Source organism: Bidens hawaiensis, unplaced genomic scaffold (assembly GCF_021521415.1).
Source record: "Bidens hawaiensis isolate Kalapana, Puna unplaced genomic scaffold, B.hawaiensis_p1.1 tig00016760_1, whole genome shotgun sequence".
NCBI lineage: Eukaryota > Viridiplantae > Streptophyta > Magnoliopsida > Asterales > Asteraceae > Bidens > Bidens hawaiensis.
Genome location: NW_027492543.1, coordinates 63,391 through 135,479, shown reverse-complemented (window position 1 = coordinate 135,479; position 72,089 = coordinate 63,391). Strand labels below are relative to the sequence as shown.

At 34.5% G+C, this 72,089-nt stretch overlaps 1 protein-coding gene across 1 annotated transcript; it reads right to left on the bottom strand.

Annotated features, from left to right (window-relative positions):
• Positions 1-39,526: 39,526 nt before the first annotated feature.
• LOC143552078 (phospholipase A2-alpha-like) lies at positions 39,527-47,347 on the bottom strand. Its single transcript, XM_077042379.1, has 4 exons — positions 47,177-47,347; positions 47,034-47,076; positions 46,820-46,942; positions 39,527-39,724 (listed from the first exon to the last, which is right to left on the bottom strand). Exons 1-4 carry the CDS (start codon positions 47,282-47,284, stop codon positions 39,549-39,551), a joined length of 450 nt encoding a protein of 149 aa, XP_076898494.1. The 5' UTR covers positions 47,285-47,347; the 3' UTR covers positions 39,527-39,548.
• Positions 47,348-72,089: the final 24,742 nt, after the last annotated feature.

Here is a 72,089-nt window from a genome sequence, read left to right as displayed (position 1 = left end):
CTGGGTGAATTGATGCAAGTGTGCTAGTAAGAAGTAAAGTCGCTTACGAACTGGATTTAGTTTGTATCACCTAGTTGTAAACAAAGTAAGATCGATGTAAAATATTGTAAATTAGTTTGTATTGTTCTTTATAAACAATGTGGTTGATACCAGAGCTGTCTGTTACATTTCCGTTATAACGCTTCCGCAAATCGCTTAACAGGGTGTGACAGCTTGCTACGTGTCCACACGTGTCACGCGTGCAGATCTGCTACTTCACGTTGCGCAAAGGAATCATATCTCGGTACTTCGCGCAGCGCGAAGTCACTTAAAGTCGGTTTATGTCTTTTGTTTTTCGCGTAGCGCAAAGATCTTATGCCTGGTACATTCGCATCACGCGAAGGACTAAATTTCCAGATTTTCACTTTTGGTCCTTATGCTTTCCAAAAATACAAAAGCAGCCCTTATGCGGCTTGCGGCGATGCGAGCGTGCGAAGTGCTCCATCAAAGCGCCATATTGCGCCCATCGCCCATCGCCCGTGCACGTCGGGTGCTTCGCACCCTCCGCTATGACTATGGAGAATGGTTAGCCACATAAGAATATTATTATGGAAACTCTCTTCCTTCTAAAGAGTTTCTATTTCTTTTCTTCTTTCCATGTGGGATGAAAGTTTTCTTTCTTATTTATACCAATGTGGAATGCTTCCACCTTATTTTCATCTTTCCATGTGGGATGGACTTTCTTCATTTTCATGTGGGATGAATCCATTTTTTTTTATTTTTTAATATGGATGCGTTCTCCACCATATTTTATATTTTCTATTTATTTTGAAGAAATTTTAAATCCCTCATATTTCAGAGTTGTCATCTTTGGTCCAAAATTAATATTGAATTTTCCAGGATGTTACACTAGGATTTGTGCCCCTAAAAGTCCATTCGAAGCAACCTCACTTCTCTCTCACATTGGTGATTTAGTGCTCAAATCATTATGGCAACCATCGTTCACATCATCACATAGGTGATTTAACCCTCAAATCATTAAAATCAGCATGGTTACCATGACCTCCATATCATCAACCATATGTTATGCTTTTAGCCTCACCTTTGTCACTGATTATCTTAGGAATGGACTAGGACCTTTATTTAAACACCCTTTATAATTTAGGAGGATATAGATATTAGCTTATGTGTCAACTTATACACAAGTTGTGCCCCATCAGTGACCACTCTTAGTTCATGTAGTTAGGTTGTCCTATTGAACCTAGATCTTCGGATCTACAATATCATAAGTTAGGTTTTCCTTTACACTCACTTTTTTCATGGGCTTTAGTCTCATTTCACTCCATAACTCCATCTTTCATTACCCTCGGCTTGAAGTTGGATCCAAAATCATTATCTTTAACTTCGTCAAGTCAATACTAAATAATTTTAATTAAGTGAGTTGTTATGATGTGTTCTTAACTTCCAAGTTAATGTTGCCTATTAATATCTTTTAGGACTATAACCTCATGATTCACCCTGAATCTTGTTATAACAACTGTCTTTTGAAGAATACAGTTCTCATTTTTAGGCAAACACATCTCCATTATGCCAATATCAGACATCTAGCTAGATTCTAATTTCAACCAATTGGCATTCGAGTCTAATCACCAATTAGCTCGTTATAACCATTGTGTACTCCACCATGCCACAGGTTTGCAATAATCCTTATTGCCAAACATTACAAGATCAAATGCATGAAACCCCCACATTGAAGTGTTATTGGATAACATCATCCAACTTACTGACGGGAAAAAGAAAATCTCTTTCTTTCAATTACCATTACCATCCCCCACATTTCTTGCATTTTGACATAGTTTATTTAACTTTCGTTATGACTACACTCATGATTTTTACAAGACCATTCCATTGTATCAGTGCATTCATCGATGCTAACAATAAAGTAACGTATGCCTTATCATAAGTTTTGACCACTTGCAAGTGTCAAAGCTAACCCTTATCATATGGCAGTTAACAAACCATCACAAACTTAGTGACAACTAGATTTCATTTGACCAATTCTAAATCTTAGGTTTAGAATATCTTAACACCATAGTTAATCTCATTTGCTAAGGTTATAACTCATTTGCCTTTAACCTCCAAGGCTTTAACCATTGAGTTATAGAGGTTTAAACATACGTCTATAATCCAAGTCACTTTGATGAATACATTTATCAAAATAAGATAAATGGTACTCCTCTCACTATGATGCATAATTTAATTCAGTTGTTGGGAAAAAAAACACGAAAAACTATGTTGAAGTTAGTTGAAAATAAAACATTAAATATGTTGTTAATATAGTTATAATCGTTACATCACATACAGAAATAATTAAACTATTTTTATGATATAAAATAATAGAAAAAGTTAAAATGCAAATGGAAAAAAAATGGAGATGGGTGAGAAGGATTTGTGGCTACAAAAAAAAGTTAAAAAAAGTCATAATTCAAAATATAAATAAATAACGAAAAAATGAAAAAAAAAAAACTAAAATGTTTTCATTGTCTTTCGAGATAAAAAAAAAGACGAAAAAGCCATAGTGTCAAGAAGAAAGACACAATGACGAAAATAAACAAAACTCAATGATAGATAAAAACACACAATGATCTTTTTTTCTCAACATTGTATCCTTTTTTAGAATGACAAAGACGTAGGAAACATTCATGTTTTTTTTACTTTTTTTATTTTTGAGTTATGATTTTTTTATTATTTTTTGAGGGATGTTTTTCATGACAAAAATTGAGTGAGCTTCTGAGAATCTAGATCTACGATGACATTGTGTAATTCATTGATTAGGTATACAATTTAGCTTGATTACTGTTAGTGTGTGAACTGTGTGTGTTGAGAGAGAATTTTGGCAGAGTAACAACTCAGAAGGATAATAATAACGAACTGATTACATTAATGATAATTTTACAGATATATATAGGGAAGATGACACATTCGTTAACTTAACCTTAACGAATGTGTCATTCGTTACATTAACCCTAACGAATGAACATCCTCATTAGTTTACATTAACGACTAACGAATGCCCCTTCATTCGTTGTCACATTCGTTAAGCAGGGTTAACGAATGTGGCTTACAACCTTAACGAAAGTAGCTTATTCCTTACGGGGTAACGAATAGCTTTACATTAGAGCGAATGGCATATTTTCAAAATAGCCCTTACATTATCGTGTAATTATAATAATAAACTAATAAAGACCGAGACGTCCAATACGTGTATCAACAAACTCCGCCTCGTCTCGAGCTCTTTATTCTTTATTTCTGGAACATCTTAGTCTTCCAGTCAGTGCAGCTATGAATCTTGAATGCATAACAGACTCAAACTACTCGCTGAAACTGCATTGCAAGATCGTAGTCGCTTACGTTAGCAAATCTGATCTGACGATGAAATAATGCGTCGTTGTCAGACTCAGACAAGTTAACGAGCCATATTAGATCGATCACACGAATAATCCTCGTATTAGATCCGGTACCCAATACAATAACCGCTTCACCCGTCTGATTGTCGTAATACCATCTGTTGAACGTGGTGAACAGACTCTGAGGGAAGATCTTCATCAGTGCCCTCTTTATAGTCTTCGGCGGTTTTACCTGTAAAATCATCTTTTTCCAGCCAGTGCGAGGATCGATTTCATAAATATATTTGTGTGTCGACACTTGCAGTTTGAAGAATTTGAAACCATAACGAGTTTCATGAAGCAGATGAGCATAGAACAACTCAGCCCATTGATCCTTTCCTCGATTCACAAACGGTCTGTTGGTTAGTTGTCACACCCCGACCAAAGGCGGAATATGTCGGGGCGTAACGTATTGATTGGGCAGTAGCTCAAAAGACACTAATTAAAGCGACAATAATTATTTAATTTCATTAACATTAAACAAGTACACAAATTCAATAAATAATACATCATAACTTGTAATTTGAATAATATCCTAAGGTCAACTAACTATCTTCGATCTTTAATATATCAAATACTTGAACCTGTAACATATATAAAAATAGAGTTTGTCAACACGAATATTGGTAAGAATACATAAGTTTTAGTTGTATACATATATAGGTAAATCACAATTTATATGTAAATGGTGAGCATTATAACACTTATAAAAATGTAAACAACTAAATAGATGTGAACCCGTTCCTATTGATACAAAATCAATGTACTTGGGTAAGTGTATGATCATACTAGATGAGAATAGATGAGGATGAGGTACCAACCACCAAACATAAAATAAACATTTAAGCACATAAAGCATAATCATAAAGTATGCAATAATCACACATAGACGTACATTGAATTGTGTTTTCAATAGATGAAGAAATAAAAATGAGTAAAGTTGATAAGGTATACATGCTACCCCCAAAATATAAAAGATGGAAAAAAGGGGTATGTAAACTCACACGATAATGTGCTAGGAGTCTCCAACGTTGATGCACTCGGTTAGTAAAGTCGTGTCTTACGTGATGACGCAATTGAGAGCAGAAAAGCCGATAGCGAGAAGTATATGTTTGGAAAGAACCTACAATTATTAATGCACTGTAGACTTTAATTTGCCTTTTTAAGGTTGGTATGGAATCTCAAACTATTTTGTTTATAGCCACGTGCTAAGACCTTTTGTTTATAAAAATCAAAGTTTTTTTATACAAGACGGTTGTCATTTTATTTCCTTAACACCAGAGATTTCTAACAAATACTTATAATCTATTGTTTTAAGAAAATTAGCACAAAACTTCTATTAACTAAAACAATAGCTTTATGAACATACAACATTTAAATGAGTCTAAGACCAAAATTATCTCTTTTTGTAAAAACGTGACTTCATATTGAAATAAGACAACTAATATAAGACATGAGTTAAAAGTGATGTTAATTTAGATCATGAATCATTATTCGTTTATACTAGTTAGGAAATCATGTCATCTGCTAAGAGTACTTGCTTTATGATGGAAGAGTGCAAAGGAAACAATTTTTTCTGTAAAACATCTTAAAAATAATTTAACAATGAGAAGCTAAAAATTATTGACATTTATTGTCTAACGAAACATAGATAATTGATTTAATAAACTTAGTCTAGAAGGAAAAAAAAAAAGGTAGTAATAATAAAATAGTAAAGGACCGTGAGACTTAGAAAACAAAGGAGTGGAGCCACCCCAAATCAGGTTTAATTATAAATCCATTTATTCATTATTTATATTAAAGGAAAATACAAGGCAAAATTCTTATTCTGGTTCGTCTGGTTTGTCTTCAACAAAAACCAAAAAAAAAGATTTGTTCAGACATAAAAGCGGAATCGATTGGTATAAAAAAATTACCTTGAATTCGTTGATATTGGAGTTCGTCGGAAAGTGGTGTCGGAGTGAAACGGAGGCAGAAAACGAGTCGGTGTGCTTCTAAAACAAGTGTGAGTGTCCGTATTTATTAAATGATAGCGCGTTTCGTATCTATGGAAAATCCGAGATTTTGGTTCGATTAAAATGGAACGTTTAAAAAAAACCAAATCGAATTTCGATGATGGCGGCGAACTGTTTGGGTAGTAGTTATGAGTCAACATGTGAAATTAATTTGTTTAATAATTTGACACATAATTCTCGCCGGAGTCAAAACCGTGTTGCGGAAAGTCGGTAATTAAAGACGAAAATGAAGGACTTCTTTTAAAACCAAATTTCATTCTTACACCTTGAATTTGGATCATATTGCATTTTAAACTTAAAGTCAAAATTTTTAAAAATAGACCCTTAACTTTTATAAAACAATTATTCTTTTAGAAATTAATATAAATAAATAAGAAAAACTAATACACAAAATCAAACTTCAAATATATATATATATATATAGGCCAAGTATAAAATGAAAACTCACTTGAGTTGTGAAAACTCTAGAAACTCATTCTCAACCACATGTTTTTAATTAATTTTTAAATCTTGTGGTCCATAATTAAAGTGAATAAAAAATATAAATATCAATATAACTTTTTTTCTCTCCTGAAAACATATATAAAAATTAGTAAAAAAATGTTAAAAAATAGCAAAACATTTTTTTTTGATATTTCGATGTTTTGTATTAAATGTTACAACATATATTGCATGTAACAAAAAAAAAACCAACGATGTTACATAGGGTTTTCGCGGGTTTTCACAACTCAAATGGATTTTCATTTTAAACTTACCCTATATATATAAACAAATTGGGTCAGGTTTCGGGTTTGGAAATTGATGAATGTCACAGTAATCCTAACTTTTTGGAAATTTCGTCCCAAAATTAAAGAAAAACCATAAAGAAAAAAAGAAAGTGTCAAGAGGACATCTTTTTTTTTAATAAAAAAAATAACACAGTTTTTCCAGTGACACGAATAATGATACAAACGGAAAATATAATAAGGACACTTATATATAGTCTGGATCCTCAAAGCCGGGAGGCTGCTTCACATACACTTCTTCATGAATCTCACCGTTTAAGAATGCTGATTTAACATCCATTTGATACACTTTAAAGTTTTTGTAGGCTGCATAGGAAAGAAAGATACGTATAGCTTCCAGTCATGCCACATGAGCATATACGTCGGTGTAATGCCTTCTTGTTGATTGTAACCCAGTACGACTAATCGTGCCTTGTTTCTCACGATTACCCTACGGTCGTCCTTTTTGCACTTAAAAACCCATTTAGTCAGTATCGCTTTCTTAACACGATCGGGTTTGTCAATTAGATCCCATACACCCAGTCGTACGAACTGTTGCAGCTCCTCCTGCATAGCCTCAACCCAAGATGGTTCCTTGAGTGCCATTGTGACACTTGTCGGTTCAATCTGAGATAAAAAGCAGGTGTATCGTGCAATATTTAGAATCCCTGATGAGTGCAAATCCGCATGCGCACACAAAATCGGATCATCTGTAGGAGATAAGTTACACTCAACCACATCGTCGCATACATTAGCTAATTGATGTCTTGTGCGAACACCATCGTTCACATCCCCAATTATCAGTTCCTGCGGATGGTTCGTGTGAATCCTTAAAGAAGGATTCGCAGGCACAGATACATTATCACCAAGATTGGTGATAATTTCCTTCGCTGTGTCTAACGAGACACTTGAAGACACATCTTCAACAAGAGTTGGGTCGCTTGATTCTTGAGCTTCATCCAATGGAATTGAAAACGAATCAACAAAATCAGCATCATCGGAAGAGTCAGAAATATCATCAGATGTCTTTGATACATTAGGAGAGTCATTTACATCAACGGATGATGAATTTGGAATAGGAAGACATCGTTCTTCCAAATAAGATCGAATAAAGTCTTCAGGTATCTCCTCAACCGCTGGTGTAAATGAATTAAATAATCCATCATAATCAAACATCCAATCAAGACCTGTACCGGTTGGAGGTGTAGTATAGTTTTGACAGTCTACGTGATAACATTCTTCTACACATCCTGAAGAGATATTGAAGATACGCTTTTTAGGAGAATTATAACCTAAAAAGTAACCCTCGAATGCCTTTTCATCAAACTTCCCGGCATCTCTCTTCAAAACAGTACATGGACACCCGAATGGTTCCAAATACTTTAAATTGGGTTTACGGTTATTCAGAAGTTCATAACTTGTTTTCTTCAACTTCTTTACCGTTAGGACGCGATTCAACGTATAACATGCTCTATTCACAGCTTCGTTCCAGAATTGAACGGGAAGCTTAGAATCATCAAGCATTGTTCTAGCAGCTTCAATCAACGTCCGATTCTTCCTTTCAGACACACCGTTCTGTTGAGGAACATACGACACTGAATTCCCGATGTATTCCATTTTGAATACAGAATAAATCCAATATGTTATTTTTAAACTCAGTTCCATTATCACTACGAATTCGTCTCACTTTCAGTTAGTAAAGTGATTCGATCTTTGTAATAAGGTTCTGAATTAAAACAGGTGTTTGATCTTTCGAACCCATAAACAAAAACCCATGAATATCTTGAGAAGTCATTGGTGACAACCAAGCAGTACAAATCACTCGCAATACTTGCACGATTCACTGGACCAAATAAATCCATATGAAGTTGTTCCAGTGGCGTGACAATAGAGTTAATCGACTTGCACGAGTGTGACTTCTTTTTCTGTTTCCCCTTCTTGCAAGCAACGCAATGATCATTTAACTTGAAGTGCTTAAGGGTCACACCATCCACCAAATTGTTTGAAATATGGTAATTCACCTAGCGTGTGTGGATGTGTCCCATGCGTTGATGCCATAGAATCGAGTCTCTCTCCGTAGCTTTGGAGACAAAACACGTTTCTAAGGGTGAAACGTTTACATTAACGCTCATATCTTGGACATAAATATCATTTGATCGAGGTGATCGCATGACAACCATTTCTTAAGGAATCGTGTATCTCGGTTGAAGGATAACACATTCATTTTCTGTGAAAATTCTGGTGTATTTATTATCACATATCTGCGAGACACTCAACAGATTATGATCCAATTTTTCACAATAATTAACCTTCTTAAACGTAACTGTCCCGTTTGATACTTCTCCTTCTTTCGTAATCATCCCACCGTTATTACCAGCAAACGCCACATAACCTCCCTGAATATCTCTAACGTTATTAAGAAGATCAAGGTTGCCGGTGATATGCCGAGAACATCCACTGTCCAATATCCACTTGTGACTTAATACAGACCTGGATGAACTCTGCACAAAACGTAAAATGATTAGTTCAAAAAGGCAGCCCAAGCCTTAGTCTTAGGCTCTCTTATTGAGATTTTCGGAGATAAATTTAAGTTAACATTAGCATTCGGTACTTGAGAATATGTGACGGGTTTCTTGGTTTTCTTCTTCAGGTAGCCATCACGTATTATTCCCGAATCATTGTTTTTACAAATCGCTTAAGCACAATCAACAGATTTGTTAATTAAATTAGGTGTTTTAACCCGAACCACTTTCCTTAGGTTGACATTTTAATACATTATAAAACATTCATCAACTTGATTTTCTTTCAATTGATGATTCAATTCAGTCTTTTGAGTTGATGATGACTTGATATTGTCAGCCTTTGCTTTGCACTTCTTCGAGACATGACCTGGTTCACCACATTTAAAACACAAATGAGTGTCTAAGGATTTTTATGGTGAAACACTTGTCTTGTTTTTATGCAAAGGTTGAGGAATATCAATATTAGGTTTTTCAAAAGTTACTGTCTTTGAAACTTCATGTTTTAATCCCTTTTTATTTTTATAAAATTCAAGATTAGTGGAATTCGATGAATCCTCCATTCCTGATGATTTCACAAATTTTATAGGGATAATCATTTTTGCAATAGGATTCACTTGAACATTCTTTGATTTTTATTTTTTAAATTTTTGTTCAAATTCAGTAACCTCTGAAGTATCATCTTGAAAGGCACTTTCAATCATTTCGGGTTTCAGAAGATTCAACGGAACTTCCTTATCCGAAAATACTTTAGACAATCCTTTTAACTTAAAAACCTTCCCATTTGAAGATTTAGGTTGAGGATTGATGAACCTCATCAACTTATCATCAGACACAGAAGGCTTGTCTGATTTCTGTACTTTAGAAGATACCTTAGGATTTTTCAATGAATCACCCGAGGGCTTTTAACCATATACTGCTTGTTCAAACTCTTCAGGTTCACATAGAATGTGATTGTCAGAAGGTATGTTATCATTTTTTGACAATCACATCTGGTTCGGTCAATTCCTCAATTGAACCGTCCAATTCATTTGTAGTAAAGACTGATTTACTCTTAATATGAATCGGTTCTTGAGTTGTTGCTTTGGTTGTTTCAACATTTTCAGATTCAACAACTGGCATTTCTAGACTTAAAGATTGTTCTACAACAGGAATGCTGCTGTAATCTCCATTGAAAGGAGGAGGAATCTCAACATAACCCAATCCTGCTTTCCCATTTTTCTTGTGATTATTATTAACTTCAATAATTTCATTTAATAGAAAGGAGGAATCACGAAATTTTCCAAGTTTATTCTTTATTTCCAAAATTTCATTTTTCAAGTTGGTAATGCAGGTTCGGAGTCTGAGAATCTCCTTGAAATGTTGTTCAACAACCACAATCTTACAATTAACCTCAGCTTTTAGGTCACGATTGCTAATAGATAAATTTTTAATTTTTAGTGTCGATTGCTCCAATAACTTGGATTTTCGTCTGTAGCATTCATTTACCATGAAATGCTCTCTTGTGAGAGTAGTGTTCTGTTGTAAAGCTGACTCAAGTTTTGACTTTGAGTTCAACACACTCAGCACACTTAGTCATAACTTATGAAGTTATTGTCTCTTTAGATTCATTAACAGATGCATTAATTGAAGATTTTGAACATACCTCTTCAATCTTTGCCATACATGCAAAGGATTCAGTTTTTTTAGGTGCTGAAAGATCCGAATCAGTTTCTGAATCAGATGTATCACTTTCTTCTGATAGATTATCACCACTTGCATCTTCAAACTTTTCAACTGGTTCTACCAAAGCAAGGTTGGCTTGATTTCCCAATAGTCGTTGAGACCAGTCCACACCTTCATTGGCAACAAGAGCTTGAGAGTTGGTCGGATTATTCTAGTCACCATCTGATGAACTCTTCTTATTCTGATCAGTTCCAGATGAACTCTTTCATGAAGTTCTCTCAGAATTACGTGGACCCGAATATTCCTTCCTTGGTTTATCACATTCTTTTGTGAAATGACCAAATCTCCACAATTATAACAGTTGACCTTCAGTTTGTCAAACCCAACTCGCTTGTTCAGAGTTGGTAGATCTTTTCCCGTCCGTTGCATGAATCTTTTCACTTTCCTGACAATCATAGACATATTCCACTTAAGATCCATCAACTCAAGATCATCGGGATCAATTTGGTCATAATCTTCATCAGTCAATTCACTGACTTCCAGCGAGTTGTTCGTAAGATGTCATGAACGCACAAACAAAAGAAAATTGCTGCTCTGCTTCTTGAAGATTTACATTAGGCAACGAACTTGAAGAATTTGCACTTGAACTAGAATTAGCACTAGATGCCATAAAGCATACATTAGGGGAACTATTACCATTAGCAGACTCTTCTGGTGATGTCTGTGTGAAGAATGCGGTGATTGGGACTGAGCTTGAAGAATTATTAGCAGGTAATGAACCACCATAAAGAGAAGGATTTTGATTCTGATTTTCCTTCAAAGAAGTTTGGCATTTCAAGTCAAATTCACTTTCTTCTATCTTCTTAATGAATTGCTCAGTAGTGAGTTGATAATTTCTAAAATAACCATTCTCCTTTAACACAAGTAACAAAGTAAAATATGAAGGTAGTAAAGCATTCTTCAAGGTGTCAATCTTGTCCACCTCAGTCGGTTCAAGATTCACCGTAGTCATTTCTACAACCAAATGATAGAAACGACTTATCATCTCTTCAACAGTCTCGTTTTTCAGCAAAGTAAAATTTCAAAACTGAAATTTCACTAGAGTCTTTTTACTCTCGAGTGTGTTTCCCAAGCTTCTAGTCTTCAAAGTTGAAAATAGAGACGCACAGGTCTGTATTGTGCAATACTGATGAAGGATTTGCTCGGGCAATGCCATCGTGAGAGTAGAGGTAGGCTTTGGTCTCACTCTCAAAATCTTTAACCTCCTGAGCTTCATAATGCTCATGATCTTTTGCAGTCCAACCAAGTGTATCACTGCCTACAAGAGGTTCCTTGTAAACTACATCAAGAAAACGTACACTACTTGGATGTACCGAACCCAGATGAGCATGAAAGCTCGGTTCCCAACGAGCAAACTCAGACAGTTTCAGAAGTTTTGGACATTTGTTGTGTGTACCAATTTCATTGTCCATTGTCAACATCTGTTGCATTAACGCATTTTGAGACGCAAACGCATAATACGTGGCATTTTGAGAAGCCATGTTATCACAAGTTTGAATAGTCAAGGACTAAACTTGTCAAAGTTTAAAAATTAGGTTTACTGTTCAACCAAATGAGAGAACACTAATGAGAACAGTAGTGAAAGTTAAACGAATGTGATTGATTTAACGAAAGTGAATGTGAAATAGTAACAAATGTGAATCACATGAATATGAAGATTAAATGTGTACGAATGAGAATGGAAAGTGGAACGAATGAGAATTTGGTAACGAATGTGTTTAGTAAACGAATGAAGTACAAGCGAATGAGGTTCAAAATACATAGTGAGATTTCAAATTGTTTATCGCAAACATAAATTTATATAGGATACCAATTGATTATCGCAAACATAAATTTATATAGGACACCAATTGTTTAAAACGTTTACAAAACATGAGTTATTCAAAATACATAGTGAGATTTCAAAACGCTTTAATTTATAAAATGAAATCCTTCAAAAGGTGGTATCCTACGATGCATGTGGGGTCCCTACTTGTATTCCACGACTTCAGTTTTAACCTAAAAAACATACTCAAAAACGTCAACATAATATTGGTGAGTTCACAGGTTTTATAGTCGTAAGGTAAATCTGTTTTCCAAGAAAAACATTGAAGAGGTTCACTGGTCATAATGCACAAACATTATTGATGAAATCATTAATAGAAATCTTGTGTCCATAAATAAAAATGCGTTTGTCTTAAAAGTATCATAAATATTCCAAGGACCATAGTTAGAAATCATATTCCTTAAAATAATAAGTAACAATAACGTCAATATTATGCTGATCATAATTAGGTAATCAAGTACGTTTAAAGCATTAGTAACAATAACGGTAATGGTCTTGTGTATATGCATGAGTAATTGTATATATTGTGGTAAGTAATTCTAATAGCTTGAAAACGTTCCTCATATATAAGATAGTGAAAGCATGTATGCCCGAAAATGTCTTTAGTTAATGTGTGTGTGTGTGTATATATATATATGATATAATAAGTGAAACACATGTACGATTAAATCCTCGTACGTCTAGCTTGGACTACGAGTATGCTATTATATGTGCCTACAAACAAACCATGACGTGTAACGCCCGTAAATTTCGTTAATCGGCTCGATCGTTTATAAAGGTTCGTTTAAAAGTCGGGGTTTCATCTTTCTAATTTAGAGCCTTGTAATACGTTTTAAAAGTCATTTTATCCATCCTTTTCCTCAAAACATCGCCTCTTATAAGTGTTAGATTAGTATGTAGCACCCGACATTTTCGTTTAACGGCGTGCACGTTGTAGAGTTTGTTTATTTATCGGGTTTGATCCGGCATTCTTCGGGGACCTCCTTGTCATTCTCGTAAGTTAAATTATTTAACCTTTCATCCAAGTTATCACGTTTTACAAGTTAAAGGGGCCTAAGTGTAACATTATTATAACAAAACTCTAACTTTGTCTCCTTCCTCCTTGGTCCGATTGGCTCACCACCATAAAATCTTTTTCCAGCCATTCTTAAGAGCCAAAACTCCAATTCAAGGTTAGTATAATATTAATATAACTCTTTTTCACCATTAAACCCTTTGTTGAACACGTTAGGGTTGAGTTTTGATTATAACAGTTTCTGACAGATTCGTACTCGTTTATTGGTCGGTCTGTAACTCGATGAAAATTTATTGTTTTTGATCGATTCTTGTTTCCATGATGTTCTACTTTCAGTCTAATTTCCAGGAAGGTATAATTTGTAATTTTGGATGAGATTTGTATGGTTTTTATGACTTATAAAATTGTGTGTCAAAGCTGATGCAGGGTGATGGATTCTGGTCTATCTTCCCGACATCATAACTCTTTTTTGACAAGTCCAAATTGGTTGGTTCCACTTCTGGAACTTCATATTTTGAGTTAAGATTACAAACCAATTGGAATCGTTTAATTTGGTTTTGTAAGTCCCGTGATGGATCTTTCAATTGGATATCAATATACTCGATGATTAGGCGGAAACTAATCACCAAGCCGATTCTATAAAACAACCAAGAACACACGTAAAACAATGAAGAAGCTTCAAAACACACGTATATTAAACGTTGGGTGCTTAAGCCCTTAAGAACTTACACGGTTGAATCACAATGAATGAACAACCTAATATTGTTAACATAAGTTCTATATATATCCTACCAACTGGGCCCAAACCAAACTAAAGCCCACCGAGATCAATAGATCTTGGATTACATACAAAAACCCAAACTAACAAAGCTAAACCCAAAACTACAAGCATAAACCAAAAATATGACCCAACATTCTCCCCCTTGGTTTATTTCTTGAATTTTGCTATTATTAAAAACTCCAACCGTAGACATCTAGCATGCTACTACACCTTCATTTCTTCCCTTCGGTGTATATACTGTGGCTTCTAAATAGACACTTGGAAGTTGAGTGTCTTATTTAGTGCCTTTATTCCGGTAATAGTAACCCCGGCCGGTAATCCAGCACAGGTCATGAAATTCCCAATAGAAGTAGATGACCATGATTTTGGTTAGTGAAAACAGCACCAACCGTTAGACTTGATTGACTTAGAAACGTCAAGCACGATGTATCTTTGGTAGAACCAACAAATTCGCGGTCACCGTTTGACCGAGAACACCTCAAAATATCTTTAATCCAAAGATCTCTCTGGTTGATCAGGAGAATTTGATCAGTCAATACCGAAAACCTGAGAATACTATTCATCGTCATCTCCATATCCCCAATCACCATTGATGACCAAACCTGTAACTGCAACTGATGACTAAAAAGCATTCAGTAACTTTAAAAGAAATCAAATTAACTTACCAAACACATGAACCGAATGCATCTAATATTTCAACATCATCGCGAATCCATCAACCATACTGCTTTTGGAAATACTTGAGTTAGATTTCTTTACTCTTTAAAAAGTCCACATGAAAACGGAAGGGGACAATAAAAGATTGATGGCGGCGAGAAGGTGAAAGATTTGATGTTTAAGAAGATTCTGGAAGATATTGGAAGATGCAAATTTCAAGAATGATTAATAGAGAGTAATGAGTAGCTTTTAAACTACCAAGACACCTCCATCTGTGCCAAGAACACTTACGGACTGAGAACATGTTTAGGCCGAGAACAGTTATCATGAGCCGATAACTCATCTTAGTGACTCTTTCTGGGCCAACATGATTTGGCCGAGAACAAGGAAATATGTTGGGCCAAAAGAGAACCCCCTGGGCTAATCTAACCAGGCCGAGAACCAAGACATCAGTTGGGCTAAAAGACTGGCCCACTCATTTTGAGAAATAATCTGGATTAAGAAAATTGATTTCTTAAAGACATTAGTTTCGACATGAGTAAATATGAGGTCAATAAAATAAAATTAGAAATAAAATAAAATAGAATAAAAAGCTAAACCAAAACAAAAATAATTACCTATCCAGTCTTCAGAAAAAATCAACATATTTTGTGATCAAATTTCAGCTGTTTGAAAACAAGCACCCCTTTTAAGAAAAGATCCGAACATGAAATTGATTAAGATATTTTCACAATGATCCATTTTCAACATTATTTTGACATAGTGAAAAGGTTGATAGCACGTATTTAGAAACTTAGTATGATTTTCATCGCTAGTGATATGATTAGATTCAATTAGGCATAAAGCTAATATGGACTTCATTCAAGGACCCATGATGCCCCCTATCTCTTCTCAAAGCGTATTTGGTTTTCCCTAGATCACCCCAATTTGACTCCAACCCCTTAGTACTTGATCAAAGAATTTCTATATACAAAATAAATTTTCATTTTGGCTTTAAGGTTGAACGTTGGACTTACATGCCATCCGGACTTACAAGGCTTACATTCAGGGTGTTTATGACTTACTTGTATGCCCCACCCCTGTAGTTCCCTGGAGCCCCTTTAAGCTTTTTTACAAAAAGAATGGTACATATATATATATATATATATAGGGGTGGGCTCTAGTGAAAACTCCTTTTAAAGAGAAAACTTAAAAACTCTTTTAAAAAACTATTTTTAACTTTTTTTAAAATTATTTTTTGAAGTTTCCTTTTTTTTCCGTTATTCTTATATGTTGTTATTGGTTCAAAAAAAAAACAAAAAAAAAAAAAACTTGTCGGTAACCTCGTCGGTATAGTGCGCATGTGTAATAGTGTGCATTGCATATATGCAAAAGTTTGATACACACTATTGTATATATGCAATATAAGACTAATACACACATCGAATACACATTAGTACGTATGTGTAATACAACATTAACGCACATGTGCACCACATCGACTTTTATTTTATTATTATTTTTTCCATATAATACAACACTACTACACATATACAATACACAAATATTGAATATATGCAATAAAACAATATTAAACTCAAAAATACATAGTAATACACACGTGTAATACAATGGTATCGCACAGTAATACGTATGTGCATTACAGCGGTTTTTTTTACTTATCATAGAAAGCTACCATACACATCAATGACTTATCAAAAGCCTTTTTAGCTTAATAATTTCACACGTTAGGCACACAAAATAAATTTATCTATCATCTCTCAAAGGTTGGATCAATTTTCGTTTGAAAATATTTTAAGCTTCTAATAAGCTTTAGCTAAATAGTATTATTACTTCCCAAATGGTAACCCTGAAGACAATCTTAAATTCAATCACCCTAGTTACCTTCAGTTTTCAAGTGAATGGCTATCCTATGTGTCCACAGGTAGACGCTAGGACCAAACACATAATAAAATGTGTCCCTCAAACTTAGGCCGCCGACATAATTTTCAATGAGAACTTAAACCGATAGTTAAACAAAAATAATTTTTTTTATGTATGTTCAGTCGCCCCAGTCACTTTCAGTCCTAAGGTTAATGGCTATCCCGTGAGTCAAAAATTGATGACGGGACCAAACATATGAAATATGTCTGTTGAACTTGAGTAACCGGCATGATTTTAAGCAACAGAACAAAACGTTTTTTTTTCACACACTCTTTTCGTATTTTTTTCTTTTTCTCCCCCTAAATTTGTAAAGAAATTATGACAAGAAAAAAATTTATGTACACAATTTAAACCTCAAAAATACTTAGTCTTCAAAACGTAACATCTTAAGAAACCCTACAAGCACATTGAATCTGGCTGTTCCGACCGGTTTCGTAAATAGGTCCACCACATTTTTATCAGTGTGGACCTGTTCAAGATGGATTAGCTTCCGGTCGTAATAGTCAGGATACAATAAATTTTGATATCGATGTGCTTGGTTTTAGAATGTTGGACCGGGTTTTTCACAATGGCAATAGCAGCATCATTATCACAAAAATAGGAGTGTCAAGAAATTCCAAACCGTAGTCTAGCAATTGATGTTGCATCCATATGACCTGAGAACAGCAAGTAGAAGCAGCAACATATTCAGTCTCAACAGTGCTTATGGACACCGTTTGTTTTTTCTTGCATTGCCACGAAATGAGCCAATCCCCCAAAAATTGACATCCAGCAGGCGTTGATTTCCTGTCAATATCATCATCTCCATAATTGCTGTCAGCAAAAGCATACAAATCAAATTCCGAATTCTTGGGATACCAAAGACCAAGCTTCGGTTGCACTTTCAGATATCTAAAAATTCTTTTAACAACAATAAAATGAGAGAGTTTAGGATTAGCCTGGAATCGAGCACACTGACAGACTGCGAACATGATGTCAGGACGACTGGCAGTAAGATACATCAGAGACCCGATCATCGATCGATAGTACATTTGATCTACGGGTTTCCTATCAGGATCTGAAGAAAGAAGAGGTCTCTCAGCCATAGGAGTCGCCGCACTTTTGGAGTCTTGAAACTCGAACTTTGCCAACATATCCTCGACGTATTTCCCTTAATGCAGCAGAATGCCTGTTGAGCTTTGACGAACTTGTAAACCCAGAAACATTGTCATTTCCCCCAACGAGCTCATCTCAAACCTTTTCTTCATCACTTCTTCAAACTCAGAACAGAGTGCAGCACTAGTAGAACCGAAGATGATATCATCCACATAAATCTGAACCAGGATCAGATCCTTTCTGACAGTCTTGATAAACATCGTCTGATCAATGGTTCCACGCTTATACCCATGCTCCAACAGATGAGTAGTCAACGTCGCATACCATGCTCGAGGAGCCTGATGGAGGCCGTAGAGCGCCTTATCCAACTTATAGACATATGATGGGTGCTTGGAGTCCACAAAACCCGGTGGCTGATCCACATAAATTTATTCCTTCACCTCACCATATAGAAACGTTGTCTTGACATCCGTCTGATAGACTGTGAAACCCATGTACGATGCGTATGCCAAGAAAATCTGAATCGCTTCAAGACAAGCCACTGGAGCGTAAACCTCAGTATAGTCCAAACCTTCAACCTGACGAAAACCACGAGCCACAAGCCTTGCCTTGTTTCTAAAGATAACTCCCGAGTCATCCTACTTATTACGAAAAACCCATCTCGTATCTAGTGACTTCTTTCCCACGGGTAGCTCAACCAACCTCTAGACCTTGAGTTTCTCAAACTGATTGAGTTCCTCATGCATAGCGTCAACCCAGCTTGGTTCTTGCATAGCCATGTCAACCGTCTTAGGCTCAATTTGTGAAATGAAGCAAGAATACAAACAGTTGTTGATTGTTCTAGTCTGACTTCTGGTTGAGACACCAGCTTCAAGGGGACCAATAATACTATCACTGAGGTGATCCCGTTGAATTCTTCATGGAATGGAGTGATCAGAAACATAACAGTTTACTGGTAAATTGGTTGGCTCTTTGAGGACTTCGCTAAGAGGATTTCTCCATCCCGATGCTGCAGTACTGTGCGAGTATGAGGTACTGGAAACATATTCGTTTGGAATTGCATTAGGGAATAGAGTTCTACCAAAAATCTGACAAATAACGCTCTCCCCCTTAACTGGTGACACTCTGCTGGAGAAGGTTCTTGTGTGGATACAGTGTCGGTGAAAGTCTCTTCCAGATCTTCTGATGACGGGTCCACACTCAACATAGGAAACTCTTGAATATTTGTAGAAAACTCTTCTTCATTATCGACAACAGCAATAGTTCCTTCCCCTGAATTATTAGAATCAAACACAGGAACCAGATTGAATGGCTTAAACAGAGTGTCGTAGTGAAACATCCAGTTAGGCCCCACACGAGCATCTGTCTCATTTTCTTCCAACCAGTGCACATCATATGACTCTACAACATGTTTCAATGCCTTGTTGTAGACTCTGTAGGCAGTTCAACCAGCATAATCAATGAAATAACAATCATCTGCCTTGGCTTCGAACTTACGAGTTGACTCAAGATTCAGCATAGTGCAAGGACACCCGAAGGCCCGAAAGTGTGCGACTGTGGGCTTGTGACCATAAAAAATTTCGTAAGGAGTCTTCATCTGAGATTTGTTGATCAACACCCGATTTTGAACGTAACAGGCGGTGTTGATCGCTTCAGCCCAGAAAAATAATGGTAACTTTGAATCACATAACATTGTTCTTGCAGCTTCGATCAAAGTATGATTCCTTCTTTCAGCAACACCGTTCTGCTGCGGGGTACGAGTTGAGCTGTACTAACGAAAAATTCCCTTTTCGACAAAAAAAATGATTCAGTGTAGAGTTCTTGAATTTCGTGCCATTGTCCAACGAATTCCCTTGAGCTTTAAGTTCAATTGATTTTCTATAAGCACCATGAACTTCTTGATCAAGTCAGCTGTTTCACTTTTATTTGATAAGAAAAATACCCAAGTGAAAAGGGAGTAGTCGTCGGTGATGACCAGACAGTGATTACTCCGAGATAGACTCAAAACATGCACTGGGCCGAACATGTCCATGTGAAGCAACTGAAAGACACAAGAAATGGTATTTATCAGCTTTCGCTTGTGTGATTTCCGATGATGCTTCCCTAACGCACAAGCCACACACTTCTCGATAGTCACGAAGTCTTTAACTAGTAAGCCGCGTACAATATTGTTCTTTGCAAGACGATTCAGGGTTTTGACATTTGCATGCCCAAGACCGATGCCACAACATGGCATTATGTTCCGATACTTTAGAGAATAAGCATGCGATTTCGTCAGGAATGTTCTTGTTCATGTCAATAAGGTAAGCATTATCTTTTCTCTGAGATTTGACTACGACCCACTTCTCTAGTATGACAATACCAGGTTTCAGAATCAAGCATTATTTGTTGGTGAAGTGTGTAGAAAAACCCTTATCATAGATTTGTTTATTTTATTTGTTGGTGAAGTGTGTAGAAAAACCCTTATCTGAGCAGACTGTGCTTCAGATCAGGAACATAGTTAACATTTTCAAACTTTAAAACTCCATTACTCACTGTACACTTCTGAGTAATCTTCCCTTTTTCTCCTCCCGCAAAGGAAACATATCCGCCGTTAAATATTTGAATGTCACTCAGCTGAGATATGTCCCCCGTCATGTGCCTGGAACAACCACTATCAACAAACCATGGTCTGATAATATTCCTCCATAGTTGTTCCTGCACAGTATGCAAGATTAGTTAGTTTTTGATACCCAGTCCATAGTAGTTCTGGGTAACCCTGACTTGGTTAACCGTGTAATGGGTTGCCATGACATATCCTCATCATTATAAAAAATTGAGTCTGAAAAGGTTAAGGACTTGGTTACCGGAGACTTGGTCAACCATTTGTATTTCGGTTTGAAAACTTTATGATTTACACAAGTGGTTGACTTAGTCTCTGGTTTGCGGATAGAGAACTCGGTTGGCTTTTCCCTTTTTGACGTTTTTAGTTCAGAGACCCACTTCGGTCTTGGAACCGAAATCGATTTTCCATTCCGCCTATGAGTTATAATGGGCTTGGTCTGATGAAAACTTGACCTATCAGCCTTGACTCTTCTCCAGTTGCCTTCAGAGCGCCTTGTTTCCTAATGCCTTGAATTATTTGAATGAAATTTTTTGTAGGCATTATGAGACATGGTCCTCTGATGGCGTTTATAATATGGAATGAACGGGAGACGAGAGCAATTTCTAGCTATGTGACCGGGAATGCCACAGTTGAAAGAGGTTGGTTTTTTAACGGAAAAATCATTATGGCCTATTTCCGGTCTTGCTCGGTTGTGTGAGCTTGCTTTTCCATATTTGAACTTATCATTAGAAACTTCACATTTAACATTATAAGAATTTCTTTCTTTCACAAACTTAGGTGACAAAAGTTTATTTTGTTTTTGCGGTTTATTAGTTTTATGAAAGGGCAGATCACTGCCTTTAGAAGTTCTAGAAAAAAGTAACCAAACGATTGTCTTTGTTCTTAAAAACAGAGCCCACGCACACATCAGTATCATTGTTATTTAAAACAGACAAAACATGCAAATTTAAAGAAATAGAAGAAGTAATAGGTGATTCATCATCTTCCTCAGTCCAGTCCTCAATTATTACTTTATCTGCACACGAGCTAGATATGTTAGAATCGTTCACCCCTGAGGTTGATTCAATTGTCGAGTCTGTATCAACCATACCATTGCCATTTGCAGTTGACTTACCATACTGCAAACATTTTTCCTTTTCTTCCTCTTTCTTGGTAATAGGAAGACTCGTATAATTATTATTGTATGGAGGGAGAACCATGTTATATCCAATACTCACACCCTTGTTTTCTTTCCATTTCAATTGATTTTCTATCATTGACTCAACTACTGCATTAGAGACATCAAATTTTTTAAAATTGAATTCAGCATTCTTAAACTTATTTGTTAGTTTTACTATCTCCAATCTCGATGCTTCTAACTTGGCAGTTAGTTCATCAATTTTCTTTTTAGCATCAATATGGTGACAGCATTTTATGCAAAAATCATATTGCAGTTTGGAAAAATTTTGTTTTTGTGCCTCTATTTTATCTTTTAATGCTTGTTCAAGTTTTTTAAGTGTTGAGTTTTCATATTTTACACCCTACATTTCCCTCATCAAGTTACTGTTATGTATTTTATACAGTCCTACTTTATCGATGCATGATTGAGAACAAAGTACAGTAGTTACCTCAGTTTTTTTGGTGGAGGTGAAGGCCATGAAAGCATGCTGAAGATCCCTGACTTGCTCCTCAGCTTCATTCTCCTCTTCATCAACATTCACCTCAGCAAAATTTGCAACTTCATTGCTCAAACTCAGTGCTGCCATTTGATCATCCTAAGAGAAGTTCTGAACCACCAAACCTCTCTCACCCATGCTTGAATCAGCCACATTTTCTTCTCTTCCACCATGTACTGGAACCATTGCTCTCTCTCGATTTCCTTCCTTGGAAGGATTGGTATATTCACGAATAAAATGACCAGGCTCATGACAGTTGTAGCACCTTAGAGAGCTTTTGTTGAACCCCATTTTCTGATTAGCAGGCACATTCCAGTTGTTCCTACCAGTCCTCTTGGTGAACTTGTTGGCTCTAAATTAACCATGGCAATTTGCCAAGAGATGTCCATCTCCTCCACAACATCAGGATGTATCTGATCTAGCTCAGCAGCCACAACAGGTTGTACCAGGTCTCCAGTAAGAAAAGCATTATAGCAATTCATAAAACCCACCATTAGAGCTATGTTTTCTTGAGTCTCTTTGGAAATAATAGGAATTTGGATGGGAGACTGCCTGGAGGTGGCCACAGAAGGTTGTGATTTCGGTGTAGGAGCTGATTGTGGAAAGAAAGTAGTGGCTGCTGGAGTAGGTTGTGGAGTAGGTTGAATTTGAGAACACCTGAACATGGAGAAGGTCTGCTGAATCTGTTGCGGTTGAGCTGACTGACTTTTGAACAGTGGGAAGCTGTCTTGTGAAACTAGAGCATTGTTAGCCGTAACTCCATAACCACCAGTATTGTAGGTACTTGCATGATTGATAGCGCGCTGCTTGTCGTCCATATCACAAGCCTTGATAATCGCCATCACCTCAGAAAGAGTCGGTCTGGAAAGATCCTTAGTCTTCTTAATAACAGCTACATTTAAATCCCAGTTCTGTGGCAACGAATTCACCAGCTTGTTGTTGATCTCGGAAGACGTGCGATTTATATTTGCAGACCTAATCTCCGTGATCAACGAGATGAACCGGTGAAGCTGTTTTTCAAGAGACTCTCTCAAAACATAGTTGAACATGTTGAATTGTTGTCTTAAGAGATATTGCCTACTTCTCCTCATGTCCTTATTACCTTCAAACACTTCAATAAGAGCCTCCCAGAGTCCTTTGGCAGAGTTCAACTCTCTAAATCCCAAGGCAATTTCAGGTGAAAGTGCCATGGTCAAGGTAGCTAGAGCCTTCTCATCTTCCTCAACAATATCAAAGTCAGCAAGTATACAACTCAATAGGCTTTGTGTCAACCTCTTCGGAGCCTTCTCTTTGATAGGTAATAGCCTGAGGACCTCTAACTATGCTTCTCCACATTTTCGCATCCTTTGCTTTAACGTGCTTCTCAAATCTGAACTTCCACTCAGCATACCCTTCTGATGTCAGTAAAAGAGGCACACGAATGGTAGTCCCCATGATGGAATCAACTTCTTGATGGAGTGTTGCATTTGAGGACATACTGACACTTGATTAATCCATAATATCCTTAACCGAAAACTTGACGGAGAGACCGAAAACAGGGAATTCGGTCCGAGAACACAGAATGTTGACCGAGAACTGTCAACAGTATCCGAAGACACGCGAAGTTGCCCGAGAACGATGAAATTACCCCGGGAACGATGAATTCACCCCAAGAACTTGTGAATCCTCCCAAAAACCTTGAATGCTGACCGTGAACCTTGAAATCTTCCCGAAAACTTCAAAATCAATCAGAGAACTAAGAATAGTTCAAGATATGGCAAATCTTGAATATTTAACTAAATCCCGAGAATGATGGGATTTTAATTAAATAAGAGATATACTAGAATCTTCTCCAAACTAAATTTTCACCAGCCGAAGAACACGAAGAACACTCTTCTTCGAGATTCAAAAACCTTCAACATAATATACCTTCTTAGATCAATGACAGAATCCTTGATATCACCAATAACCGAGCCTAGAACAGGTCTATAGGCTCTGATACCAATTGTAAGTCCCGTGACGGATCTTTCAATGTGATATCAATATACTCGATGATTATGCAGAAACTAATCACCAAGCCGATTCTATAAAACAACCAAGAACACACGTAAAACAACGAAGAAGCTTCAAAACACACATATATTAAACGTCTGGTGCTTAAGCCCTTAAGAACTTACATGGTTGAATGACAATGAACGAACAACCTAATATTGTTAACATAAGTTCTATATATATCCTACCAACTGGGCCAAACCAAACTAAAGCCCACTGAGATCAACAGATCTCGACTTACATACAAAAGCCCAAACTAACAAAGCTAAACCCAAAACTACAAGCATAAACCACAAAATACAACCCAACAGGTTTGGTACTAATTTTTAAACAAATAAAACACTTTTGTTGCGCACTGAAATTGTTGCACATACCTTTCTGTGTTCGAGAAATTTTTATGATTTTTGTGTCAACTGGAAATATAATAAAAATATTTTTATAAACCTAAGACATTTATTCAACTCGGGTAAAAATTTTATGATTTATTTCTATGGTTTTCTTATGTAATAAAATACATCTTTGCATGCTAAAATCTGCATGTTATACTAGTTATTGATCGATACGCTCGTTTTAGGCTTAACCGGTGGCTGTCCAATCGTGTTCTTGTCGTGGCTGTTTATAGTGAGGTTTTGCTCCGTCATCTTCCTAGGTATGTCATATGTGTTATACTTTAGTATCGTGAGCTATGAAGCTCGTTTGATTGATCAATTGTCTATAGATTGAAAACTAGGATTTCGGTTGTCTAGATTTTTAATTGTTGCGTTTAGCGCGTTGTTTGAGGGGATTAACAACCAATTCAGATTGTGTTGCCTCGGTATGTTATACGGGCTATGAAAAACTTAATTTTCTTGTTAATGGGGCTGAATTGGTTTTCAGTTGCTCAAACGGGTCTGTACAACGCAAATTCGCGTTTAACTGGTAGTTTATTCGTTGTTCACGCGAATTGCCTACCCATTCAACTCGTGTAGTGTCATGGGACATGTTGGCTGTAATTATACTAAATTTGGCCCACACGGGGCTGAATTGGTTGCTAAGTGCATAAACAACTCGTTAACGTGCGTATTCTATACAATTAACAACTTTCGGGTAAAGTTTGGAAATACTTTTGTCCCCGGAATAAACTAAGGGTGGTTTTGGTAAATACATGGTCTCGGGGGCTGATGTAAATGGTATTAGTATAGTTGGGGCTTTAGGTCCATCAAATCTTGTTAGAACGCCTCGTAGGGTAAGCGAGTCGGTGCGGTTCCATTTGTAATCATTGTGTGTAATCCGACAGGCGTTTGAATTATGGGAGTACTTAGGGGTTCTCTAGCCCGTTGCTATTTGTGTGCCTCGTTTCAGGTGAGTTTCATGATGCCCATTTTTAATATTTTTACGTTTTGGGCTAGCATACACACCCTATTACAAATTTTACCCGATTTTACTCGTTTAAACTATTTGGATGGTATTGCATAGTCTTATTTGTATTTGTACATTTATGAAACCAGGTGTGGATTATATTCTATGTCCTCGGATATTTTAGACTCGTCTATAGTCATATATTCCTTAAGGTTATATATATTACTTATGGTCAAGGCTCGAGGATATTGTTAGGCCTAGTATTAATTCCTAGACTATCCATTATTCATGGATTACACGTGATGAAGTGTTTGGTTGATTGATTAGCTAAGGTGTATGTGAGTGATTATATTGATGTGTTTGTTTTGATAAACTGTGACCGGGTCAAATATATTACTTAGGGAAGACCCGGAGTGAGGAGGCCCGTGTTGCATGTTTATGTCCCGGCGGGTCAAATATATTACTTGAGTCCTTGACTTCGTGTCTCGTGACTTGGGTTGAGGAGGCCCGCCGTCCTACTAAACCATGATCGGGTCAAATATATTACTTGGGGAAGACTCGGGGTGAGGAGGCTTGTATCACGTGTTTAGGTTTGTTAAACCGTGACCGAGTCAAATATATTACTTGGGGAAGAACCGGGGTGAGGAGGCTCGTGTTACGTGATTTTGTTTTGTTAAACTCTGACCGAGTCAAATATATTACTTGGGGAAGACCCGGGGTGAGGAGGCTCGTGTTACATGATTTTGTTTTGTTAAACCGTGACCGGGTCAAATATATTACTCGAGGAAGACTCGGGGTGAGGAGGCCTTTGTTGCGTGTTTGACCAAGAAAAATTGTTTATTTATTTATTTACTTATGACTTGACCAAGGAAAATCATTTTATTTACTTATGATTTGACCAAGTAAAATTATTTATTTATTTACCTTTGATTTTCCCCAACATTTTTGTATTTATTAATTTAAATTGATTTATGGATGTCACTTACATAAAATATGAACTCACTAAACTTTAGCTGACTTTGTGTGTATGTTATATTGATTTTCAGGTTAAGGATTGAAGATTATCGCTTGGACGTGCTGAAGACTACTCGGACGATTGAAGGCATTTCTGGTCGAGGACTTCAAATAAAATAAACAATTTATTTACATTTGAATTTGGGCACATGTCCCCGATTTTGGGGTTTTTGATACTTAATAATTTCCGCTGTTTCTTATTTGACTGGTTTTAATAAAAAGACTTGCCTTGGTTTTAAATTTTTGTGAATTTTGAATATGATTACCAACTGTAGGATTTCTGGAATTCGGGTTTTACATGACGTAGCAGGAACAGTACTATGGGGAGATGACGGGCAACAAAGTAATATCAACTCATATACTAGTAGATCAAAGAGGAACCATGCTTCATTTTATCCCGTTTAAGAAATTCAATTAGCAGCTCGTATAAAAATAACAAGTTAGGGCATTTTATTTCTCAACTAGTAAACTCATGTAAGAATAAATGTGAAGGCGTTGAGACCTAGTATTTCTTAACTAGTAAAATCATATAAAAATAAATATGATAGCGTTAGAGTCCTTGTATTTCTCGACTACTAAACATGAAAACATTGAGGCTTTGTATTTCTCAACTAATAAACCCATATAATAATAAATACGAAAACGTTGAGGTTTTGTATTTCTCAACTACTAAATACGAAAACGTTGAGGCTTTGTATTTCTCAACTCGTAAACACGAAAGCGTTTCTCAACTAGTAAACACGAAAACGTTGAGGTTTTGTATTTCTTAACTAGTAAACCCGTATAAGAATAAATAAGAAAACGTTGAGGCTTTGTATTTCTCAACTAGTAAACACGAAAACATTGAGGCTTTGTATTTCTCAACTAGTACACGCAAAAATGTTGAGCCATTGTATTTCTCAACTAGTAAACACACAAAAGAATAAACATGAAAATGTTGAGGCTTTGCATTTCTCTACTAATAAAATCGTATAAAAATTAATACGAAAACATTGAGGCGTTATGTTACCCATTATCACATACATTGAGCACTGAATAGTTTTCCGAATATCATAATAGTTTTCATATACTAACAAATAGTTTTGAGTATGTTTCTCCCCTGGAGTTATAAAAGTAGTAAAAAAGACGTAAAATGGGGGCAGTGAACTCACCTCATGAGTATGCCCAAAATGTGTGTTCAAACGTATTTGCAAGCAACTAAGTGTTCCATGGGACCTATTCCGTGTCCTAAAACACATTCGAACAAATTAATCATAAAGTTCGTTTTCCAATACTCTAGTTGATTCATTTTCATAATTCACCCAATTAGTTAGACTTGCTTACGTTTATGCGCGACACGACTCGTTGGTGATATATTCTTTTTCCACAAAAATATATTAATATATAATATGCCATATATAATATCATATCGTCTTGTATGGCATCATGTCGGGTTTACAATTATAAAAAAAAATTATTTCTATCTACACGTAATATATATATATATATATATATATATATATATATTAGAGAATATAACTTAAATAAACTCCTTAAATAAATTATTTCTATCTACACGTAATATATATATATATATATATATATATATATATATATATTAGAGAATATAACTTAAATAAACTCCTTACCTTTGTAAAAATTCTTTAATTATATTCCGCATATTTATCCTCAATTATTATATTAGTTCGTTTAAAACTATATTTCTACAATAAACACGTTCTTGTGTTTCGACGCATATATATTCTCTCAAAACGTTTATTGTTTTGTAGTAACATCTTATATTTTACAGAAATATATAATCTTCACCGTAAGTCATTTTATATAGTTTTAAAGATTTATTTTATACAAAGTATTATTACTAAATTTTAAGTTACAACGTTTTCATTCATAATAACAATTTTGTAAATATCATAACTCATAATATGTACGGTCTTTGATGACATTATTGACATATGTTCGTGTCCAAAATGTCCAAATTTATATAAAGGTTCATAATTGCTTATTCTAATAATGTTCAGACTAACCATTTTATAAAATAAACTAACATGCATTTTATTGGTGAAACAAGTTTATTAATATGTTAGTGCCATAATTTTTTGTCAAGATTTAGATAAATCATAACTACTTGGGTGATTTTATAGGCACTATAACGTGCAACTTTTATAAAAATAATGGCAGTGGGTTTAATACTTACTTAGAGGAAGTAATGTTTTACTAAAGAATATGAGAGTTTTATTATCTTGAGCTTGAACACCAACTTGAAGCCTCCTTGATCTTGTTAAAACTTCAAGAATTAAGGTATGTGGGTTTGAGTAGGTTGATATGTGGGTTTTCAGCTAGAAGGAGGAAACCGAGAGAAAGAGATGGATAGGAAAGGAATGTTGTGATGGTAATTATTTTTTGAATATAATGGTATTACTTATAATGGTTGAACTATCCCTTGGTTCTTATAAAAATATATAGAGTTTGGGAAATGATGGTTGAATAAAAAAAAAGGCAATAGTGTGTGAGGGGTATATGGTGGTTGGACGGTCTGAGAGATGGACTGACGGAATGTTGGATGGGATGGTGAAGTGTGAGACATGATTTTTTTTATGGAACACTAGATATGGTGGGGATTTTATAATCATAAATAAATGGGAGGGTGTTATTGATTATATTCTTAAATGTCCAAGTGTTTAAATAATTCATAAAATCTTGCGCTATGGATGTAGAGAATTGGGTTCGGTTTGTGGGAAAGAAAATGGTTTGGGGTTTAAATGTTGTTTAATTGTATTTAAGATCTCATTTATGTATTTATGCATACATGTATTAATTGCATAAGATGGTTTAAATACTTCTTACTTAGTAAGATATATGAGAAGTGCAAATATCTAATAAAATATAATCTCGGCAAATAGTTCTAGTTTAGCTTTATGGAGTTAAATAAATGTTAAGTTTGAACAACTTGGTAATTTATAAATAAGTGATCGGTGATATGCAAATAGTGTATACACTATAGTTAAATACATTTATTATGTATGTTATACTTAAGTATTGTAATTCACCGAAAATCGCCATGTACATATATACATAGACACAAGTAGATAAATTTTACGAGACGATAAAAAGCATATAGTCGCGCTCATACGTAAATATTATTTCAATCTCGTCAAGAAGTACACAACTATTTGTGTGTATTATGTTCTTGTTCAATACTTTCTTAATTACTATTAAGTTTTTTTTTTTTTTTTTTTGATGTTCATGCTAGTCGAGTTGTTTCGTGTGTGACCCGGTAAATGGTTACGATATATACGTGTGGCTTTGCTATATTCTCGATATCTAAATAAACATGCATTTAATTTAGGGAAATTAACGTAGATAAATCATGTTTAAGGTTTGAATGGATAATTATCTTTTTAGTCGGGTGTCACAAACACACATGTCCATAATACGAATTGTAGTTTTGTAAATGAATAAGTAACTGTTTGGATACGATATATATTCTACCCCTAAAAATGTAAAAGCGTAAAAAAGAGATGTGAGAAACTCACCTTGAAATTGAAGATAAACATTGTAATGAAAACCGAAAGCATGATAACGAAACCGAGGCAACCGAAAGTGCGTCAAAAAATCCGAAATAATTGAACTTCTCGAACTATAATTGAAACAAAAACAAAATCTAACTAACTGGATTGGAAAAGTTGTAAATATTTGGTTAATCGGGATTTTACACTATTTTAATATATTTTATGGAATTTTAAAGCATTATAATATTATATTTAAACTTTACCGGCATTTTAATGAACTATTTTAATATTATAACTAACACTATTATGAGACTTAAGGTATTTACAAGGCATGCATTTTTATCTCGAACAATGATTGTGTTAATGGATTAAAGCTAACGGATTAAGGTTTAGCGAATTATAACTAACGAATTAAAGTTTAACGAACGAATTAAAAATTAACAAGTTAAAGTTGAAGAGTTAAAGCTAACGAATCGTAATATAAACTAATTTTAACGATTTAACCAGATATATTATTTAAATATCATATAATCTGATATTAATAAGGGGATTCAAATATTTATGGAATACAATTTTAACGGTTTAATTTATCTCAAAAACAATTACGTTAGTGTATTGTCACACCCCTACTTAGGGCCTAGCAGCATGACTATCAGTTGGTACCTGTTTTTCTAAATATGTCAGAGTAGTGGGTTCATTTTAGCGGAAGACTTTTTATAAAATATTAATTTACATCGAAAACTTACTCAGAAATTAAACACCTGAATATTCAGTAACAAAATATTGTTATATTCAAAAATGAGCCATCTTGAGCGATCTTCTATCTTCATGACTTCTAATCCTTGTCTATCAATATCAGCACTTAAATACCTGCAAGGATTGGGAAAATACGCCAGCTATGTGCTGGTGAAACGTTGACTCAATAAATAATTTATAACAGTCGTTAAATACAAACATAGTTTTTTGTTTCACAATCTCAACAGGAATGCCTGTTATTCCAAGGATTTGTACTACTGCCCTACACACACAATTCAAAGGTTCTCCGAGTTACATAGCCCCTGTTTGGAGACAGTTCTTCCCCTAGGCTATGTGACCCTATTGGAGAACTGGTTACGACTAACTTGGTTTTGTATGCCAAATGGTCAGTTATGAATGGATCCAGACACATGTGTAATTGATCTGAGTTGCTTTTTATTATCTATTTTGTATTACAACGGTTTTAGAAACAAGCAATTTCATGCAAATATTTATCAGACTATTTGCAATAAACAACTTGTTTACTACAAGAGTAAAATCGGTTTAGTCGGTAAAAGGTTTAACGTATTCACCTTTTGTTGTTAGTTTGATGTCGTTTAGAACGGTTCCTTTCAGAATGCTTATTGACCTATATTTGTAATAGGTGTGCGTAAACACCTTGATGGTGTTTCTTGATTAATAAGCAGACCTTAAGTCTGATATAACCTTAGTAGAGTTTTAGTCGTTTTATGAAAATATAATTATATTTACTTATGACGTTTGGAATAGCATGTTTTGTCTTAATAGGTTATATCACGTTGGCAAACTTTTCCAGGTAAGTAAACAGGTCCTGCAACTGATTAGGATTTGTACAAATTACTTACCTTAGGCAAGAAGAGTCTACTAATGATATCCCCCTTACAGTTACTACATGCCCGTCAAAGTATATAGTGTTGATAACATTTCTTCTTATAAAGGAACATCATTACTTCAGTAAAAACATTGTTTGGAAATCATTTACAGTTTAAACTCAGAAAGGAGTTTAAACTCCAATAATTCGTCTAATTGTTTTATTTAACTCCTTCATCTCTATCGGTGCCAATCTGTAAGGAAATTTAGCAATCGGAGCTGTTCCTGGAACTAACTCTATTCTGAATTCGACTTCTCTATCGGGTGGAATTCCAGGTAAGTCCTCAGGAAATACATCTTTAAACTTAGAAACAACCTTTACGTAAGCAATAACTTGCTTTATTCTTTGAAATTATTCCAATTCTACCGGCTTCTTTATCTCCAGCTATACGGATAACTTTCTTATTTGGAGTTAGTATATCGATGGCTTTCTCAATGCATAAAATACGGGCTTGGTTGACAGATAGCCAATCCATTCCTATAATCACATCAAAGCCTGCTAACTCCATGGATAGTAGCTGTACTGGCATTTCGTACCCAGCTAAGGAAATATAACTACTTAAAACTTCGGATATTTGGATTAAGTTTCTGTTAGGATTTTCTACTTCATACTGATTGTTTAATTTAGCTAGTGGTTCGTTTAATAGGCTACAAAATTTATAATCTATAAAACTCTTATTAGCTCCTAAATCAAATAAGACTCTAGCATAAACGTTATTAATATGAAGCGTACCAGTAATCACGTCTGGTAATTCTCCCGCTTTCTATGTGCTAAGCATAAAGGTGCGGATGTTTCCCTTTCTTCCATCATTCTTGGCACCACTTCCACTAGTGCCACCAGTCATCGGTTTCTTTTTCGTACATTCAGCACTAAAGTGACCTCTCTCACCGCAATCAAAACAATCTATCAACTTCTTTCTACAGTCCTCTTCTTTGTGACCAGGCCTTTTGCAAAAGTTGCAAGTCGTAAATGGACCGTACTTGTGAACATTGGTTTTAATGGTTGGCCTCATACATCTTTCCTCATGTCTCTTCCCACAATTCTTACACATTGGTCAGTTAAACGCAACCGACCCTTCTTTCCCTTTCTCAAACTTCTATCTTCCATCACCTTCTCGTTTCCTCTCACTAACATTCTTTCTCTCCTCATCTCGATTTCTAACCATACTCTCAATGAGATACCCTGCGAGTTCTATCATAGATTTAGTTATGTATGGCATATGTGATCGCACATGATCACAAATTTCTTTAGGTAACCCGTAAATGTAATGAGCGACCTTGTTATACTCAGGGGTAACCAAATGAGGCACCAGTCTACAGTACTCAAGAAATTTCATGTTGTATTCCTTGAGGTTTGTCCCAATCACCTTGTGATTCCATAGTTTTGTTTGAATCTGATCGACTTCATGTACTGGACAAAATTTCTGTTTGATCATCTCCTTAAACGTTCTCCATTCAAGATTGTACAAATTGCTTCTCCCTTTCACATCAATCAGTGTGTTCTACCATTCCAATGCTTCCCCTTTAAACATTTGGTAAGAATACTTGATACTCTCCTCCTCTGTGCATTTGCTTATAATAACAATGGATTCCATCTCCTCTAGCCATCAAATAGTGGTTATTGCCCCCTTTATCACCGTAAAATTCTTTCGTCTTATACACTTGGAAGTCTTTAAAAGTACAACCCATGCTTACTTTTATTATTTTCATTTTGCTCGGCTCATGCTCAGCAGTAGAACTTTCGTACCCGTCATTTTTTTAATTTCTTTTGTCACTTTAGTTTCCTTTTCTTCGAATGAACAGAAATACTTTAACTCGGTTGTGCACGTTAGGTTGATTTGGCCATACTTTTCAAATTGGCGGTATTATCTTGTATCATTTTAATCAAAGGTGTAATCGCTTCTTTAATTAGAGGTGTAACCACTTCTTTAAAAATTTCATATATGGATTCCATCAACATACTCTTCAGGTAAGACTTTGTTATATTCAGGAGTCTTGGTTTGTTTATTTATTTGACTCCCTTGGCTTTCTTGATTTCTTTGTTCAGACATTCTACAATTTTAGTAAATAAACAGTTTCAAAACAAAGTACACGCGTTCCCTTTTATATCACATTATTTTATATTACAGAGGGATAGAAATAAAACATGTTTAAACAACAACATGTATTCCTAATCCCTAGTCCATTTCTTAACAAGATTTTTCAACTTGTCACATTTCTTAATAATCTTATCGCCTATTTTCTTTTTCTCAATTCTTTCATTCCTTAACTCATCCATCACCGCGTTTGGCTTGTTTGGATATCCCACGGGTGCGGATGCTGATGGAAATAGATAGGCGGTCTCATTTGGATACATATGTGGATTCGCCACATATGCTTGCATTTCCTCATCGGGAATATTTGTTGTGTAGAATTCCTCTACCAGTCGGGCTTCCTTCCGAATTTCATTTGATTGTTCAGATATTGTCGGTACGGGACCTTGATATGGTAAGAAGTAAGGAACTTCAGAATAATGGGTTGGTCCATGACTCGATCCTACTACAGTGTGCGGATTTTGATAACGTGGTGGTGGCGACCCAAAGTGCCACATGCTCTGGTCAAAGTGACAGTTCATCCAACTGGATGAATCTGTACTAGTTTCTTGCTTGATTTTACTTTGAACCTCCACTTCATCAGAAGGATGGTAGGTCCGAATTTCAGACGGATAATATTGCAGAATGCTCTCAGAAGTATCGCTTGATATTTCTATCGGCATTTGTGGACTACAAGGAATATACATTGGTTCGCTTCCGTAGGACAAATAAGGATCTATTTGATCTATCTGATTCATTGAATTCCTCGGATCATTCAGTCCTATCGGATTTGTTGGATCAGTCAGATTCATCGGATTTTTCAGATCAGTCGGTTTCTTGTGACCGAAGTTACAATTATTGCTGGCCATATCAGATGGCTCATGCTCAGGTGCAGGTTTAGAGCGTCTTCCTACTCGGCGCTTTTGCTCATAGTAGTTTGTGTAAGACATCTATTACTTAGGAATTGGTAGAATACCAATCGTTGCTTATCCCTATTTATCAAATAAATGGTTAAAGCTTAGGTACTAACATATTAATACCTAATTTGCTGAAACCGATGGCTCTGATACCAACCTCTCACACCCCTACTTAGGGCCGGAGCGTGACTATCAGTTGGTACCTGTTTTGTAAACATATCAGAGTAGCAGGCTCATTTTAGCGGAAGAATTTTTATAAAATATTAATTTACATTGAAAACTTACTCGGAAATTAAACACCGGGGTATTCAGTTACGAAATATTTTTGTATTATTATCGCAAGGATTATATTCAAAAATGTGCCATCTTGAGCAATCTTCTATCTTCATGACCCTAATCTTTGTCAATAAATATCGGCACTTAATCACTTACAAGGGTTGGGAAAATACGTCAGCTACGTGCTAGTGAAACATTGACTCGATAAATAATTTATAACAGTCGTTAAATACAAACATAGTTTTCTGTTTCACAATCTCAGCAGGAATGCCTGTTATTCCCGAGATTTATACCACTGCCCTACACACACAATTCAAAGGTTCTTCGAGTTACATAGCCCCTGTTCGGAGACAGTCCTTCCCCTAGGCTATATGACCCTATTGGAGAACTGGTTTTATATGCCAAATGGTCAGTTATGATTTATGAATGGATCCAAACACATGTGTAATCGGTCTGAGTTGCTTTTTATTATCTATTTTGTATTATAACGGTTTTAGAAACAAGTAATCTAATGCAAACATTTATCGGACTTTTTGTAATAAACAACCTGTTTACTACAAGAGTAAAATCAGTTCAGTCGGTAAAAGGTTTAACGTATTCACCTTTTGTTGTTAGTTCGGTGTCGTTTAGAACCTTTCCTTTCACTATGCTTGTTAACCTATATTTGTAATAGGTTTGCATAAATACTTTAACGGTGTTCCTTGATTAATCAGCAGACAGCAAACCTTAGGTCTGATATAACCTTAGTAGAGTTATAGTCGATTTTAGATAAACTTTTGTAAAAATTAATTTGTAATAATTTTTATGTGACAAAAATGATTTTTATTTGATTAATAATAATTTTTATTGATTTAAGTTGATTTATATATATATATATGGTTTATAATAATAAATATAAATTATTAAAAAAACAAACAATATTGTGCACTGACCCGGGTTCGAACCCTGGTCTAGTGTGCATTGCACCTAGGTCTTAACCAGTTGAGCTAACTTGATTATTTGTAAATTAAGTGAAAACAGAAATAAATATCGATTAGTATAACTTCATCTTCTTCCTTAATCAAACCTAGATTTCAATTCCGTAAATATAGTCCATGTTCGTTAAATCTATGTTAGGGTTTTATTTTTCGGCTAAAAACTAGTTAAAAGCATATAAAAATACCCGGTAATGTAATGTTTTGACGGTGAACAGAGTTTGGCCGGAAACAAACTTTGACGATTCAATTTCTTAATATTGAGAGTTTATTAGGTTAAAGTAATGGTATGAACGAGTTTAGATTGATGTTAGGTGTCTATATATACTGGTAATTGAAACGAAAGTTGATTAAAGGTTGTTAATTGATTTGGCCGAAATTCCGGCGATGGTTACGGAATTATAGGACGTTTAAAGGATGTTATAATACAATTAATTAGTTGATTAACGTTTATTGACGAAGACTAAAGCCATTATGCTAGACAAGTGGATCAAAGAACGAAGATTAAAGGGGTGTTTAGGCTCGCCGGCGCCTAACTCCGGTGGTCGGAATAGGGTTGCCGGAAAACCCGGCAAGGGAGGGAATGATTGGAGGTTTTTTTCTGTATATATTTTGACTACAAATTTACAAGTTTGGTCCCTCTAGTTTCAAATCCTTTTAAGACTAAATTAAAGTATATTTACGATTTGAACCTTGAGCTTTAGAATGTTATAAAAACTTGTTAAGAGTATATGTATTTGGATTATTTTCATATTATACCCGATAGTTTTCAAATAAATTAAATTTAATAAACTTTAAACCTCGGTGTTTCGTTATTTGAACAAATTGAATAGAAAACGAACAAATAACAAACTTTAAATCGTCGGGAATATTATAAAATTGATGAATGACAAACAAGAATACATTTAAACGAAACCTGAGAAAATAATAATATATTTATAAACAAAACCGAAAATTCAAAATGGGTCGGTTTTTCAGATTTGAAAAGTAATGAATGTTACAGGCATTCTGCCTTTTTTCTCGGCATTGTGTGTTTTCTTATTTTTTTAAGAGCGAGAATGACGGGGGAAACATTTTAGTTTTTTAATTTTTTTTTGTTTTTTATTATATATTGAGTTAAGATTTTTTTTTTTTTTGAATTTTTTAGGGGTTTTTTGTGTGACCACAAATCCTTCTTATACTTATCATTTTTATCTCCCTTTGCATTTTAACTTTACCCTTAAACTAGATAGGTTATTTCCAAAAATAATGATAAAAGACATGGACGATCTTACCCTTATGTGTTATAATTAATCTAATGGTTCAGATCTTTTCCTACACTTCTCATGAAATGTTGTCTTTTTAATCTAACCTTACTTCTCTATCTCTCTCTCTCTCTCTCTCTCTCTCTCTCTCTCTTTTATATATATATATATATATAGAGAGAGAGAGAGAGAGAGAGAAAACTATATGGAGAGAGGATCAAGAGAAAAACTCATTCTTAGAGGGAAAATAAAAAACTTCTAAAGAAATTTTTAATTAAAAATAGAAAAATATTTTAAATTTTCCTTTCTTCCATTTTTCTTATATTTTGTTACTTTTCACCGGAAAAAATAGACGTTGTAATGCACATACGTGTTACTGTGTGATAATGTTATATTATACATGTATAATACTATGTCATTTTATGTTCAATAGTGTTTAATTGCATATATTCAATATTTGTGTATTATACATGTGTAGTAGTGTTGTATTATATGCAAAAAAAAATTAAAATAAATAAAAGTCGACGTAGAACACATGTCGACTTGTGTAGTATTACACATACGTACTAATGTGTATTCAATTTGCGCATCAGTCTTATATTGCATATATACAATAATTTGTATTAAATATGTGTAGTACTACTGTATTTATGCAATACAACACTCCTGCGTATATGCAATACGCACTATTGCATGTATGGACTACACTGAAGAGGGTTTTTTTTTGGAACAATATCAACATATAAGAATAATGAAAAAAAGAAACTACATAAAAGTTTTTAAAAAAAGCTAAAAATAATTCTTTAATAGTTTTTTAAGTTTTCTCTTTAAAAAAAGTTTTCATTCGATCTCAACCATATATGTATATATATATATATGGGAAACATAGAATGAAAACCCATTTGTGAAACCCGTGAAAACCCTATGTAAAATCATTTTTTTTGTTTTTTCACATGTAATATATATTGTTACATTTAATACAAAACATCGAAAAATATAAATGTAAAACTTTTTCTCTCTCCTAAAAACATATATAAATATGTGTAAAAAAATGTTAAAAAAAAAAAACAAATTTTTTTTTTATTTTTTGATGTTTGTATTAAATGTTACAACATATATTACGTGTGCAAAAAAAAAACCAAAAAAAAACGATGTTACATAGGGTTTTCACAACTCAAGTGGGTTTTCATTATATACTTCCCCTATATATATATATATATATATATATATATAGGGTTAGGTTAGAATAAAACCCACTTGTGTTGTGAAAACTCTAGAAACTTATTCTCAACCACATGTTTTTAATTAAAGATTAAATCTTGTGGTCCACAATTAAAGGTAATAAAAAATGTAAAAGTTTATTTACATTTTCTATCTCCTGAAAACATATATAAAAATTACTAAAAATATAAAAAAAATAGCAAAACATTTTTTTATGTTTTCGATGTTTTGTATTAAATGTAACAACATATATTACATGTAACAAAAAAAATGTTACATAGGGTTTTCACAGGTTTTCTCAACTCAAAAGGGTTTTCAAACTATACTTCTCCTATATATATATATATGTTATAGGGGTGTATATTAGAGCATTCTCATCCAACCCCTCATTTTATGTGATGGGTGTTTTTATAATTTAGAGAGTGATTCAGGATATTATGAGTAAAGAGTTTTTATATTTTAGAAAAAATAGTGATTTTTCTGTATGTTTAAAAAGTTACTGTTCATCCCCTATAATTTTTTAATATATTTTGAAAGTGGTTGTGAGTAAAGGAAAGAGAAAAGGTAATAATAAAAGTTATAAAAAGTATTATTTAATTGAAATAAAGAGAGAAAATATAGTGAGTTTTAGTGTAATTTTTGGTTTAAAGATAGAGGGTAGAATGAGAATGCTCTTAGGGTTCTAGATAATAAAAGCTCAAAGAAATCGAACACCAATGGCTGGAGTCATGTGGGAACTTTGTGTTACGTATAAAGATCGATATGCTGAGTATTGTGACTTTTTTTTAATATTTTATTTTAAAACTATTCTCCCTTTACATAATTATCAAACGAATTTAACGGGTTGAAGTGTTTCACAAAGCTAGTGTAGGAACATGAACGTAATTTATCATTTCTTATAATAGGGACTATAAATAGAGTGACGCTTGTAGGCCGGGTTTAGGAGGTGAGCCCAAGGGATTTTCATTGTAATACTCATCAACTAGCAAATCATTAATACACGAAAGGTTTTGGATAGAAATATTTGGTGTACTTCGTGTTCTTCATTGTTCTTGTTGATTTACCATTACATATGGCACACGAATCTTTGGGTTGCATGCACCGGTTCATGAAATGCACAGATCATTCATCATCTATTTAACCACAATATCAAATCTAGTTAATGATACAAGTTTTCAAATTGTACTAATTAAATCATCTTTTCAAAGAATAATAAAGTTTTGTTGGGTAACACTATATCAAACAATCTTAACACAATGTTACATCATATGAATTTTTAGTGACAGTGAGTTTTGCAGCGAGTCTTAGGGCTTAGGAATATATTTGCCAGCAACAAGTGCAGCATTCATAACAGTACTGATGGTGTGTGTAACATCATTCACGTTACATGTATTGCCTTTAAATGTCTTGCTCCCTGCTTTCTTGAACCTTTGTACACAATCCAACAAACCCTTGTTGCAAACCTCGCTCAAATAGTTTTCTACAAAACAAATGTAACAATATAAGTATCGATCAAATAAAAATAATAATCATTTTCATGCACGCGTCAACCTGGTCAATAAACAGTGAGATCGAGATATATACAAGAGATAAAAGCTAAAATAGTGACTCATAATAAACCATGTGATCCATTGGCTAAAACCGAGCGTACTCTGATGACAAAAAGAAAGTTAAGAGTGTATATAAATTGTTGGGTTTCGTAAGTCTATTTTTTAGGCCTGATTTATTATTTGAAATCCAAATGGCAGATGGGTGTAGGGTGGTCAGACCGAAGCCCGGCCCGGTTTAGATTTCTTGTTCAATAATTTACAAAACCTAGACTAGTCTCTATTTAAACAACGATATGTACTTGTAATCCCTTGTCACTCAATAAAGAATACCTAGTTGTCACCCGTGGACGTAGGCCAGTTTAGACCAAACCACGTTAAATCCTCGTGTTCGTTTATTGCTTTCACGTATGTGTTCAGTTCGTGTGTGCGTTTAATCCTAATATGTGGTATCTAGAGCCTAGGTTCGGATCACATGGAAAACATGTTGAGCCACCTCTTACGCCGTTGCGTCGTCACTAGCAGTCGCTAGGATCCCGTCATCGCCGTCCGATTCTCGCAGCTGCAGATCGGCGCTAGGAATGACCGTTGTAACCGTTGACGTCTTTGTTCAAGTTCTGTTATATCTTTGAAAGCAATTTTATGATTTTATCATAGCATCACCAAAAGACTTCATGACCAGGAACAAGGAAAGTGGTTTCCTTTTTTGTTGGAGATGAAGATATTTTCTTTTGGACCAGATCTCTTTTTTAGTGTAAATTGGGTCTAGGAAATAAAGTTTTTTGTTTTGGGCCATGGTCAAGTTTTAAGCCGACGAAATATTTGAGTCAGATCATATTATCCAAAGTACGAGCCAGGAACAATTGAATCAATATCCTATTTTGTTGAAGAACCGTTGTCAATCAGAAGGAGGTGTTAAAGAAACCAAAGCCAGTGCCAACCGTGTTTGTCAGGTTTTGTCGTTTCAGTTTAACGTTTCAGTTTCTGATTTTCAGTTCGATATTCCGCTGCGTATAAATAGGTTCATTGTTTAACAGAGTTCAATAAAACAGCGGTTAAGTTCGGGCCCGCGCCATTGCTGTGTCTGTCTCTGTTTTTATCCAGGTTTTTGTTTTAGTCATTGTAATGGCAAAAGACGGAAAGGTTTTGATACAGAAGTTTGACGGATTGGTGAAAGATGCAGATTGAAGCGTTACTTTTTCAGAAAGACTTGGATGTAATGCTTGAGGATGAAAAACCAGAAAAGATGTCAGAAGCATATTGGAAGAAATTAGACAAGAAAGCTAGGGCTTGTATTACTTTGTCGTTATCGGAAGATGTGGCGTTTAACATCATGAAAGAAACCACAGCACGTGGTATGATGGAGGCACTATCCAACATGTATGAGAAGCCTTCGGCAGCGAATAAGGTCTATCTTATCAGAGAGCTTGTGACAACTAGAATGAAAGAGGGTGGGTCAGTTACAACGCATATCAATAATCTTAATTCAATCCTGTCTCGCTTAGTGTCAGTCGACATTAAGTTTGATGATGAAATTCAAGGCCTATTGTTATTATCCTCTTTTCCGAACAGTTGATACAAACAGTGACTGCGGTTTGTAGTTCGTCTATAAAAATTACCTTTAATGGGATTCGGGACCTGATTCTGGGAGAAGATTCAAGACGCAGAAGTTCAAGTGAATCATCAGGCAATATGTTAGTAACAGAATGTAGCGATAGGGGAAAATAACGAGGCAGTAGGAGCAGGAAGATGAGTCAGTCTAAGACTCACAAAGATATTGAATGCTGTGGTTGTAAAGAGAAAGGACACTTTAAGAATCAGTGTCTGGATGGTAAGAAAGAGGTGAACGTTACAGAAGACAACACAGATGACGGGGTCAGTAGTGATGAGGCTTTGGTTAGTAGTGTTGAGAGTAACATTGATTCTTGGTTGATGGATTCTGGTGCATCATTTCATGCCATTCACTGTAGTGAAATGATGAAGAATCTAAAGTTTGGGGATTTTGGAAAGGTTCGACTTGCGAACGATGATATTTTAGAGGTTACGGGCATGGGAGATGTTGATTTGATAACTTCAGCTGGTAGTTCTTGGACTTTAAAAACGTGAGGGTTATTCCAGATTTGAAGAAACGTTTGATTTCAGTTGGGCAATTGGATGACCAGGGGCACGATGTTAAGTTCGCGAATGGGCAGTGGAAGGTAGTCAAAGGGAATCTCGTGGTTGCTCGTGGCAAGAAAATGGGTTCGTTGTATATGGTCGATATGTCACCGAAAGGAGTGGATTCGAAAGACAAAATCCAGTTCAGAGAATCTCGTAGACAGAAAAAGGTTCGTTTTACAAGTAACAAACCCAAAGCCAAAGTAAAGATTCAGGATGAATGAGTTAGGAAGGTTAAATCAGTTGGGGGACATTGTGATAGTGGGAGCACAAGTCGTGTTTCAGTTACAATTCTAGGTCGACAATGGATTAAGAAAACTAGTATTCCAGCTGTAAAAGTCTCTCCAATGAATTACTTGCTGAATATGGAGAGTGTTTGTTCTCAGGTTATCTCAGGATCCGGTAGTTCGTTACAGTGGGAGGCGGTAGGGACAGAGAACAGGTCAGGGACAGTTTTAGCCGTAACTAACTTGTTGGAGCTCCGTGGAGCTTCAATGGGCCTTCAGGTTCATTGATGAGAATGCGGTGGCAACTAGAGGAAGTTAAATGTTTAGATTGCAGAACTACGATAAGGAGTGCAAAGGAGAGTGCTCAAGGCCTCCGAGTGAGAGATTGTTGGGTTTTGTAGGCCTTTTGTTTAGGCCCGATTTATTATTTGAAGTCCAAAGGGCAGATGGGGGTAGGGTGGCCAGACCGAAGCCCGGCTCAGTTTAGATTTTTTGTTCAATAATTTACAAAACCTAGACTAGTCTCTATTTAAACAACGATATGTACTTATAATCCCTTGTCACTCAATAAAAAATACCTAGTTGCCACCCGTGGACGTAGGCCAGTGTAGACCGAACCACGTTAAATCCTTGTGTTCGTTTATTGCTTTCGCGTGTGTGTTCAGTGCGTGTGTGCGTTTAATCCTAACATAAATAAGTATTATACCATTATATATATAGTTGTTACCGTATAATATATCATGTCACCTCTATGGATATGTACATGTATATGTACGTAAAATGCATTTTGTGTTTAGGGCAAATTTCATAAAAAAAATATATACTTTCTTGTTTTGCTTATAAAAGTTTCTTCGTTTAGTTTGCTTACCTGTATATTTTTAAACACCTAAAAAGGTGTTGAGTTGGATATTCCGTGTTTACTCTCACTTTGACTAACAATTCATCTCTATATCGAGCAAACTAAAGGACATAATCAAATTGACCTTGCTTTCTATAATCATCAATAATTGCATCTTTTTCTACCCGTACCCAGATCTGTATGAGCCCCGTTAAACAATTGCGATTTGAGAAGTACGAAACAAATGACATCTAATTTCTTCTGTTTGGTTCGCAATATGCCGTTCGGTGTTCAAGAGAAAGAAGCATCTATACTGTATTGAAAACTTGAATTTATTATCACTTACGTGTTTTCTTATGCTTATCTTGTTTAGAGATAAGTATTAGTTTGTGTTTATGACAAATTAGGCTATCTCGTTTCTTGTGATTTAAGCTCCCCTAATTGTTTTCTTTTTGAATGAATCAATTTCTACTAAAAATTGGCCTGGCAACCTTTATTTTACAAAAAAAAAAGTTGTATTATGTGAAGTTGCATTAGACCTAATGTAACATTTTTATTAGATAAAAATGTTGTATTTGAAAGAAACAGTTACGTGATCTAGTAAAAATGTTGCATTAGGTCATGCAGCTTTTTTTAAAATGTTGCCACAGGCATTGTTTTTTTTTTAGTAAAATCCTTCTATGATATCAGAATTTTCAATCAAATGTAGCAGCTCAGTTATATGTTCTTTTAATTTCTTTAAGCCATCTCTCATGTGGTTTAGTTTGCTCCATGTCCAATTCAACACCTTTTTAGGTGTTTAAAAATATCCAGGTAAGCAAACTAACTGGAGAAACTGCTTTTAAGTATTCATTTTAAAAAAATTCCCAATACGAAAGTTAGGGTAAGAGATTTTTGTGAGCAAAACAACAAAATAAGTTGATTTTTATAGTATTTGTGTTTGTTTTTATATATTTTTAAAAGATGAAAATTATATAAATTCTTTGTAACATTGCAAGAGTAAAATAAATATTTAGATGCTTTTCTCTTCATAAATTCAAATAAAAACATATTATCTAAAGTGCTACAAATCAGGAGATCCATAACAAAAATGAATAAAAATGAAAGCAAAGTTTTAATCAGAAGAAATACTCAGGAAATAAAAGAAGACGATAAATAATTAAGCGATTACTCATAAAAAGAGCCGTATAAATGACATGCAGATGATTCGTCGGAATCTGTATGCCATTTATAAACAAGAACTACAAGGAAACTGAGCTTTCACCTATGGATGAAAGCCATCGAAAAGCACCATCGGAAAATCAACGACTGAATTCTTTAAAATATATGCCATTGGTGAACCATTGGTGCTATGATGGTCTACTAAATATCGGTGATCCTTAGATATAAGTGACCAATTGATGTCTTTGGAAGGCCTTTTCAGGGGCTTTATTGTCGACAGTTTGTCTGGTAATGGTTATAGACGGATTATTTGTCGATAGTTTTATGTTTTCCAAAACCTTGACCCACTCGTAAAAAGTTGACATTACAGGACGTTCAGTTTGTATCCATGTTATAATGACGGAGATCCATGTGTAGGTTTATATTCGTTTTGTTTTCAATCGTCAGGTTTTTTTTCTTTTCAAAATCCTCTTTCCTAGGGTAAGTGCTGCGCAGTTCCGGTGGCAAGTTTTCAGGTGGTCGTGGCCGTGAATGCGCCCTTCCCCTTTGCCATACCACAATGGGCACTACGCCCATAGCACCCAATCTTGCCTCCTTTGCACAACAGACTAACTATAATCTTGCCCGAGCCTTTCATTCAACTTGCAATATCAATGATAACTCAAAGGAATGGTGCATTGATTTCGGAGCTACTATTCATATGGCTCCTTCGTCGATGCACCCTGATCATTAACAACCTTTTGTCGGACATTAAAAGTCATTTTTTTGTAAAACTAATATCTTACATGTATCTTATATATATTGTGCTTCACTTCCTATTTAAAGATGTTCTTGCGGTTCCTAACCTTTCAAATAACCTACTTACTATTAACAAATTAACTATGAGTATCGGATTTATGTTTTGTTGTCTCACCGATTTTACGATATTCAGGATCCAATAACGGGAAAATTTTGGAAAAAGGAAGACGTGAGAATGGTTTTAACATTCTTAGTTCTACGAATTTTCAAGCAAATGCTGCTTCTACCATCTCAAAGAATCAGAAATATTTCAAGACTTCTCATAAAGATTAAGACATACAATAGTAGGGTAGGGAAAATGAAAATACCATATGCAAATTGTTAGGGAACCCATTTCTTCTGGTAAACTACGTAGACACCCATTTCTTCTGGTAAACTACATACTCACCAAACCTCTTCCTCAATCACTTTTTAAAGGGAAATTTCTAAAATAGTCTTATTTAACCAGTTTTTTAAAAAATAGCCTAGGTTTAAAAAAACCCCAAAATAGTCATTTTTTTTTGTTGGATCCGACGGAATTTTAGTGGGTTTGAAGAAATTTTCATCTTCCACCTCTCAAGCCCTAAATCTCTTAACCAACCTCCATCTCCATCTTTCTTATTTCGTCACAAAATCAACAAATCAATAGTGCAAATCGCTTAGTTTTTCGAGGATAACACAACCATAGTGTTCAATTTCACTCTAGAACTCAAAATCAAAAACCCCGGAACTGAAAAATCTAGGTTCGTCGGACAAATTAAACAGTCGGATCAGACGGAAGCATGAACTGAACCGTCAGATCCGACTGTTTATTATTACGTCAGTTTGTTTCAATAATCCATGGGACAAAGCGTAAACCGTCAGATCTGAAAGAATAGTATGCTTCGTGGCGTGCCCTGATAGGGTCATTAATCCATCGGATCAAGAACGGTTTCTGTCGGATCTGACGGATTAGTTTGGCTATTTTTGGAATTTGTTTTGGTATTTGGCTAAAACTGGAAAAAGTGAGTTAGAAAATGACTAATTTAGGAATTTCCCCCCTTTTTGAATAATTCCAAACTTTCTTCGCCACCTTTTCGCTTAAGTGAGCGTAACTATAAAGGCTTGGATCCTTACTAATTTAAATCTGTTTCTACTGTACACATTAATCTTTGTTAATATTGTCATTAATTATTTGTTTTCCGTGGCGTAATCCTCTTTATTTGCATGTATTTATATTTGCTATAGAACAATAAATGTTTTTTTTTGTTGTGTAATTTGAGATACTGAGTGTTGTGTATATATTAGGGTTCAAGATAATAAAAGCTAAAAAAAACTCTAAATTTAATTTAAAAAAATGTGTCGGTTACACAAAATGTGTCCTGGATCAAACACCAATGGTTGGAGTCATGTGGGAACTTTAGGTTATGTATAGAGATTGATGTACTGAGTACTATGTCTTTTCTTTTAGCATTTTATATAAAAACTATTCTCTCTCTTTACATAGGTGTCGGTGTATTTTAGATGAGGACAAGTTGACGTTGTATCAACCTCCATCACACAATTAATAAATTTGAGTTGGGGGGGGGGGGGGTTAATTTTTTGGTATTTGGTAACTTCTCGTTGTCAATAACGGGATTAAAGTAATAATCCAAAGGCAATAAAATATAGTTAAGATTTAAAATGATTATGACAATAATTGGGATGGGTCCGCTAGTTCAGGCAATGTTTATGGCCGGTTGATATAATTTAGTTTAGTGTGGATTAGATGGTAACGTTTAGCCGTTCAAAACAAAATATTGTTGATAAATATAATATAAAGATTATTATAAATTATTCTTTAAAATGATAAAAATGAATGTGATGTTTTGGTCCAAAATAATACTCACTATTGGCTGAAATGCAGGAATCATGTTTCATACAACATGCGTCAAGTTCATCACAAGGCTTTGCTCCTGGGCATCCACCGTATAATATGCCGCAATACTTTCCATATCTCAGCAATGGTGGCACTGTCAATAAACATGTATTCATATTTTAAAAATGAACAAAAATTGAATAAATTTTATTTTAAAATGCATTAATTTGTATATATATATGTACCATTGCAGAAGGAGGATTCACACTTATTGCTGCACACTTTAGACTGAATATTCAAAAAAAAAATGCAACATGAATTAGAAATCAAAAGATATATATATATATATATATATAAAAGAAAATTAGTGTGTTAAATTGAAGCGTACCAAACCAAGTCCTGTGCCTGCTCCAAGATCAACTTTAAGAGCAAAAAGGGAAATGGCAAAATAATTGAGGGTAAGAACGGAAATGAAAAGAAGGAAGAAGGAAGCCATTGAAGAAGCAAATAGAACTCAAACGCGAAGCATGGTTTTGCCAAAAATCTCTTACTTATAGGAAGAGGATGGTTGGATGAGATATGGCCTATGGGATCAGGGTGGGGTAGAATATAAATACTCAATAATAATGTTAGGTTTTCTATTGATACAGTATAAGGAGTCTCGTGATATGGTTTTGGATGTGTAGTGAAAAGTGCGTTGTTTTCCTTACCTAACTGACAGCTTGTATGAGGATTGGGGATTTGGACTTGATTCCATGATTATATAATGTCGGATAAAAAAAAGTTTGATTGTTAAATTAACCTGGTGGCAAATAATTGGAAATTAATTAATGGTTGTGAGTGGTAAAACCTAAAAAGGGAAATATGTCCCACTTTGTAAATAAAATAAATTTTTATAAATTAGTTTTTTATAATTTAATAATTTTAATAAAATTAATTATGATTTCTGCAAACTTGAGACTAGTGTAAAATTCGACCTCAATCAATAAAATGATAAAATAATAATTTTTTTTTTAAATCCCTGTGTATATATATTGATCCCGACAAAATTATAAATTGATAATAAATAAAAGATTCTAAATTCTAAGACTGTCTAGTAAAAATGGATCTATAATAGCTTGTTTTTGTTTAACTTCAAATACATATTGAGTTCATCTTTAAATTTATAGTCACTTGTTTTCTTGTTGAACTTCAAATCTATATTGTGTTCATCTTTAAACTAACTTTTTACTTATTCAAAAACAATGAACTTTACAAATTCAATTAAGTAGTGAATGTACATTGCACTAGGAAATTTAAAGGTAATAAGTAAAATTAATAAAATACATTGGTCCCAACAATATTGTAGAAAACTAGAACGGGGGTGAATATTTTTCCTTTTCTTTTAATATGATTTTTAGTGAGTTAACGACTTTGTTAAACTCTTTCCACAACCTATGATAGTAAGTATAAGTAAGTACGTAAAGAGTTAAGGGATAGAGATGGCATAACCGGATTTATAGATGTTCAAGTAAATGTTAACTAATTCACTCTACGTCCTCTCCCCGATCCTCGAACAAGACTTTTTTTTACTAGTCGGTCTCCCTAAATTGTAGGGATCGCCAATATAATGTTTCACTCTTCAAATGAAGTGATCACCTTCTTCACCAAGCACACCAAGTACTTAACTTTACAATTTATTCTAGTCTCACTATGTCAAAATAGTGAGTTTTCACCTAACAACTAATTAACTATATATGAAGATAGAGTTCCCAACACAAAACAACAATATATCAAGATAGCGTGTTCCCCTCTCAAATCACCAACTAATGTTGATTCCCCGCTTGTCAAAATACTAGACAACCTCTAGTGTTGACCTCTCAAAATGCAAGTAGCTTTGATAAGCTCTTCTTTTTGCTCTTCACTCTCAATCTCCTCACTAAACAGTTAAAGTGTGATTCGATTGAATAAGAAGGTATTACCCTTGAAGTGTGTGTGTGTGTGTGTGTAAATATTGTAGAGCAAAGGGGTGACGACTAAATTCGAATTAGTCTTCTATTTATATCCAAGTATATGAGAGACAAGGCTAATGGACTGTGGCCCCACGGTCGCTTCCAGCGACGGCGGACGCCTAGTCCACTTCACATTGAGCTTTCCAATATGAAGGTTGTGCGTGATCACTGTCTTCAACTTTGGCTTCTTTAGGTTGACCAACACATGTAAGAAGCCAACTCTTTTGCTTCCCATTTCTTTATGGAGTGAAAACTAAGTTTTGCACAAATTTGGTTAAACATGCTTTAGTGACTTCAACCAAAGCTTCATGGTTTGCCACCTATGGATTTGACTTCTTCATTTGGTGATGGTTGTGTCATCTAAGCAAGATTTTAACGGAAACATACTCAAAGAGGAAAAAGCCTTTTGAATAATATTTGAATTTCAATATTATATATATTTAAACAATTTGTGTTTAAATAAATAAATAAATATATATATATATATATATATATATATATATATATTAACTTTTCCTAAGTTTAGAAAAACTAACAATCTAACTTGACTAAGTGGTTAATTTATTTTCTATGGATTAATCTTGTGATATCTCTATCTTCATGTTGGTGTAGCGATCTTGATTTAACCTTTAATAGATATGAACTTGTGTGCATAGTCTTGATAAAGTCTTGTGTTTTTTAAATTGTGACTAATGATGATCTATCAAGTGTTAAGGGACATGTGTGTGACATATAGTAATCAATGATGAACTAAAACTATTTTATGTCACATTGTCTAAACTAAGTCATTATCAAAACATTAAGGTTGATTAAAGTTTAAACCGTCGTTTTTCCAACAACTATTTATTTATAAAGGGTTTATTGTATTGATATAATGCTTAACATACATAAATCCCTTGTACATTTTATATAATATTTTATTAGTTTATGTTCGGTTTTTGTTAGGATTTGTATATTACTAACTTATTTGAATAAATGTAGGTCCCGGGACTTGTTCGTGGTTAAAGAGGGCGAAAAATGATAAAAATAAGCTAAACCGGCGAACCGAAGCATCAAGAAATGAACCGGACCGAACCATGAGCGAACCGGACCGGCTAGACCGCCACCCACCCCTCACAATGCCGGAGCTCCGCGCAGTGGGGAGGGCCAAGCCCAACACGCGGCGCTATAGACCATCTTCTAGAAGCTTCTTTGACGACCCCTAAACTCAACCTTAAACATAACCTGAATACCCTAGCCGGCCAGGACAAATTTGGAAGCCTTAAAAGTGATCTTTTGGAGGTTTTGAAGGCTTGGAATCATACGGTGGCATGCATATTGATCAAGAATGAAGACCCCGGGTTTTATCGCCTTTAATCTTCCGTTTCTTTTATTTTCCACCATGAATTCCTTTATTATTGTTTTGTTTGATTTTACCATGCTAGGCTAAACATTATAGACTGCCTAGGCTTATGATGAACCTTTGTTGATGTTTGATTTTGACTAGGGAGTTATTTATCATTATGGTTTTTTGAACTAGTAAAAGGTTTAATTATATTAAATTGATGCATATGTGTCCTTAGGGTTGTTTGATAGAATTTTATTATTCCATAGTTGCCTAGATTATTTTTTGTCATTATGATAGGTTGCTATTAGGCCATCTACTTTTTGTTTTTGACTATTTTATGATTGATTTCGAATAAGATCATAGGAACAATATTATTTAACTAAATAAACATAAGTGTGCTGCTAACCTAAATAGCTGTAAGGTGCTAGGTTATTGATAGGTCTTTATTGATCAGGATTGCTAGATTTAGTTCTTCGTAAGGAGTCCGTCTAGGTTTGATTGATTAACTTTGTCTGTCGAGTTAATTGAATATTTTAGACTGCCTTTGATTTCCGCGCTATAAGGTAGGATTTCATATAAAGGAACTAGTTTGTAGTTAATTAGGTGACCGTAAGGAAACTTGATTTTTAATATTGGTGTGCTTTAAACTTATTAGAAACCCATAGGTGTCTCTTGAGGAGGGTCAGGGGTCCTGTTCGGGTTTTCTCTTAAGCGTACATTTTACGATCCCAGTTCCATAACTAAGTATTCTCCCGGTTAACTAATAACTGAAACTTAGGGGATTCTAGCCTAGGTGGTTGTTCATCATCATCTGAATTAAGTCCAAGTTCTAAGTTTAGTCATCTTTAGTTTTCTTAATTAGTTTAAAATTAGTTTATTAGTAAAACCCCCCTTAAACAAATAATAAATAAATAAGTCGAGTCTGTAGTTGAGTCTAATTATCTAGTAAACGTAATTTAAAGAGTCTTGTGAGTTCGATATCCGGACTTACTTAGCTGTACTAGAGTCGATCGGTTCACTTGCTGGTTAATAGTTTAGTTAAGTTTAAGAGTCTAGAATTTATTACTTAGTGTCTAGATTAGCGTAATTTTAGTTAATATTATTAAAACTACTTTTAGCACATCAAGTTTTTGGCGCCGTTGCCGAGGACTCTTGGTAATTGCATTATTAGCTTTGATTAGACTTACTTGCTATATACATGCCATTTGTATTTTGTTTTGTTTTTGAGTCGTAGGAGTTAAGTTAATAGAGTTTAATTTAATTGTTAGTTTTATTTGGGAGTCTTTTAGTAGGAGTCTACTACGTTTTCTTTTATTTTCAGTTGTAGGAGTCTAATTGTCCGTGTCTTTTATTTATTTTGAGTCTAAATATGTGTGAGATTTGTGGTGGACCCCATTTTACGCTTATATGTCCTCAATATGTGGGGTGTTTGGCACGTTATTATACTAACCCTTCTGTGTAGCCGCAACAAAATTTTTGGCAGGGACCTCCTTCGTATTATTACGATGATCTATATTAGCAGTCGCATCATGATCAGGGTCAATTCGATGGTCAATATTCTAATAACAACCCTGTTGAGAGTAGTATGAAGAATTTAGAGAATGTGTTAGCTCAATATTTGGCCTCAGATTCCCAACAGAAGTTAGTTGAGTAACGTATCATCTTGAAAAATCAGCAGAACGTTATTACAGATTTCCAGCGTATAATAGAAAGCATTACTAGGAGATTGGATGAAGAAGAGGAGGAAGAAAAGAGATTGAAGTTATTGGAGTATGTTGACGAGGCAGATGAGGGGATCACATAAGTACAGAGACGAAAATGGATGATGAAGTCCCACCTTCGGTTCCACAAGCCGTTGTTGCTAATTACTGGAGTGACTCAGATGATGAATAGATGAAGAAGAGTGGGCTGCTTATCAGAGGTCTTTAGTGAAGAAAGAAGAGATAGAGGAGGAAGTGGATTTGGGAGATTCACTTGAGTTGATGTTTGGTATTGAAGAAGAGATAGATGAGGAAGTGGATTTGGGAGATTCACTGGAGTTAATGTTCGGTGTTGAGGAAGAGGTTGAGAATACGTTGTGTGAGGAGGATGAGTTTTTGGATTTGGAGTTAGAAGGCTTGCCTGAGTATGATAAGATAGGTGAGTTCGATTCGAATGGTGACTTGGCATTTTTTGAATCCCTACTAGAAGATATAGAAGTGGTGGTAGTGGAAGAGCATCACAGCTGGCCCATGACATTTATAATAAATGTCGCTCATAAATCAAAACCATGGGAGAAGACGAAGAGAAGAGCATCTGTGAACCGTAATAATTTGCAAGTCAGAAGAAGGTCTACAGGAAAGAAGAAGCCATCAAAGTTCAAGAATGACCAGTCTTCTCGATACATGTCATGCATCCGGTTCATGCCGGGTAAGTTTAAATTTTTATGGTCTGACCTGTTAAAGATTTTTAAATCATTTTTCAATTCCATCGAGAAAATTTCAATGTGTAACAAATACCAGGTGGAACTGAACGGGTTAGATAGGGTTCAGGTGAAAGAGAAACCTCCTGGTTAAGTTCAAGTGTGGGAAGGTTTCGCGGAATTTGTATAATTATCGAGTCACTAACGTAGTCTTTTGTAGTTTTTCTTTGTTTTTGTGTTTTTAAGTTTTGTAGGATTTGAGCTAAATATGACCCCCATGAAATGTAATGAAAAATTCAAGTGTGGGGATGAAGCAGTAGGAGCTGTATACTTTTTATTTATCTATTTGCTGCTATTATTCATATTATATAATGTTTAGGGTTGGTTGGTCTGGTGACTTTGAAAGATTAATATCTATCAAGTTGATAAGATATATTTAGATATTGTTTGATATGTTTGCCGATTCCGTTCGTGTGTGAGAGAAGGAAATACTGTTTGCTGAGCACGTTCGGAGATGGAAGGAATTTATGGAAGAAGACTTTGGCATCAATTTTCATGCGCAAATTACCAGCTAAGTTTTTTCCATTATCTATCTTGCTTGTTTGTCTTTATTTTTTTAGGTTATTAGTTTTTTGTATTCCGATTTTATTTTTATTTTTTCGTCTTTATCCTTGCATTGAGGACAATGCAACATTTAAGTGTGGAGTTAGGACATTTGTGTCGTAGTTAAACTTTAGTTATATTAAAAAAATGTTTTGAAAAATGTCCTTTGAAATTGGTTTTTTTTTTGCAAATAAATTGGGAATTGGTTTTTCTAACTACTAATAATATGGGATAATATTAAAGAAAGCGTACCAAGCTTGGGATGTGTCGGTAGGCCCAACTAGTCTTGAAAAGTTTTCTATTGCATATTCTTAATAAACCTAATTAATCTTAGATTTTGTGGGTTCTCATCCTAGGGGGGGGGGGGGGGGGGGGTTGGGCAGTAAAGCTGAAATTCAATAAGGTGTAGGGAGTATTACTATAAAATGATTACCCTAAGGTGGTGAGAATTGAATGCACTTCAAAATTAGCACGCCACTCCATTTTATGAAAATAAATAAAGAGTGGTGGCGCCCCGCAAATGTCCAATTTTACGAGCTTTAGTCTTTAGTTATATATTTTCAGGTAAAAGATGCCTAAGTGCACAATAAAACAAATAATAATATTATATAAAAAAATAAATTAAAAAAATGAGAAAAGTTATGTAATGAAAAATGCCAAAGAAGCATTCTCAAAAATAGAAAAAGAGGCCAAAGTGCACATAATAGACGAGACTGAGAGCTTACGTGTTACAAAGGGGATGGTGACTCTGAGGATACACTATTGGGGCTCGAAAGTTTCTAGTCAATAAATATTTTCTTGGAAATATATAGGACAAAGTCCAATAATATTTAGGGCATGCTCGTACGACCCCACTTGACCTATCATCCATTATTCCATCTAAGTGTATTTTCTTATTACCATTAAGGGGTTGTTATCTTATGGTGATATGTTGAACCGGTTTGCTTCAACTCGATTATTTTTTAATTGTCTTTACTATGCTTGAGATGGGGTAGGTGGATCTTAGCTCCAAAGGTGTGAGACCCATAGGTTTTTGATATCACATTAACTTAAATGCTTAATGTGCATGGGGGCTTGACAGGCTGGTGGTTGGGTTTAAGTGGACAACAATATCGGCAATTTCGCGGTTTTTACTTTTATCTGAGCTTTAAGATAACCTTATATGTTTTTAAGACTGTATTTCTCCGATTCTGATCCCACAGCAATGAGACTTTTTTAGGGACGAAAAAGAGATAAGTGTGAGGATATTTGATATAATGCTTAATATACATAAATCCCTTGTACATTTTATATAATATTTTATTACTTTATGTTTTGTCTTTGTTAGGATTTGTATATTACTAACTTATTTGAATAAATGTAGATCCTAGGACTTGTTCGTGGTTAAAGAGGGCGAAAAACGATCAAAAATAAGCTAAACCGGCGAACCGGACATCATGAAACGAACCTGACCGAACCTGGAGCGAACCGGACCGTGCTAGACCCCCCCTCACAATGCAGAAGCACTACACGGTAGGGAGGGGCAAGCCCACCACGCGACGCTATGGACCATCTTCTAGAAACTTCTTTGACGATTTTTGGGTTTGGGCCTTGTATTTTCCTATTTAAAGACTCCTAAACTCAACCTTAAACATAACTTGAATACCCTAGTCGGCCAGGACGAATGTGGGAGCCTTAGAAGTGACCTTTTGGAGGATTTGAAGGCTTGAAATCATAAGGTGGCATGCATATTGATCAAGAACGAAAACCCCGGGTTTTATCGCCTTTAATCTTTCGTTTCTTTTATTTTCCACCATGAATTCCTTTATTATTGTTTTGTTTGATTTTACCATGCAAGGCTAAACATTATAGACTGCCTAGGCTTATGATGAACCTTTGTTGATGTTTGATTTTGACTTGGGATTTATTTATCGTGATGGTTTTATGAACTAGTAAAAGGTTTAATTATATTAAATTGATACATATGTGTGCTTAGGGTTGTTTGTTAGAGTTTTATTATTCCATAGTTTCCTAGATTATTGTTTGTCATTATGATAGGTTGCTATTAGGTCATCTACTTTTTGTTTTTGACTATTTTATGATTGATTTCGAATAAGATCATAAGAATAATATTATTTAATTAAATAAACATAAGTGTGTTGCTAACCTAAATAGCTGTAAGGTGCTAGGTTATTGATAGGTCTTTGTTGATCAGGATTGCTAGACTTAGTTCTTCGTAAGGAGTCCATCTAGGTTTGACTGATTAACGTTGTCTGTCGAGTCAATTGAATATTTTCGACTGCCTTTGATTTCGGCGCTGTGAGGTAGGATTTCGTATAAAGGAACTAGTTTGTAATTAATTAGGTGACCGTAAGGAAACTTGATTTTTAATATTGGTGTGCGTTAAAACTTATTAGAAACCCATAGGTGTCTCTTGAGGAGGGTCAGGGGTCCTGTTCGGGTTTTCTCTTAAGCGTATATTTTACGATCCCAGTTCCATAACTAAGTATTCTCCCGGTTAATTGATAACTGAAACTTAGGGGATTCTAGCCTAGGTGTTTGTTCATCATCATCTGAATTAAGTCCATGTTCTAAGTTTAGTCATTTTTAGTTTTCTTAATTAGTTTAAATTAGTTTATTAGTAAGACCCCCCCTGAAACAAATCATAAATAAATAAGTTTGTGTCTGTAGTTGAGTGTAATTAGCTAGTAAACGTAATTTAAAGAGTCTCGTGGGTTCGATATCCGGACTTACTTAGCTGTACTCGAGTCGATCGGTTCACTTGCCGGTTAGTAGTTTAGTTAAGTTTAAAAGTCTAGAATTTATTACTTAGTATCTAGATTAGCGTAATTTTAGTTAATAATTATTAAGACTACTTTTAGCACATCATGTATATACCTTAAAAGTGAATTAATTTGTACGTTATGGTGGGGACGTAGTCTGATCTCGATCGGTGCAGGTTCAGTCCATAAAGTAGCAAATGATGTGTGTAACTAATTATCTAATTTAATATTTCAAGAATACAATAATTAAAGCTTTGCAGTCTAAAAATAATCTAGTTAAATAACAAAATAACTAAATAAGTTTGTTGCGCTCATTATAGTAACCTTTTATAAAGAAATGAAAACGACATGAATAAAATATAGGTCGTGTTGGACTCGGTATGCCCAAGACACATATTATTATTGATGTGGCTAGTACGTCATGATCCAAGTCGGGTCATACCCAATAACAAGCTAGTCAAACACCAATAATATTTGTTTATATATGACATGATCATAACAAATGAATATTAACACTTGAGTTATTTAGAAAGGGGTTTCTAAATAAAATGTACTTGTGAAATAAATAAATCATATGGATGATTTATGCTTTGAGAAAGAACATTCCATATTGTTATTTAAAATGGTTAAGTAACAATATGTTAAGCATGTTACCTAAATGTGTCATTGTGTATAACACAAAGCATTGTGTATGACACAATATATGTATGTATGACACAAAGCATTGTGTATGACACAAGTAAGTATATATGATACAATACGTGGTTATATAACACAATGTAAGTTATGTTACACAATGGAGGTAATATAACACAATGTAAATGTGTATGACACATTACAAGTTATATAGCACAATGAAAGGTATTTATGGAAAGCTTGCAAATAATAATAATAATAATAATAATAATAATAATAATAATAATAAGAAAGGAAAGAAGAGCCCCCCCCCCCCCCCCCTCTCTCTCTCTCTCACCCTTGTCTTATTTTATTATTATTTTGTTGTTAGTGGTTACATGCAAAGAGTCTCATTGGGGGACTTGGGTGGTGCATCCTTAATGACCATTTTACTCTCTCTCTCTCACACAACAACATATTTCACAAGTAACAAACCAAAACACTCTCTTCTCTTCTTTTTTCTCTCTTGGATTCGGCCAAGAACAAAACAAGGAAGAATGAGTGATTTGCAAGTGAAAAATTCCTAGCTAGAAGTGGTATTTGTCGGAGGCTTGGGGTATGCAATCTTGAGGACCTTCCCATTGAAGTTCTTGCCTTCCTACCATCCTCTTTATCACCCGAATTTGTCTACTTGAAAGGTATTTTGACATGCATGAACTTATAGTGTCATGCATATGTTTGATAGCATGTATTTCATATTTGGATCCGGGCTTGGGTTTTGCATGTATAAAATTGGTTTTATACACTATAAACTAACAAGATTTAAAACTAATTTCCGCTGCGTTTTTCATAAAATTGGGATTTTATGACTTTGATAATATTGTTAAAACCCAACAGGTCACACATAGATAAAAGTATTCTTATATATAATTACCAATGTCTCATTTTATGAAACTGGTTATTATTCTTGTGAAATTACTTTTTATTAATCTATATGGAGAAAGAGACTAAATTTTTAATCAGCGGAGAAGAGCTAGCGGGTTGTCGCATCTCTATCAGCGATGGCACTAGAGTTCTGGTACATTGCGTCTCCGGAGAGGGAGGGAGGGGGGGGGGGGGTAATGGGTCTACCTCAATAAGGATATAAGTCAACTTTTTTCTAAACGATTGAGAAGTTGAGAGGACTGCCGCATCGTAGCCGCATCTCCGGCTACGACGACGGTAGGGTTCTAGAAAGCTACTGGGGTGTATGCCGTTGTGACAGCCGGTAGTCCAATAATTTTCATCTGTGTAGTTACTATTGGAAAATTAAAATATAGTGAATGGAAATTAATTAGAATAATTAATATTAAACTCTTCATATGGTCATGAAACTCTTGAGTAGAGCCTTTTAATGACAATTGAGAAGTTTTATTAGATTATTAAATTTCTAATTAAGTGAGACTTTACTCACCCTAATGACATAGTAGGCTATGTGCCTCATTTGAAATATGCTAGGAAGAATACAAGCTAGAAAATTCAAGGAAAAATGCATGCATGCATGAAGAGTTATTGGTGAAGAAAAGCTTTGAATACTCATATGTTGGGCCTATAGAGATGAGTTTCTTTACTTGATTCCTCTACTTTTTTATTCTATTTTTTCCACAAGTTCTAACATTACAATTTACCTGATGTAACCTCGGGCGCATGGACATCTCCTGTAGTACCAACTGCTTCGGCTGTTGTACCCTGGGTGACAGACGTGTTTTCTTATGTAGAGGCGCGAAATCTATTTTAAGGGAAACGTGTTGAACATGTGCCTCGGCCTCAACCGTCAAATTTAGTTTGTCTATTGTTGCAGCCAAGAGACTTAGAAGACCTTGTTTTGGGAAAAGTTGGACAACCTATCTTTTTGGTAAGTTCTTGCCAAGGAGATTACAAAAAGATGTTGTTGAAGAATAAGCTGAAGACTTTATCATTTGAAGAGCTTGGTTGGAATCATTTAAGATAATTGTTATATTATTTCATTATTTATTTTAGTTTATATTGCGGTATGTGTACTACTTACTTTTTCATGTTAATGACGTGAGTATCGTTATTATTTGTATTAATTTTAATATAAAAAGTGTCCCATATTCCTATAATCTTAAAACAGATTTTCGTGAGATTGTTAAGGCAATCTTAAACCTTTTTTACTAAGGATATTGGGTTCACGGAAAATATTAAAATTATTTCGTGATTGTTGTGACAATCTTGTATGTGTTTTTGAAAATATGTATGTAGTACAAATAGTTGTGTATGGATTTATAGAGATGTGGTAAAATCTTAAATCCTATATCGTGAAACAAGACGTGGATTTATAGAGATGTGGTATAATATTAAATCCTATACCATGATACAAGACAAATGGTTTATGATTTAATTGTTCGATTTAAGACGATTTTTTAATCGTTATTTTTCTAATTTGTGTGTTAGATCGGGATTATTGATGTAAACCTATGTTCTTTGTGAACATTAAAATCTCAATCGTGCATGTTAGACCGGATTTATTTTATAAGAAATACATTTTGAAAATGCTTCATTTCCTAACATGTGTGTTAGAAATTCTTACAAGTTATAAATATTATGGTTTAAAATGTTTGTCAAAACGTCTCGTTTCTTAAAACGAGCGTGAGAAGTAATTTATTTTATATAAACTAATAAGCCTTATAATGATTTTTGTAATCATTTATTTCTTAATGAGAGTGTTATATTTGGTTTATTTTATATTAACGGTTTATGTAATCGTTTATTTCTAGCAAGCGTGTTAGAAAATAGTGCATGGAGCATCCATTGGGTGCATTTTAGTGAAATATAAACGTATACTTCCATAATTGCGTTATAGTGAAATAGTACATATTAGACTTCCATGTTTGTCTATTAAGATTCCTCTCATTAAGTCACCAATAACCATAACCTTAATTAAGTGTTAATGGAAGTCTTAACCAAGTGTTAGTGAAAGCTTTAACTATGTGTTAATGAGTGACTCTTTGGCTAATAAGGCTTTATGAACTAAAGGTTTCATGCTATATTATAACTTTATACAATGATTGTTTAAACATTTTAATAGCCTAACAAGTGTTTATATACGATTTCTTTTGTGAAACCAATGGTTTTAAACTTTTTCAAAAGAAACAAATTATTTTATAGAATTAACGATACAATAAAAAACTTGGTGTTCTTATGAACATAAGTTCTGTTAAACTTTACAACGTGCTTTTAGTTAACACCTTGCTGTTGTTTTGGACAAATTTTAATTTTTTAGGTATATAGTTTGAAGATGAAAACGAGGATCTTATCCTTATGAGTGCATAGAGAACTATTGAGGGAGTACCTCAAGTCACGGCATAAAAGGATATCAATGCGATGATTTCGATCGGACAATGAAAGTGTTGAACATAATAACACTTTGAGATTTGTTATCTAGATGTTGTCTTTTTATCCGTTTGAATTATTTTTAAAAAGTATTTTACACTTTATTTTGTAAGTTCGGTTGTATTGTTATTTTGTGTTCAATATCTTCGGATAACACAAGCATTTATACAATGGAGTAAATCAATATTTTAAAATAAAATGGATAATTTTAAACGGATAGTGTAAGAAGAATTTGCACAAGAAACAGCTTGTGGGTTATTCCATTGACAAAAGTCTAAGATGAGACATTAAATGTATAACCACATTATGAGAGGATCACGGAAGAACGTGGTGAGTGTATTAAAATGAAATACACAAGAATATTATATTTAAATCCATGAAATTCACTAAGTGTGAATAATAACATATATATGAACTAAAATATGTTAATGAGAAATTAAACTTCTTGGAAATTCACTAACTGTGAATTATAACATATAAACTAATATATGCTGATAAGAAATTAAATTTCTTGGAAGTTCAATAAGTATAAATTATAATATATGAATTAATATATCTAGATGAGATATTTAAATTCTTAAAAATTAATGAAAGATTATATCTTTGGTATTTCACCGACTGTGAATCATAAACGCACTAATCATATATAAAGAAATATATGTTACTATTGTAAATGAATATAAAAAAATAAAAAAATAATAATAAAAAACCTTAAGAGATTCATTAAAATATACTTACAATATTGATGGATATGTAGATTTTTCTACCACCATCTATGTTGTTTAACTATGTGAGAGTGTTGTCTTTCATATTGGGAGAGTATCTCAAAAATGGTTTTAAGAAGCAAATGTGAATTCCAAGAGTTTAAGTGTCTATCCAATTGACTTTATCTCAACATTATAGTGACTGTAGACAAGTAGCATTCATCTCGTTGGTGATGAATGTATTCACCAGAATTATTTGGATTAACACTTGTGTTTAATGTTCATATAAGTCCATGGTGAAGTCTTGAAGATCAAAGACAAAAGAGTTATTTTCCTTAAATGAATGATGAAGTTATTTATGTGCTACATACACTAACTTGCGAGACTTTCCAAAATACTAACGTTTTGGGATTGTGAACAAGTCTCATAACTTTGTCTAAGCTAAGGAGTGAATGTTTCAAAGTGATATTGTAATAATATTATGGCTGTGAAGAATCAGAATGATGCATCTTCTGTTAACATGCTAAAGTATTGTAGTCTAAAGCAAGCTAGACTTGTACTTGTTAATTATGGTGCTTTGTGAAGACTAGTTAACGTGAAACATTCAAAAGATACACTAACACGTGAATGAATTTCTGTATAGATAAATTTGAAGTGAGTTTTCATTCAATATAAGGAAATAATGTAACTTATGAGAATCTTAAAAAGACCTTAACTTTCTAGGTTTGCCTTAGAGGGTGATTTAGAATCTTTCTAAGTTGGTGATGTTTGATAATAAACTTATGAAAAGTGCTACTTTATTAGTAAGCATTAATTAACTCATTAATACAAAGACATGGTCTTGTTCAAATCATGAGTTTCGAGTTATCTTCATGAGTAAAGTTAAGGAAACTATATCAAAATGCAAAAAATGTGGGGGGGGGGGGGGGGGGGGGGAAGCCATTTAAGAAACTACTCTTTAGAAGTATATAGAAATGGTAATTGATATGATTTATCAAACTTATGTAAAAAGGAAGAACCATTATTTACCTCATTCAAAAGTTGGATGATATTATCCAATAGCACTTAAATGTGGTGGTGTCTTGCATTTAAACTTGGAAGTTTAGCAATGAGGATGATGGAGATGTGTTTGCCTTAATAATAAGTGTATTTACAAAGACAAATATTATAACCAGATTCAGGTAGCCACTGAGGTTATAGTCTTAGAAAGCTTACGTTAGGAAAAATTAACTTATAAGTGAAGAACACATCATGACAACTGATCTCAACTACGCAAGTTATCTGCAGTGACTAGACAAAGTCAAAGATAATGCTATGGATCCAACAACCTGAGGATTTAGTAGAGATCAAGTTGTGGAATGAGACTAAAGCCCATGAAAAAGGGTATATAAAGGAAGCCTAACTTGGTTTACTGGAGATCCCAAGATCTAAGTTCAATAGGACAACCTAATTATATATCTATGGGTGGTCACTGTGGGGGCGTAGCTTATGTATAAGTTGACACATAAGCTAATATATATATATATACATATATATATCCTCAAAATTATAACGGGAGTATAATTACTTCCTAGTTCATTCGTATAAACGCAGTGACATGTTGTGAGGTTAAGCATAATATATGGTTAATGATTTGTGTAAATCATGATACCCTTAATGCTTTTAATGATTTATGGATAATCACTTATGTGAAAGAGAAGTGGAATCGATTCGAATGAAATTGTGGGGGCGCGCAATTCCTAGAGCATTCACAGAGCCAGGCTAGTGTTCAACGACTATAATGGACACAACAATGAGGGGATGTGCCCGGCTAGGGAGAGTATTGTGTGAAGTGTATTGTCGTCTACACAAATGGGGGTTTGTTCAAAGACATCACGTCTACTAACCGCTAGGAAACTAAGTATGCTTCACAAAGGAAGGTTTAAAGCTAACACCTACCTAGCCTGCAATACTCAACTGTCGAGGTTCTATTGGAAATTTTGGTGTGTTTTGATCAATCTCTATTCATGTGGGGATTGTTGGAAAATTAGAATATGGTGAATGGAGATTAGTTAGAATAATTAATATTAAACTCTTTATATGGACATGAAACTCTTGAGTAGCGCCTTTTAATGACAATTGATTAGTTTTATTAGATTATTAAATTTCTAATTAAGTGAGACTTTACTCACCCTTAACTCTTGTATACATAATAGGCTATGTGCCTCATTTGAAATATGCTAGGAAGAATACAAGCTAGAAAATTCAAGGAAAAATGCATGCGTGCATGAAGAGTTATTGTTGAAGAAAAGCTTTGAATACTCATATGTTGGGCCTATAGAGATGAGTTTCTTTACTTGATTCATCTACCTTTTTATTCTATTTTTTCCATAAGTTCTAACATTACAATTTACCCGATGTAACCTTGGGCTCGTGGACATCTCCGGCAATACCAACTGCTTCGGCTGTTCTACCCTAAGAGACAGACGCGTTGTCTTATGTAGAGGCGCGAAATCTGTTTTAAGGGAAACGTGTTGAACATGTGCCTCAGCCTCAACCGTCAAATTTAGTTTGTCTATTGTTGCAGCCAAGAGACTTAGAAGACCTTGTTTTGGAAAAAGTTGGACAATCTATCTTTTTGGTAAGTTCTTGCCAAGGAGATTGCAAGAAGATGTTGAAGAATAAGTTAAAGACTTTATTATTTGAAGAGCTTGGTTGGAATCATTTAACATAATTGTTATATTATTTCATTATTTATTTTAGTTTATATTGCGGTATGTGTACTATTTACTTTTTTATGTTAATAATGAAAGTATCGTTATTATTTATATTAATTTTAATATAAAAAGTGTCTCGTATTAATACAATTACATGTTGTATACAAAATTTAAGAGATTTTATTCTCTTCTTTAATTGGTTGTATCAAGTTTTTAGATTTAAAAAAGAAAACAAACCTGACCAATAACCTCTAGACACGTGGCACATCTACTCAAAATAACCCATTTAAAATTCTTACCGTTGACACAATCTAAAATGTTAGTATAGATAATATGAAGACGACTTAGCAATATCTCACATAACATAGTTGGAATGCGTAGGCCGACTCAACTACTTCGGTGATCTAAAACGATATTTAGAAACGATTCCTTAAAAATTATCCGGCTTTCATTCTAATTAAATCAAGATGCTATCATTTTTTGCAAACACATAAGTAATACATTTTCTCACACCTTTCTAGACCTAATTCAGTTTAAACGTCGCTCAAATCACATACATTAATCCAAATCCAAAATTAGAAATGTATAATTATTAATTTTGTTTTGGAAATTAGAGGCCTTAAGAAGTGAGGCCTAAAGCCCTAGTTTCATTTCGCTTTCTCTAGAAACGACCTTGAATACATAGTTTTGATAACAATTATAAGATTTAGGGTTTTGCTTTATCAACCATAGAAAAACCTTTAAAATGATCATCTTTTAACTTTTTAAAATGAGTAAATTTATTAAAGAAAAATAGAAACAATACACAAACTTTTCAAAAGATAATTTGCAAATATACATTATGATTTATAAGAAGCATTTATAAAGTTTTTCAAATTCTATGTGTGCTGATTATAACAACCACTTAAATTAATGATTTATTTATGACTGAAATATAGCATGTGCCAATCTATGATATTGTAGACGTTTGTGTTGTGAAGTTATGGGTCCATTTCAATGTTAAAAAGAACTTTTGTTATATTTCCTTTTTTTCTTAAAAACAGGGTTGTAACTTGTGTTTTATATGGAAATGGGAGACACAATACTTTTAATGGTGTGTGTTCGTTATGTATAGGAAGATGTTGTACTAGTAAGAAAGTTACTTTTAAATAACTTACAAACTGACGATTGTTGAATGTCGTGTACGTGAATGAAAGGGTGAATGGACAAACCAAATAACTTAAAAGTAAGCTAAACAAACTAAATCGAGATAACAGTATGATATTCTCGTTATAATTTTTTTATAACAGTGTTTTATACTTCAAATGTAGATGTGTATAAATTCAAGATTGATAAACGATAATTAACGAACAAATGTATAACCGACTATTATTATAACCAGAAACTAACTCAAAACTGATTACAATAACCTTTGGTTGTGAAAGTGGTAGTGATTGTGATATCTAACCCTTATTTGGTAGATTTATTTATACTAATTAGCCAACTTGACAGCTACATTCATTTATGTCCAACTACTTAACATAAATGTCCAATCACACTAGTTATGGCCAACTACATTAGTTAATGCCAACTACCATATAGCCTCTTAATCCCATTCACCATAATGAGATACTTAGGCCCGGACTTGACATTCCGAGTCGGATTTCGGGAGGTCTTCATCTCCAAGTAATGTGACATCTCGAACTTTTCGTATTTATATTCGTTTATGTTTAAACCGATTTGAGAACGTAATTCGGATCTTTATTATTAATAAAATTATGTATTTAAAAGTATTCATGGAGATATTTTCATTTCATACCCTTTTATGTTATTCAAATCAGTTATTTAGTGCTTAAAAACTCTTGAAATGCCAAAATTCACATCATATGAAGCAAAAGGACTAAATCTGCCAGAAAGTAAAACATTTCACCCCTTGACCACGCCATGCCGCGAGACCAAAAAGGGTGAGATAGCCGCGGGGCGTAGCCAAGGGTTTGCACCAAATCTCTTTGTTATTTTTTATCTTAGTTCGTATTTTGATGCAAAATCGGTTATTTTTGGACCGAATCGCATGTTTTAAGCCTCAAGAAAACTAACCTAGACTTGGTAAATGTCCACATTCATTAACCCCTTTTCAACAGGAACGAAAGTTTTTAGTTGATTTAGTCATTTAAACGATATTCGGTTACTTAAACGAGCTTTTTAACTAAACATTAACTTGTGCTTACCTATTCTATATAAACAAGCCATCAATCATCTGCCAAACTCTTCCCTAAACCCTAATATAAGCTCTCCCAGCCGTCACCCTCATAAAACACCCGATTTTAGCTCCGTTTTTGCTATATTACTCAATGATACAAGTTTTGGTGTTTGACTTTGCTATATTGCCGACCTTTGACTTCGCTTTCTCGTTTATTCAAGTATTTTCCTGGTAAGTTGTTTACTGTAAGATGTTTATTATTACTCATTAGTCAATAACCCTCAATCAATTTATGAGATTGAAGGGAATTGACGGGTCAATTTGACTCCAACCCGTTTAAGTGCATATTGGTCAACAACTTTAACCAATCGTTTTCTATCACTTTTGGTCGGAACCGACTTTCGGTCCAGAAGACTTTTATTTTGTTTCGAGATTTTAAGGCTACTGACTAAAACCTGACTTCCGACTCACTGTTCGGATTCTGGTTAGTACCAGCTCGCTTAATCGTTAAATATATCATAACCAGAGTTTTAAACATCCGTTTGGAATGATTCTAGCGGCTATGTTCTTGGTTTTAATTGTACTTATTTGTATATAAGTTTTAGGTATGTTCGGTTTATCTCAGACAACGCGTTAAAGAATGATTCGCTTATTTTATTATCTTTTATTCTAATTTCTTGCACACTCGCCTAAGCAATTAGGTGAGAGATCATTCCCCTCATATTTTACTATTTTTCAATGATTTTGGGGGCATACGTATAATCTCATATTTTTATATTATATATACACAACTAGCAAACGTAAATATCGTGTGTTATCAATTAAATGCTAATTGCTTAATTGTTTATTTGATTACTTTATCGCATTCGGAGAGGTCCATCATAATCACATTAAAGTATGATCATACGCCGTCTTAGTAGCCAAAGTCCGATTCGCATGGCGATGGTCAACCGACACCCATATTTGTATATGCTAGTCATAGTAGCCAATGTCCTATTCGCAAGGCAACGGTCAACTGACACAACTATTTGCTTATGGTTTGATTGATTTATACTCACATTATTTTGTTTGCTCATTTATTATATATAATTATTAGTGTCAAAACTGGTGATTATCTCACTCAACCTCGTGTTTATATTATATGATAGTATCTTGTGAGCTGTGAACCAACGTTTCACACTCCGGCATTTCCGCCTTAGGTTGGGGTGTGATAGATTGGTATCAAAGCTGAAGATTTTAAGATAAGTCGTTAGAAATGTCCTAGTAATATGCTTAGGACCCTATATGTGCCTACTCGATTGCTTATGTGCTTATTAATGTGTGTTTACAACTTACCTAAATTATTATTTATTTTATTGTTTTAATACTGTGTACACCCAAACTCCGAGGCTATGCCTCACTCTCAAAATATTTTAAATTATTTTATTTAATATTGTGCCTTGTACTTGCTCACCGACCCGTTCAGATTTTTTTTTAATTTGAAAACCAACTTTACCCCAATCGGCTTCACCTCGTTAAGACAAACTATGAGCATTCATGTGTTGTTTTCTCGATTGATTTCAACTTGGATTTCATTGCTTGAACACACTCTTACTTTCTTTTGCTTCTTCATATTTTATAGTTTCTTCTTCAATTAAAAGCATTAAATCGTCATCAAGTACATAATCACCAAAGTATCATTGTGGAACCGACACCCATGTGGACCTCCTAAGTATCGAACCCAAGTCGTGATCTAAAACTATGTTGTTGCTGATGTTCAGGTTAGATGATGAGCTCAAGTTGCTGTAGAGTGGCCTGATGATGAGCTTGATCTATTGTTCTGTTCGAAAACAGACTTGTACTCATTTTCGTTATCGAATTGCATAATTTCCTCTCCCCAATCGATAACAAAATCTTGCCAAACAAACTCATCAACCGTTTCGTTCAAATTATCTGACCAATTCCACCTTTTTCCTTCATCAAATTTAACATCTCGATTAACCATAACCTTCTTTATAGTCAGGTTAAATAAACAAAAAGCCTTGAAACCATGCTCATTTCCAAGATACACCAACTTCTTACTCTTGATCATCAAGTTTCTTTAGGTGTAGGGTTAGGATTTTTGTGAATGCAATACAACCAAGTACCTTTAAATGACTTATGTTTGATTTCCGTTATTTGAATGGTTCATAAGGAGTTTTGTCTTTTACCACTTGGGTTGTTACTTGGTTTGAATATACGTCGAATGTCTAACCCCTTCACCCCACATAACTCATGGTACATTATGAGCCTTCAAAATGCTTCTCATCATCTCGATTAAGGTTTGGTTTCTCCGCTCCGTCACACCATTTTGTTGAGGTGTGTATGGGGCGGTGAGTTAACGATTACCCCATGTGACTTGAAAATTTCCATGAAATCGTGACAAGTAAATTCTTCGCCCCGATCCATGTGGAATATTTTAATTCTCGCCCTGCTCTCCATTTCTACACTTTTTTTGAAACTTTTGAATGCAATACAACCAAGTACCTTTAAATGACTTTTGTTTGATTTCCGTTATTTGAATGGTTCATAAGGGGTTTTGTCTTTTACCACTTGGGTTGTTACTTGGTTTGATTATACGTCGAATGTCTAACCCCTTCACCCCACATAACTCATGGTACATTATGAGCCTTCAAAATGCTTCTCATCATCTCGATTAAGGTTTGGTTTCTCCGCTCCGTCACACCATTTTGTTGAGGTGTGTATGGGGCGGTGAGTTAACGATTACCCCATGTGACTTGAAAAATTCCATGAAATCGTGACAAGTAAATTCTTCGCCCCGATCCATGTGGAATATTTTAATTCTCGCCCTGCTCTCCATTTCTACACTTTTTTTGAAACTTTTGAATGTACCGAATGCTTCGCCTTTCGTCTTCAACATAAATGACCACATATATCGGCTAAAGTCATCAATTGAAACAAATACGTACCAGCTACCGGATAAAGTGGGTGGGGTGATCGGACCACATAAATCCCCGTATATCAACTCCAAAATCTTCGAAACCCGAAACTAGGCTTGGTCCGGAAATGAATCCCTCATTTTATTTCCCATTTGACAAGCTTCACATACTTCAGGTGTCGAGTTTATGGTTGGTAGCCCGATCACCAACTCTTTGCTAGCCATTGACTTCAATGAGTCAAAGTTGACGTGACCTAATCGGTCATGCCATGCTTAAGAAACCAAGTCTTCATTTACGTGTAAACACATGTTCTTTGAAACATGCATCTTGATCTTGTAAAGTCGATTTGTTTTTGGTACTTTCATGATTAGTCTACCTCTACCATCATACATCCTAAGATCGTTCTTTTTCAAAAGAACCTCACTCCCGTTATACTTAGCTTGACCCAAGCTCAAAATATTACATTGAAGACTAGGTATAAAATAAACATTAGTAATTTGTTTTACCTCCCCGTTGTTGCAATGCAACATAATAATGCCTTTCCCTTCGATTTTGACTTGGGAAATATCACCAAAATAGACTCAACCTGCAACCTTTTCATCAAGCTTTGAAAAGAATGGCCGCTCTCCCGCCATGTGATTTCTAGCACCATTATTGAGGTACCAAATCCCTTTTCCCGGTCCTTCGGATTGGTACTAACTCGGTAAAACTTTCTCCTCTTCAAGTTGGCCGAATCATCTACTTGTAACATCATAAGGGTCTCTTTGGTCTCAGTTACATTTGCTTCATTCCTTCATTCAGGACAAGAGGAAGCGAAATGACCAATCTGGTCACATCGGTAACATTATAACGTTGACCGATCTTTACCCTTCTTGGTTCCCCGGTTTAGCCATTGTATCGACCTCAACCCCTACCCCAATTTCCACTGGTTCCTCGTCCCCTTCCTCTACTTGATTCAATGTTCTGATTATTAAGTGAACCAGAATAATGAAACATTAGTTTGCTTTGATCTACCGATTGGATTTTTTCTTCTTTGGTTCGTTCTTCATTAGCCTTAAGCTAACCCATGACGTCTTCAAACCCAATCGTCTTAAGATCTAGGATTTGTTCAAGCGAAGTAACAATATGAAAAATTCGATGAATAATCTTGCGAGAAATTTCTGAATATTTTCTGAATCTTTCATCTTCAAAGTATCAAACACAGTTATCAATGTTTGAAGCTTTGCTTCTCTTAACCTTTCGGATCCTATATGTCGGGTTCTGATTGCTTCCCACATCTCTTTTGCCGCTTTCAAACTACCAACTTGCAAAATATGTTGTTTGCATATGGATTGAAAAAGTGGGGTGGTCACCATATTATCTATCTTAACACCAGTTGTGCCAGGATCTATTGCATCCCATACGCTATGCACATTAAAAATTACTTTCATGCAGAGTACCCATACTGTGTAGTTTGTTGCTGTTAACATCGGGCATTGAAATGAGCCGAGTTACTGTCCTGCTTGCTAGCGGCGCTAGTGTAGTTGAGTAACCCATGATTGATCAAACTCAACTTTTTTGAACAATCTCTGATTGAACCTAACTCGTTCAACCAAAGTATCAACAGCTCGGTTCTTCTCCTTGGCGGCGTGGATCGAAACACCTTCTTTGTTGACCTGATTCGTTAATTATTGTGTTCTTGAAACAAGCTCTAATACGAATTCAAGATTGATAAACGATAATTAACATATAAATGTATAACCGACTTGTATTATTTCCACAAACTAACTCAAAACTTATTACAATAACCTTTGGTTATGATAGTGGTGGTGATGGTGATATCAAACCATTACATGATAAATCTATTTATACTAGTTACTAACTTGCCAACTGCATTCATTTATGTCCAACTACCTGACATAAATATCCAACCACATTAGTTATGACCAACTACTAACTACCATATAGCCTTTTAATCCCATTCACCATAATGAGATACTTTGGCCCGGACTAGACATGTCCGACTCGGTTAATTACCAACATAAATAACTTGAATGTTATTTAAACCAACTTTTGTATTTGTTTTATTTTAATGATAAAAATATTATAACTAGCACTAACATTTTAAAAGTGAGCCTAAAAATAACTAGCAAGCAGCTATAAAGAAAACAAATGAAAGATTATAAGAAAAGATAGGGTTTTCCATCCAACCCTGCTAACAAATGTTTATATTTATATTCCTATTAAGAGTGAAACACATGTCATTACTAGAGGAAGAATCAAATAGAAAGTGTTATTTTGGTGAGAAATGTAAGAACCAATTAAAATTTAGCATATGAAATTTACTAATTAAATAAGAAAGGCAATGTTGTAAAATATGATATATTCAATTCATATAATCAAGCATCATTAGTTACAATTTTAGAACTTATACTAGCACCATTACAAACATCAAACACACGTTACTATATGTCTATATCTTAAATCACACAAATTAATAGCACATCATAACACTCACCTGGCCATTTTTAAATTCCACATAGCTTAGAAAATTTGTTACTAACAACACATATCACACCTACCAATAAACTTCTACTTCCCGCAACACAACAAAACCAACACCACATACACAAAAAAAAACCACCAAGACGACCCAAGCATCGACACAAGTAGACCAGCAACACAACAAATATACCAACAACACAAAAAAACCAACACCACACGACCTTTTACTAACATACCAACACAAACCTAACCATCTATGCTATGCTCACTTCGCCAACCAAAATAGTCCCAAGCAACACGACTCAACCACTTATACAACAACAACATAACCATTTAATAGCATACCAACACTAGCCTAACTATATTGGTTACCCACGTTTTTCCAAACCAACACAATCCCAACCAAAAAAATTGTCACCAAACACTTAAACCAACATAAACTAGTTAGCAGCACATGACAAATCAAAACATGCCTAACCAACAGACCCTTTAACCTACACATCTATGTTGCCAACACCCACAAAACCAACACCAACTGTGGTTGCCACCAAAACCGAGACCCAACCTTTTCGTTTCCCCTTCTTGATTCATCCTTCCATAATTTTGCCTAACATGCTGAACATATAACTGATTGATCACCGTGATCCAGGTAATCTATTTTAATATAGAACAAGAATATTAAATAAGCGGATTATAAAGGCAAAACTTCGTAACAAACAGTATGGTAAATTACAAATTACCTTAAGAAATTCCTTTAAAGCCATTTCCAATCTCCTGGTCATCATGCAACTCACGTGGGATTAATTTTGTTGTGCTTGAACCTTTTTTTATTATGTGGCTTCACAAAAGATCCCGTTGTGCGCAAAATACATCTTTTTAATGACGATGGGACATTTGGTGGTGTAGGAGTTGTATAAAAGTTTTGATACATACTTATAAATATATGAGTGTATTTTTTAATAAAATATTGCCTCATTATGATAAGTTAAAATGGATATGCTTAATTAATAAGTAATACCATTTGTGATGTCTGGTAATGACGTCGAAATATGTAACGATATGTTTGTATTATTGGCAATGTTTGTTTCATATGTTGTAGGTGTTTAAGGGTTGACATTTTCTTGATCATATAAAGACAGGAGATTAGTAACGGCTGATATGTGATGCAAGCCTACATTTTGAGAAACTGAAAATCAACAAAAAATTAAGATACTGTACATAACTATTA

Bases quoted from the DNA above. Each gene is read 5' to 3' on its own strand.
- LOC143552078 (XM_077042379.1), bottom strand. From the start codon at position 47,284: ATGGCTTCCTTCTTCCTTCTTTTCATTTCCGTTCTTACCCTCAATTAT. The intron at 46,943-47,033 runs GTACATATATAT...GTTTATTGACAG, and splicing joins TGAATCCTCCTTCTGCAATG to TGCCACCATTGCTGAGATAT. The intron at 39,725-46,819 runs GTGAGTATTATT...TTTGTTTTGTAG, and splicing joins TTCCTGCATTTCAGCCAATA to AAAACTATTTGAGCGAGGTT.